The sequence below is a fragment of the Coturnix japonica genome, chromosome 2 (assembly GCF_054131305.1).
Source record: "Coturnix japonica strain WE chromosome 2, WE-NBRP24, whole genome shotgun sequence".
Lineage (NCBI taxonomy): Eukaryota > Metazoa > Chordata > Aves > Galliformes > Phasianidae > Coturnix > Coturnix japonica.
Window position 1 is genome coordinate 9,563,677 of NC_140664.1, and position 72,089 is coordinate 9,635,765.

At 42.2% G+C, this 72,089-nt stretch overlaps 1 protein-coding gene and 2 long non-coding RNA genes across 3 annotated transcripts; 1 reads left to right on the top strand and 2 right to left on the bottom strand.

Moving 5' to 3' along the window:
- Nucleotides 1–16,417: 16,417 nt before the first annotated feature.
- Nucleotides 16,418–17,459, bottom strand: LOC146761684 (uncharacterized). Its single transcript, XR_014942437.1, has 2 exons — nt 17,044–17,459; nt 16,418–16,937 (listed from the first exon to the last, which is right to left on the bottom strand). It is a non-coding gene; the product is annotated as an uncharacterized LOC146761684 (long non-coding RNA).
- A 9,276-nt stretch (nt 17,460–26,735) lies between these two features.
- Nucleotides 26,736–44,321, bottom strand: LOC107310541 (uncharacterized). Its single transcript, XR_001553627.2, has 2 exons — nt 44,194–44,321; nt 26,736–27,312 (listed from the first exon to the last, which is right to left on the bottom strand). It is a non-coding gene; the product is annotated as an uncharacterized LOC107310541 (long non-coding RNA).
- LRATD2 (LRAT domain containing 2) lies at nt 44,130–47,850 on the top strand. The gene is made up of 2 exons (XM_015856281.3): nt 44,130–44,435; nt 44,531–47,850. The coding sequence occupies exon 2, from the start codon at nt 44,536–44,538 to the stop codon at nt 45,436–45,438; it is 903 nt and encodes a 300-aa protein (XP_015711767.1). The 5' UTR covers nt 44,130–44,435; nt 44,531–44,535; the 3' UTR covers nt 45,439–47,850.
- The last annotated feature ends 24,239 nt before the right edge of the window (nt 47,851–72,089 follow it).

Genomic DNA, 72,089 nt, shown 5'->3' on the forward strand with positions numbered 1-72,089 from the left:
CAAACTACTTTTCATAAAATAACATGGACTTCCTGTACACAAAATGCTTATATCAGCAATATCTACAATAATGTGTGACAAACTGTTAACAAATAAAGAACACGAAGCAGGAAAACTCAACCCTAGAAAAACTGCAAAGAATTAAACCTAATCTGCAGTAAATGTCTATGTTTAAAAGGTCTCTGTACTGCATATTTTTCTATCTAGCATTAAGTAAGTGCAAATATATGCTGGTAAAAGACACTGGATTTTCATTTCAGAATGACTAGAGTTTATGCATATTTATACACACGTGGAAATACAGACATTAATAAATTACCTCCTTAGGCCAGAAGGGTTGTGATAGCTAAGGTTCCCATTAGAGGGCACAGCTATGAATAGTTTGAGGTTTGGTCTAACAGGGTTGGCTTGCAGTATGCCCTAGGTAATACAATTAGTCACAAGCAGAGGAAGTCTTCCTTACTCTGTCACCATGTGGGCCAGTTTTCCCCATGTGAGACATAGCTGCCAAAAAAACCAGATCTCCAAGACTCTTTGGCGAAACTATAATTCATTCTATCTAGAAAAAAAAAAAAAAAAAAAAAAAAAAAAGGTGCTACAGGAGCAATGATGGCAAATTGACAAACACCACAGGGAGCTTTAGGTCCAAATAAGGGAGGAAAAGCCTGCCAGGTTTTCCTCTTGCTCTCTGTGCATCTGCTCTGAGCTGCTGTCACACACAGGCATGTGGGCTTTGTGCACAGGGGCTGACCTGCTCTGCTGGTCCTTATGTTCCTGTGACTCCTTACAGACAACTACTGCAGAAATTGTGTGGCATTGTTTCAGAAACAATTTATCTGGAAAGCTAGGTCTCAATTACATATCGTTTCTCTGGATTTACTACTGAATTATCAGGGCTTGGCATCTTAACTAAGTCTAAGGATACCCAGGACCTTCCTCCTCCTGGCTTCCCTAAAACACCATTCATGAATTCAGCAGGACCTTAGTGCCAGTGAGAGCGGAGAAAGGTGCTGAACATTTGCCTGAATGCTCTCTTTGTCCTCCTAGTCAGTCTGTGTCACACCAGCAGATGCTGAGAGCAAAAGGCCAGGCCCCAGGTGGTCTGAGCTGCAGCAGTTCCATGGCAGTAAGCAGAATGATGCCAGGTTAAATCACTCCACAGATTGTATCATGACCGAGAGGATTATTATATGTGTAGTTTCCTCCTGCTGGCCAGAAAAGCTCTCTGTTCTTTCTTTTTTTTTTTTCATACTACCTTCCTCTTTCATTTTACTCTTCCAAGGTCATCTTTTGATAGGAAACAAGTGGCCAGATAACAATATGATACGTCTGGCAGAAGGCAAAATCAGATATGCTGCAAAATGGCTATATGGCAGAATACTATTTTCCAAGGAAATCTGTGTTTGTTATTTAACCCCCCTCCTCCACTCTGCCCACTCACAACAAACACTGCTTCCTATTTATAGAGAGTCTCTTCTAGCAGTCTTTTCATGTCTCACTGTCTTATTTCTACTGGGTCTTGTAACAGCTCTGTGAAATATGTTATCACTCCCTTTAGTCCACTGAGAAGCAAACAGAGATCCAGAGTCTGAGAGATACACAAGCACCTACCTCCACCTTTGAAGAACCTTTGAAAAGCCAACCAATTGACAAGAAGAGTTTGGGACAGGTCTGGGAACTAATGCCAAATCTTCTTCAGTTTTGGGCCCCTCAATACAAGAAAGACTTTGAGGCTCTGGAGTGTGTCCAGAAAAGGACAGCAAAGCTGTGGAGGGTCTGAAGCACAATATGGAAAGTGGCTGAGGGAACTGGGATTGTTCAGTCATAGAAGAGGAGACTCAGGGATACCTTATTACTATCTACAGCAATCTCAAAAGAGGTTGTGATGAGGTAGGAGTAGCCTCTTCTCTCAGGTAGCAGCAATAGCATGAGAGGTAATGGCTTTAAGATGTGCCAGGGGAAGTTCAAGTTGGATATATGGAAAAATTTATTCTCAGAAAGAGTGGTGAAGCACTGGGACAGGTTGCCCAGGGAGGTAGTGGAGTCACCATCCCTGGAGGTGCTCAATATTTAAATCAATATAGATTGATATATTTAAAATATTTAAAACAATGTTTAGATGAGGCGCTTAGGAGCGTGGTTTAGTGGGCATGGTGAGGATGGGTTGATGGTTTGACTAGATGATCATAGTGGTCTTTTCCAACCTTAATGACGATGTGATTCTATGGTTCTATAAGTACATGATTTGTTCTACCTGTCAACTTTTCAGAGGTGACACCTTTCTTTTCTGGGACTACCAATGGGTTAGTCCCACAGTTTGTAAGTGCAGCAGGACTAGTTAAACTCCAACATAGTTTCAGTGCAGGCAAGTTTCAGTAACTATTATTATGATAAAGGTGTGGGAGTGTGTGTTGCAGTGCGCAGGTGAACAGGAATATAATGAGGAAAACCTGACTAGGGCAAAATAGAGTTGGACTGGGGGTGCTAGGCTAGAATTGGGAACTGCTTCTGATTGCTCCTTTGCCCAGAGAAAACAGGCTCAGTACACTCCTGTAAATACACAAAAATATATTCAGTGTTCCCACCCCCAATATATCTTCCTAATTACAAATATCTATAATGATTCAGACTTCGTCAGTTTATTCAGATCAGAATAGATAAAAATATCCTCCATAGTTCTCTTTCCAAATTAATATACCTAAACATTTCACAACCAGCCAAGTTGTGGTTTACTACTTTTTTCTCCTGCTTTATATCCAGATATTAATTTCTACTCTTCAATTATTCCATTCAGTAAGAACACAGATAAGATTTTCAAAGACATCATCTTGGGAGAGCTTTGCATTAGAACATCAGTATCTCATCCCCTGCAAGAACGGTACTCAGAAGAAAATACAGGAAGTATAGTCTCTTCTCCTTCATACTTCTGTATCTTAGGGAATCAAGCAGGGCCGTGCCAGGCCCTTTCCTGGAAAGCATCTCTAGATTTATCAAACTTGAGTGTTTTTCTAGTGTCTTTGACAGTTACTGCAACTTCTTTACATTCCTAAGGATCTCCACAACAATCCCTGATGCAGGCATGCATCAACACACTCAAAAGTGTATATTCTCCTATCACTTGGTGCATAAGGATCATCAGACAAGCAAGGGCAGAATGTTAAGCAATTATGCTTAACAGTGGTGACAGAGGAATGGATATGCTGGTGATGGGGAACAATACTGGCACAATTGAGTATAACTCATATATCCTTCTGCATTGCACCAGAGACATAGTAAAGAAGCATATATATGAAATAAAGTCATGTTACGTGTAAAGGTATCTTATCCATTTGCAGTGTAGCAAAACCTGTGAAGTAGGCAACTCATAGACTGCTTTGTTGATAAAGAAAATGGAATGGAAGGGCCTTGTAAATTATTGATATCACATATTGCATGTGAACTTTTGACATGACTGTCTCCCTGCTGTTGTTCACTGCATGCCATAATCCTTTCCTTTCCTGCCAGATTTCAATTTGTTCATGTAACCCTTGCAATTCCTCCAGCAACGGAATTCAGCATCAGCATAGATTCTCTACAAGAATTGTATTTTCTAAGTCATTCCTGCATTTAGCCTTCTGGAAGGCAATCACTTAACATGTTTTAGCCTCTTTCACATCGATTCTTAGGAGTTTAGAGGTCTAAGCTTCAGTAACAGGATCCTGACTTTGGAAAGAATAAGAAGCTCCTAAGAAGTGGAGAAGCCAGACCTCCAAGAGTCCTCAGGTGTGAACAATTTTTTCAGAAGAGCTCAACTGCCTTTAAGCCCCTGTATAGGGGTTAGGTGTTCAAATGTACCCAATACCTTAATAGCTCCCACTGTAATCCTTTTCACTAGATTTTAAAAGCCCATGTATTGATTTATTTGAAGCCTCTGGACTCAATAGTGAGAGTAGAGCTCAAAAAAATTCAGCAGTATTTTATCAACAAAGTCTACTAAAGAATAAATGTTCCAGTCTGAAAGTAAAGAAAGAAAGAAATGCCTAACAGAAAATTCTCCCATTACTTTTTCTGTTTACTGGGAGCTACTCCAAATTGGTACCACTAAGAAAAAGCACTGACTGGATTTTTTTTTTTTTTTTCTGTTAATTTCTGAATAAATGCAACAATATTTGGATAGTTTCCAGGTTAGAGATTATCAGGAGCCATGTTTATTTCAAAATTTCATCTCAGTCAAAACATAAGTACTGTTTTAGTTTGAAACAAGAATCTTAAAGGCCACCATTGCCTGTTGTAGCTATTGTTATGTTACAAGTTTGCTGTCCTTTATTTGCTTCCTTAGATGAATATCTGGCTGCAGGCTATTCTTAATCGTTTGATAAATGCCCTAGTGCTACTTATTATCTTTTTGTTGCTCAATATCATACAGTGAACTGACTGAAAGATAAGAGTGGCACAGGCTAAAGATCAAAGCCCAAAGAACTGCTAACCATTTAGTGTAAGTTTGATAATCAAAATCTTATATGGCATGAATTCAATAACCAGGTTACCGCTTTCCCTCTTGTCCAGGATATTATGTCCCAGAAGTAAAAATCTTCATGGATTTGTATATAAGGTAATACCTAGATTTATAGAAATTCATTTGGTACAAAAATTTAATAATATATCTTATATGTACCAGTGTTTCATATCTACACATTTTATAACCATCAGATGACCTTGAAATTGAGTAGAAAGAAAACAACCTAATATTATACTTCCTCACATCAAAGACACGCTGACTGAGTAATGCTTTGGACATGAGTTGCAGAGCATCACCAAGGACCCTTACAAAACAATAAAACTGTCTAAGTAAAAAATAAAATTGCAGAAATCCTGGGAAGAAATGAGATGGTTGGAATTCCCTAAGAATACAATAAAAAAAATAAAATAAAAATGGCTGAGGCAAAAAAAAACTGTGCGCTGAGAGTAGCTAAACAGCTCAATTCAGTTTTAAGTATTTTTGTGAGCAACGTATCAGATAAATAACTGCGTAACAGTGCCAAGGTTAATGAAACCCATCATGGTCTGTTGGCTACCATCTAGCTGTATAATCGAAGATGACTTGGGTGACCTACTCAAATAAGCACATTTTTTTCCTGAAATTTAAGCGACAGGAGAGATTGTAGTAGATGAGAGGTTATATCAGGAGAGATAGTGAAGTATTAGTGCGGGGCTCTGCTGAAATTTGTGTGTGATGTAGAGTATAAGCCTAGCTAGCCATATTCAGGAGTGCTGAATTCAAACTGGAATGGACATAGACAAAGGCTCTTTACATTGCCAAGGCAACCTGACTTACTAGAGGAGAAGGTATCACAAAGACTATCACTCTCTCTGCTAAGTCTGCCAGACAGAGAACACCACTGAGGAGTAAAACAGACTAAAGAGACAGTCTGAGGCCTACATTATGGCTGAGCACTAGGAGTGCCAAAGGCCTCTGTCACTTAGTAATTGGTTTGCCACTTCATTTTGGAGAACTAAGTCGCTCAGCTGCAATTCAGAGGTGGACAGAGAGCCATCAAAACCCTCTGAAAGACTAATGCACCACCTGGACGGCTGAAGTCATGCTGAGCAAAGCTGAGAGCACAGGAGGGAGCATGCATATCCCACAGTAGCGTCTGGCCTCACACAATGGACTGACAAGGTGGTAGTGCAAATCCTACACAGTTTTCCACCAAAGATGGTGTAAATGGTGCTCTCATGTCTTTCAGAAATGAGGAAACCACTCTGTGATAGAGCTGCAAATGAGGAACATTCCTGACTTCTTTCTCTGGAGAGCAACTGCCATACAACAAACAGCAGAGTCTAAAAATGGTGTGTTTTTCACCCTAAGAGCTATTATACGAAATACACAAACTAGCATTGGAAATAGACCCTAGATCCCGGCACTGCCCGTGGTACAGCACTATATAACGATTTCTCAACAAGACATTCCTGAAGTATTATGGGAAAAAAGAAAAGAAAAAAAAAGACAAAGAATGGGAACTCTGACTGTAATAACAGGGATATTAGACACACTGGCCAGAGAGGTTCCTTGTTCCTTACTGGGGTCTGCTTTTCCTGTTGCTCTGTCCTTTTTATTCTTTCTTCTGTACTGGTGAGAGCATTCCCCACCTCTGCATACATCTGCCTTTCCATTCTACTCTATTTTCTCTAGACGAACACAGTCTGTTGAAAGAGGCATATTTTTGTGCTAGTCACTTCTTTATTCAAATTAACTTAAAGCTTATTGAGAGCTGGGGTCTGAGTAAAAGTGGAATGCAACCTGAAGAATCATAATAAAAATGCCTAATGGCTTCATATAAGACCACTTTCAAGAAAGAAAGATGATTTATAACTCAGTGAATATTCAAACAGGCATACATTTTGTCCCTGCAAGAACTTAGCCTTTTTACATGCCATACTCTCTAGAAACCCCACAGGATTTCATCCTCTGATGTTTAAACAGAAGGCAATACATATTCTTAGCACATAAGCAATAAATAGGAAACATTCAAAAATATCAGTTCTTATGGGATACCCATTAGTTCCTACAATAAAAGAACACAAATCAAATCCAGCAGCTGAACAGCAGATGAGTGAATGATTATTCTGAGCCTCTAATGAAATGATACTTTGAAAGGCATTAGACAGATTGATTAGAGCTCAGCTGACCAACAAAACTGCCCATTCTGTCCGCTGTTATAATGAATCTGCCTAAAACTCTTTTCTTCTAAGTGTGCACTGGTGTGAACATTCATGCTCATGTGTGTGTGTGTTTGTGTGCTTTGTAAATTACTCACTGCTGTTTCTACATAGTATAAAAACAGTCTAAATTTCAGAGATTCATGCTTTAGACTTCTCTGTGAACACACTTTCAAGGTAGGACTCCTGGAATGATTCATTTTCAGTACATCTGACAGTCATTTCAATTAACTCATTTATCAGTGTATTTACAACATGCAGAGAGAAATAAAGATCCTGCAAAAGAATGAAGATGAATCAAGCCTCTCACCTAGATTAAAAAAGAAGCAGAACTTAATCATTACTACAAGTTAATACTGAAGCTAAAAGCATAGTAAGAATACAAATGAAGATTGGATTCTGACAGCATTAAGGAGGATACTTAGAGAAACAATTGTTGGGATTAAAAAGAAAGCAAGATCAAGATCTTCTGCTGTATAAATGTTGTCGGTTCCATTAACTCCAGAAGAACCATGCCAACAGCCATTAGTGATGGATCTGACCCGCAGTCTCAGAATCTGAACATTTTAGGTATGCAATCTAAAGTTGAAACAAAGTTTTACAAATTGTTCCTGGAAAAAAAAGGCAAATGCGGTCTTGCACATGGGCTGGAAGAAATTCAGCAGTAGAGGCTGGGAGCTGGCTACAACACACCCCTGCTGGGAATGATCTGGACAATAAGCGGAATGTGAATCTGCAACACAGCCATACATTGAAAAATGCCAATTGCATTAGCAAGAACACAGCTGGCAGTTTGAGGGAATTTCCCCTCCATTTTGCTCTTATGAGGAGTACATATCTGGAATACTGTGTTCAGCTTTGGGTTGCCCAGTACAAGAATAATACCAATACACTACAGTCCATCAGAGACTGTTATATTTGAGAGGCTCAAGAGGCTGAGTTTATTTAGCTGTAAGAAAGGAAGTCTAAGGGAAACAATATTTTAACCAGATACACAAAGCTTAAGGAAGAGATGAAATCAGACTAAGAGGTGACAGACACAGTTTACAGCAAATGAAAATTATAATAATCAGTTAGCTATGAGGGAAAAATTCTTCACTGTGAAGGTGATCATTCATTACAAAAGAGTCTCGGAGAGGCTGTGCAGTCTTGGCCCTTAGAGATATTCAAAACCAGATAGAAAAAGGCCCTCTGAGATCTCATTTGACATTGAGTTCACCCTGCTTTGGCCTCAGGAGGTTTCTTTGAACTGTATCATTGTATGATTCGACAAACAAATAGGAAGAGGGTATAGGCAGAAAATCAGAGTTGTCAAGAACAAAATGTGATTAACGAATCAAGAAACATATAAAGCAGTCAGAAAAGAAGTGTCTAAGTTGGATATTGACCTAGACCTAAAGAATCATCATTTGGTGATTCATAGGCCAAACAAAGACAAACTTCATCTCCCTTTGGTAATTTAATCTCTGCAGGTTCCTTGTAGTGAGGTAAATGAAGAACAGAATAACCTTGAGCTCCAGTCACACCATTTATTCATTGCTTATTTAAGGCACAGCAACCTATTGTATATGGCTGCAATTTGTATAGCTAATTATATAGAGTTACAGTTACACATTGTGGTTAATTGCCGGAATATACATCCTCTGAAGCCATTAGGAGTGTTACCACTGATTCATTTGAGGTGTCTAATTTAGACATCCGAATTATCTGACTCATCTCAGCAGGCTCTTCTAATGTTGCTCTTCGGAGAGGCTTTTCTCTAGCACTTACTACACAGAGGTCTTGGGGAGACTGACCTAAGGGAGATACCCAGTGCCAGGTTCCATAAATACCATCCTTTCTTTCCTCCACGATGAAATGAGGATGGTAATAAGTGCCTACTCTCATATTCTGTGTGTGAGTCAGTTGGTGTAAGAGCAATTTAACAGCAGGAATACTAACATATCTATGCCATTTGCCAAGGTATTGACAGATTAGAAGAATAAATTGGAGGAAGGACTGCCGACCATTAAAATGCCAACTTTTCAGCCACATCAGTTAATATGGTGGTTTTACGGCTGTGTGAATGTCTCGTTAAAGAAAGTTGAAAGGATGATCAGTGAAACTGGAGTTTGCAGAAAACTATATGAAGGTGTGAAAAACTAAAAAATAAAAAATTGAACAAAGTGAGATAACTTGTACTGAGAAGGCTTCAATGAATATAGGAGCATGCAGAGTTCTTCTATCTTTGATTTATGGTTGCTGAATGGTGGTTACACAGGGGTTTATGAAGCATCAAAAATATCCCAAGAATCACATAAAAGAAGACAAAAATTTTAGGGTATATTCAAGACACAACATGTGGTCAGATACAGCAGCTACAGCATATATACATTCATATATATTCTACATCTTCTGTTCTACTGAAATAGATTTGCTGCTGCTACTTCATAATAAATGAGTATAGCTGGAGGAGGGATACAAATATTTCTTTTCTAGAATGGAACTTTCAGTCTGGGGAAGAGTGAGAAATACAGAGAAGAAAGAGTTACGGATGGGGAGATCTAGCCGGGAAAAGATTAATGATCACTTTGGTTAGGTCAGTGCCAGTGAAGACAAAAGATGGGATTAAAAAGGACTGGGGATGGGTAACAGGAAAGGACCTCTAAATATTGATTGTAAATACATCTAACATTTGTAAGACTGAAAGCAAGGGGTTTCTGACAAATGCAAACTACAGCAAGACTATATTTTATGAAAATACGCCATTGAGAGAGGTAGGAATATGAAGGAAGGAACGAAGAACAGGAGAGAAATACAGGCAATATGTTGGAGTGGTGACAGCAAACAGTAGGAAGATAGACAAGAATTACAGAAGTGACTGCTGGATATATTTGACAGAATCATAGATTCATGGAATGGTTTGGGTTGAAGGAGGCACTAAAAGTCTTTAAGTTCCAAACCCTCTGCATGGGCAGGAACACCTTCCCATAGATCAAGTCGCACAAAGTTCCATCCAACCTGGCCTTGAAGGCCTTTTATCTGATGAGTGATATCTGATATCATCAAGAATCTGTGAAGTTTTGTCATAAGAAATGACCCGCCCCCAGGAACATGCATTATGATTCACGTGAACAAATCTCTACAAGCTTCACCAGAGAGGTAAAAAGAGGATAACTAAGAGAAGCATTAAATCCAGAGCAGAAGAAAACATCTGTGGGGGCCTATGTAGATTGCTTTTGAGACAGCTGTTGCTGAAGCTGCATTGCTGGCTGAGAGCTCCATGAATGGCTCTTCCCAGTCCAGTGCTCTAGCCAATGCAAAGACCAGATCCAGCTCTCGTGGTTTCATCCATTGGCCTGCTTCTCATCATCTAAGATGAACTGTTTATTGATTATGGAGCTGCAGGAGTCATTGCATGAGTTCTTGTCAGGCTTTCAAAACACTGGTTTCATATGGACAGCCAGCAGAGATGCACCCTTTTTTCCCTAAAGCTGGACAGGTTTGGTATGGACAGGCCAGGTGATCAAAATGATGAATATCCTCCATTTGCCATCCATCTTCCAACAGTGTTGAGTTCCTTCTTGTTGTCTGCAGAGCCTGCTTCACTGAGGCATGCTCAGAGACAGCTGAGCCCATTTTCAGGTGCAGACAATAAAAAATACAACGTGATAAAAAGTACTACACAGAAGGAAGACTTCTGTGACTCAGACTGCAGTGGTCTAAAGGATAGCTTCTCAGTTTACCCACTAGTGTGTTGGATATGGCAAAATGTGAGTTTCATCCATCAACTAACATCATTACAGCCCATTCAGATCTCTGTAACTGCTTAGGATCACAGCACTACAGTTGCTCAGCATCCTTAATTTTACCAGGCGTACACACCAGAGTGAGACAGCAGAAGGGCAGTTTTTGCACAGACGTGAATGGGATCTGATCCATCTCCATAATTAGGTTGTCTCTGCTGGCGGGGTTCCTGCTACAGTCACTGGGGATTTGGTCAATAGAGCCGTAAGGCAGTTTATTCTAAAGCAGACAACAACATTTAGGTCAGATGAGTCATGCCCAAGGTATTATGGACTGTATTGACTAGTTATCCACGAAACAGAGTTGGAGCTCAGATATCTGCCTCACAAAGATGAAAACTTATATTTTAGATATCTGGAACTGTTTCCTACTCATGAGTCCTTGCCATGTGCCTCCATAATGCCATGTAGAGGTAAAATAAGAAGAGTAAGTTGACATGAAGTGATTGGAATGATAATCTCGCTTTTGGGAGGTTCACATAAGCTTCTAGGAGCAAGGATGAATTTGCAGCCACAGAAATGGTCTGAAACCTCTGTTTCAGTCCTGACCTTGCCATAGGCCACAATATCTGTTACCCAGTCACTCTGGTTCTCTGCACCCTTGCATCTCATATGAACAGGATGATATCCTGCTTGTAGGATGGCTCTGCTACCAATTTAGAGCATGAGCATATACGGGTCTTATAGGATTCAAAACATGCAGTCCTTTGTTTTATTTCAAACCTTTACTTGCTACTGTGATATGAGTAAATAATGAAGAAGCCACAGCAGCTAGTCAGGAGAGCCTTCAGTCTCAAGAGTGATTGCCCTTTTAACTAAGAATAGTTTGTTTTCATATTGGATTTCTTTGTGTGTGTGTGTGTGTTATTGTTGGTGCTGTTGAAAAATGTGATTTATTTCAACACATTTTCTCTTGTTTAAAAAACAGAAGCTTAACCCTTGCTCCATCTAGAGTAGAAGTAACCCTACAGGGTATATAATAAATATTTAAAATGTGTAATTGAAGGGGGAAGGAAAAAATCATGTCACTGAGGAATAGCAGGAATTTTATTTCACTGTAGTGACAGCTTCTGTTGTCTCTGCCATCAAATAACTCTGAAGTCAGGATAACTGCTGCATGCAAATGAAGACAAACTACATATAGGTGTCCAGATCAGGCACATCATCTTCATCAGAGTGGCCTACTAAGCGCTGGATGCTGAGAACTGCCCCGTTAGGGATGATCCCTTGAGGAACAGGTTACAGTAGCTTAATGGCATGAACCCTGCTTTCTGCCTTCCCTCACTGTCTCCATCTTGGAGCAGATTTCCTCCCTTGGCACAGTCAGGCCAGTCTCCATTTTATCAGTGTTTTAAATTACAAGAGGGAAGAATTGTATGCTGATGAGCTGAGTAAGCTGTTATAATCCTACCAGCCAGGTCCTCTACAGCTGTCTTGAAATCCAGTGTTGGGATTGCACAGTTTGCAGCACAGCAGTATGATGCAATCCTGGTGGGACATGGAGAACATCCTTTACAGTCACTTTTTTTTCATCCTTTTCTCTGTCTCTCTGTCGCTTTTCATGTCTCTGTCAGGTACATTTTCTGGGGATATTGTGGAGGAAATTGGTCCTGGCTGTCCAAAGCCACGCCAGCACTACTGTAATGATGGACTACACCCATTTACCACAAGGATTCAGGCAGACTCATGTTTGTGCTCTAAGTACTGTACCAATACATACCCTGCTACAAAATTTCTCCCCAGCTTCTTCATGTTCTGAACTGCAGCTCTGTCAGAGATTCCATTGACATTCCCCCTATTATGGTGCATGATTTCCCCTCATTGCCTAAAGCTCAGTGAGACTATAAATAAAAAAGCACTTCAAGCAACAAAAGGCAATTGCAACCTGGAATTGATTCTTTCCAATGCCAATGAGCACAAAGCATGTGTCTGAATTACTTTTCTGATCTGAATAGTGTAAATCACTGACAGGCTATAAGGTGATTGTATCCTAAAGGATTGATTAATTAAAAAACTGAAACATACCCCTGAAGAGGATCTTCTCAAATATTACTAATTCAAACATAGAATCATAGAATGACTCCGGTTGGAAGGTACATAAAAGAGCCTTGAGCTCCAACCCCCATCTCCAGTCCTCCAATTGTATTGGAAAACCTATCTAAATGTAAAATTACTTCTGATCCATATGAATGGCTAAAATAAAAATGACTTTTACTAACAAGTGATTATGTCATATTACAATGTTGTTATCACATTTATCTGTTTACCAGCTGGAGTTCTAATTGAAATTTGTTCAGAACTCATAGTAGCATTAGGTCATGTTATGCTTGCAGCATTAAGCAATGATTACATCTGTGGCTTTTGTTTTTAATTAGCTTTTTCAGTTATCTGGGAGAGATAGAACCTTTCAAGATTGTAATTCACTTCTGAATACAATGGAAAGAGAACAAATCGAGTCATCGTACAGAAAAGTGTGTGCCTGTATAATTTACATCCCTGATTCTAGAACTGCTAGATCTGACTGTATTTTGATTTCCTGCCACTCATCAGTTATGTTAATTGCTTTTTGATGGCAATGAGGTGCTGGCGTTTGCACATTCAGGCATCTAAAATGTCTTTTTACAAAAAAGAGATGAGAGTGCATTGTGCCTTACTTTTTCAATGGCAGAGTACTAAAAAACAGATATTGTTCCAGCCGTGCAGCTGAGCATAGACAGAGGTGAATTTTAAGGAAGGTCTCAAAGGTACAAAAGCATTTGAACATGTGCCTCCATCATTCTCAGCATACCGACGTGTGATTACTCACCTGTTCTAGGTTAAACATCTTGCTGAGTCTTGTCCTATGGAAAGGGCAAGTCTTTGCCAGCAAGAAGCCTACGGGGGGTACTTTGTGTGCCCTTATCAGTGGGTAAGTGGCACTAACTGCTTGTAAGTAATGAACTGACTCCAGCAGCTCCCCAGACTAGCAAAAGTGCCCCTGCTGCCCTCTTTATTCAAGCCTTTCCTTTGCTTGTTGTAAATACCCATGCTTGGGAGAATGGATGAGTAAGTCTATGAGCCAAGACAGGGAATCATCAGCCTTAATTTGCTGGAACAAGCAACTGCAGAGAGCCAGAAAGCAGCCAGTCTCACCCTTCTGCTGCCACTGCAATCCTAGGAACATCACCAAGCAAAAGTGCCATCTCATCACACCGTGCTGCACTGCTGCTCTCCAACAGCACCCAGGGACTAACAATAACCATAGCACAGCCAGCCAGGGGAATGCTGTGGCATCATTAATTGGCTTGTTTCTTATGAAGATAAATTAGATGGGGGTAAAAGGCTGCAGCTGTACAAAAAGAGTAAGGTCACTTGTTTCTAATACACCTATGGAAGTGTGAAGCACATGATATAGTAAGGTGCCATGTCTGATGTGCTTATGTGATAGTATTTGGTATCCTTAGAGGAGCAGGGGAAATTGTAGAAATTGTAGAAAATATGTTCAAGAAGGGAACTTGAGATGTAATGTAATCCACCCCCCAGCTGAGACAAGTCGAGAAAAGAATTGCCCACACGACACATTACCTGTAATTCTCTTGCCAGAGGAATTCAACTATTTTCCAATGTCCAGTTGAAAAAACAGCTTTCTAAGAGGAACTATAGAAAATTTGAAGGGAGTTATTAGAATGAAAGAAGGTCTAAAATACTTCTATCATCACTGAAAATGAAGATAAACAGTTAATACCACTTATAGGTGAAAATATGTAAGCTTGTGTTCAAAGTACCTGACACGATTTCCAGGCCCTATGCATTATCCTCCACCTAACTATGTTTCCTTTTGTCTAAATAGCTCCTTCTGCATTGACAGAAGTCACTGAATCAAAGAATCGTAGAGTTGTTTGTGTTGGAAGGGATCTCAAGGTCATCTAGAATGATGATGATGGCTGGGATGACCCAACCCTCTGCCATATGGGAAAGGTTTCCAACCACCAGATCAGACACAGTATTCCAGATGGGGTCTCGCAAGAGTAGAGTAGAGGGAGACAGTCATCTCCCTTTCCCTGCTGGTCACCACACTCTTGATTCAGCCCAGAATACCATTGGCCTTCTGGGCTGTAAGCAGACATTGCTGGCTCATGTCCAGCTTTTTGTCCATCAGGACTCCAAAGGCATTCTCAGTAGTGCTGTGCTCTAGGTCATCTCCCAGTCTGTACTCATATCTGGGATTGTGCCCATCCAAGTACAACACCTTGCACTTGGCCTTATTGAACCTCATTAGGATCTCGTGGGCCCATTTTTCAAGCCTGTCCAGGTCCCTCTGGTGGGATGGTGTCCCTTCCCTTCTGTTGTATTGACTGCATCACACAACTTAGTATTATCAGCAAACTTGCTGAGGTTACACTCAATCCCACTGTCTATGTCTTTGAGAAAGATGTTGAAGAGCACCAATTTCAAGACAGACTCCTGGAGGACACTGCTCATGGTCAGCTGCCACCTGGACATGGAGCAATTGATCACAACCCTCTGTCTATGGCCACCCAGCCAATTCTTTATTCACTGAACAGTCCACTCTTCAAATCCCCATCTCTCCAATTTAGATATAAGAATATGATGCAGGACTACAACAAAGGCCTTGCGCAAGGCCTGGTAAGCAACCTCACTTGCCCTTCTTTAGTCTACCAGTGCCTTCACCTCATCATAGAAGGCCACCAGATTGGTGCCAGAGTCACTGCTTCCCACAGGGAGTGTTTAAGTGTGTCCTATCTTTCCCTGGGATAACTGGTCTGTAAGGGCGTTATTCTGGATCTTTTTAATGGGGAAAGTATTGAGAGGTTTTGAGGCATTCTGCTAGTTTCTGCAGGATATGATGCTCTTCCCCACTTGCCATGGAGCAAGAGGCATTCCCATGGAAATTCACCACACAGGCTTCTCTGGTGCTTTGCTTCTTTTTGGGACAGTTCATAGACCGGGGACACTGGTTGGAGGTTCTTCCTTGCCTTTGACAACAGCACTTCGTGCCTCTGCTTATAGGGACTGGGAGAGGTCTAACACAGAAGGATAGGTACATTACTTTCTTTTCTGTTTATATTGACTGCCCTGCAGAATCTGTGGTGAGATTCAGGCATTTCCTCTTGAGGCCACCTTGTGCTTTTGGGAGGCCACATGAGGATGCAGATATGGGCTAAGTCTTTTAACACGACCGAAGAGACAAAGACTTGATCATAGACTTGGAAATCTTTCCTGCTCTTTCTCTGCATTTTGCTCCTATTTTTAACCACTGAAAATCTTTTTTTTTTTCTTTTTTTTTTTTCTTTTTCCTCCTGTGAAAACATGAGAGACAGTAAGACTCTACAGTCATTATGCATCAAACAACCAGTTTAACTAAAGTGCAGCAGTCACTCTATTTCCAGCCCAGCTGTGAGCCATTGAGCACTAGAACTTGATCCTGCCTTTTACAATTTATAGAGCCCCAGGGAGACCAGACTGAGGCATTCAAATAGATAGAGGGGCCTATAAAAAAGTTAGGAATAGGGCAAGAGTTTTAGGACAATTTTAAACAAAAACAGTAGATTTAGACTAGATATAAAGAGGAAGTTCTTTACTCAGATGATGGTAAGGCACTGACACAGGTTTCCTGGGGGAGCTGTGGATGTCCCATCCTGAAGGTAAGCAAGACCAAGTTGTCTGGCGCCTTGAGCAGCCTGATCCAGTGGAGTTGGATGGCCTTTAAGGGTCCCTTCCAACCCAACCCATTCTATATTTCCATGTTGCTAAGTCAGCTGCCCAAATGTTGGCATTTAGCAAAGTTCCTCCTGAGATTTGAACAACCTTTTGCAAACAGAATTTCAGCAAAGCAAGTGCATCACCACAGAAACTGCTGGCTCATTTTTGAAGTTCAGGTAAAAAAAAAAAAAAAGAAAAGAAATCCAACTCAGTTTAAACATGAGTGCAATGCCATTAAATCAACATAACAAAAATGACTCTAGCCTGGAGACTCAGAAATGTAAGTGAGACTGGAACACGCCTTTAATTACTTCCATTTTTTGTTCCTCAGTAGCTCCAGCAGGACTAAAATAGTTCATCTCTGCTCTTCCCAGTGTGTCAGTAGGACAGAGAAGTGGGACTGGTGTGTGTGGCTCCTCAGACACAACAGTACCTCCGTTGGCTTCCTCTCCCCTCACACAGCAGGCATTCTGTGCTGATTCGTCCTACTGCAGCCAAAACAAGAGGCACAACAGGTGGATTTCTTTTTTTGTCTCTGCTCTGTTCCTTTTTTTTCCTCTTTTTTTTTTTTTTTTTTTTTTTTAAAGAGGAGATGCAGATGGCAGAGTCACTCTCCCTTTGAGATGCACAAACGTCTCGATGGAAAAACTCCCCACAGCTTGTACAATTTTCTGAGCTGCCTTCTGCTCACCTCCACCTCCTCATTTCCCTCTTTATCTGCTTTCTGCATTCTCCGTGCTGCTATCGGTCCTGTGGAAATGAAAACATCAAAGCCATGAGCAGTCATTTTTTTCTACTGCTCCCGTGTCCTCTCTCTCTGCTCTTCCTTAAGCATTAATATTAATAGCCACTGTACCTTTCTTCGCTGTTGCTTTCTTCTTGATCCTCCAGGGAGTAAGCCTTTTCTTGGACTTTGTGCTACACCGAGTGCTTGTTTGAAGGAAGGCTGGGGCATGCTGGGAAGCACAACGTCAGTGATGCCTGTGATACAATATTGGGCCAAGCAGCAAAGATATTAAACCCTATTGTACTCATTGGAGGAGTCAAGCACACTTTCATCCTTGCAACATAGAGCTGGATTTTTTTCTTCTTGTTGTTTTCCCAACAAAAAAAGCTTTTTAATCAGTCCAGAATCTCCAAGGAAAGGGGAAAACAACAAACAAACAAAAAAACAGCACACAAAGCTCTTTCCCATTCTATCCTTGATGTTTTTCCACAGGGCGGCTACCTGAGGACCAAAGGAGCAGGTGCTCTTTCACTCTTATTGTCTGAACCAAACGTGCACACATAAATACGCGCTACAGGGACACACAGCACCTGCTCCCCCCCGGCTTTGCTGTTATTTAAATCGTGGTGTTAACGAGCTCTAAGCCCTTCAAGGTTGCAGCCCGCAATCGGTCCCTGGGGCAGCAAGCTGAACACTGAGCGCGTGCGTCAGCCCTGCTCTCCATTTGTATTCTGCAGTGCGGGTGCTTGTCTGGAGCGTGAGGAAGAAATCCCCCAGGTTTGATTTCACTCACAGACATATAATGGAAATACAGCAGTGTGCCGAGTGTGATGCTTCTGCTCTGTGGGGGCCTGCTGCAAGCCGCAGCCAAGGCTGTACTTTGGGTTGTGGTGGTGTCCAAAAGGCAGAAGGTGAATTTCTCAGTGTTGTCACAAGGAATGAGGACTCTGGTAATACTGGAATTCACTGTAACCCTTGCAGTGAGTTATTCCAAGGATGCTTTGTGCCTGCACACTGTATGGATTATGATGTGCTGTCTTGTCACTCAGAGCTGATCCTCCTGCATGAAGGATTCCCCCAGTGTGCACAGCACAGCACTCAGGTGAGAATCCCTCACCCTTCTTTGACAGCATGTGCTGCAGCTGGGCACATCAGCAAGGAGATGCAGATTGCACAGGGACACAGGTCAAGCTCATCTTATGGCTCCTCTCTGGAGATATTCAAGATCCATCTGGGCATCTACTGGTGCAACCTACTATAGGGAACCTGTTTTAACATACAGTTGGACTCAGTGATTTCTTTTAACCCCTGCAATCCTATGATTCTGTGATAACCTTTTCAGAGACTAGAAAGCCTCAGACAGGAAGAACCCCATGTCCAGCAGTGCCATTCTCCACCTCTTCAGGTCCAACCAGCAGCACTGAAAGCTGCTAATGGAAAAATAGAAGATTGCTGCAAAACACTGGATGCGAGTCTCACTATATTTGTACTGTTTATTGTTAGTGCTAACAAACAAAAGGAGGTGGGAGGATCTATTTGTTTGCCATAAATAATCACCAGCTGGATGATTTAAAGCATATACAGCAGCTGTGCAATCTATAATAGAGCCTCCTCATGTTTGCACACATGCAACCTAAACAAAGTTTCAGGCAGTGATGATGGGATGCTTTTGAGATCTCTGCAGGATGCCTAATAAGAAAATTCAAATGAGGTCACATGCTTTAATGCTTGTCTACAAGATTCTCCCAAAGGTCTCCCTCCTACCCTGGCTTATGAGCCTAATTAACCCTCAAAACCTCATTGCCAAGAATGGAATTTTAAGTAATTATTGGGATGTGTGGCTTACTTACCAGCATGTCAAACTCTTTAAATCACACTCTGAGCACTGGTATTTGCCTTGCACTTTATTCAGCATTGCAGGAGGTGGTCAGATACCCACACATGCAAAAACTCAACCCAGAGGCATCAATTTGCAGACAGTATTTGGACCAAGGGGGATCAGAATTCCCCTGGAGAGTCTTGCAGGTTTTTGCAGCACCGCAGAGCAGGAAGATTCAAGTCTGTGTTGTCATTAGATGTTTTAAACTACTTCACAGGCATTAACTATGCCCATTTCATTCACGCAATCCTACCTTAACCAGATCCCCTGAGCCAAGAGGATGGTGTGCGAGCTTTTCTGCATATTCAGCTGGAAAGGGACAACCTGAGGAAGCTGCACTGCTCCCACAACTCTTTATACATTCCTCACTAGTTAGCTTGAATTGAAAGAAAAATACATATAACCTCGAAAAAAATCCAGAAGCAGAAACTGTGCTAGGAATGTTGCCCTTCGCGCTTGTATTTGCAATGCACACTCAATTCCTTGCTGCTCTGAAAACTGGTGATGAGGACATCTTCTCATGCCCCACTGCTGTCAGACAGATAGATCACACTCTGGATTTTTCATAGCATGCAAAAGCCATGGGATTGGGTAGGGTAGGACCCAAACCTTTAGATCCTGAGTGGGTGCCAAAGCAACTAGGTCCGCAGGCAAAGACAAGGAGTTACAAGAGTCTCCCAGATACATGACCTTAGCTTAAGACAGTTCCAGGCTCTCCATCGCAGGGCAGACAAGCCCAGATGACAGTTTCACAGACTCCTTTCATGGTTTGGTTCTTAGCTGGCTTGGAGGACCCAGTATCCAGCACACTCGGTATTGTAGATCCTGTGGCTAAACGTCCATTTCCTCTACCATTTATTACACAGCAAATTTAGGAGTTATTCAGTAATGTACTGAATTTGCACTAATTTTACTGTGCATATTTTGCAATACCATTGTGTAGAGGAAGTGGACCAAGGGGTATTGATTGATGCTCTGCTGAACGTGAGCCGACAGTGTGCCCAGGTGGCCAAGAAGGCCAAAGGCATCCTGGCTTGCCAGCAGGAACAGGGAAGTGATTGTCCCCCTGTACTCAGCTCTGGTGGGGCCACACCTCTAGTTCTATGTCCAGTTTTGGGCCCCTTGCTGCAGGGAAGACACTGGAGCTTTGGAGCATGTTCAAAGAAGGGCAACAAAGCTGGTAACAGGTCTGGAGCACAGGCCTTATGAGGAGTGGCTGAAGGAGCTGGGATTGTTCAGTTTGGAGAAGAGAAGGCTCATTGCTCTCTATAACTACCTGAAAGGAGGTTGTTGTGAGCTGGGGGTCGGCCTCTTCTCTCATGCAACTGGTGACAGGACCAGAGGGAATGGCTTCAAGATGCATCAGGGCAGATTTAGGCTGGACGTTAGGAAATACTACTTCTCTGAATGAGTGGTCAGGCTGCTCAGGGAGGTGGTGGAGACACCAACCCTGGAGGTGTTCAAGGAACATTTGGACGTTGTGTTGAGGGATATGGTTTAGTGAGAACTATTGGTAATGGGTGGATGTTTGGACTGGATGATCTTGTAGGTCTTTTCCAAACTTGGTGACTCTATGATTCTGGGACTCTGCAATTCCCAGAGCTGTGAGACAGTGTGGAGGAGCTGCAGCCTCAGCATCGGCATACTACACTGATATAATGCACTGTCTGTCAGAACTTTTCTCTTCTGTTAGAGAACTGTTTAGATCCTTCATACATAGCTGGACATGGAATCTTTGTTCATTTGATTGGGAATCCCTCAGTACTAGAAATTCACCCCAACTGTTGCCCAATTGCAGGCCAGCAGTGGACTGTTAAAGAAAATAATCAAGTTCACTAGCACAGTTTTCAAAATGATCTGGAAAAAGCTGAATAAAAAGGATATCATGTAGTGAAAAAATTAGCAAATGGCATGTCAGTTTCTTTTTAACAATTTCAGAGACCATGGCACAAATTTTGCATGTACACAAACTCTGAAGTTTCCTCAAAATGAACACTGCCACAATTTGAGTATATTACAATAGTCTCTATGAACACTTGGTTCTAATTAAACATTGACATCCAAAAACAGTAACAATTTGTTGTATTCTAAGGAAATATCATTGTACATTCTGCTTACACCAGTTGATCAACCATTTATTTCATTCGTCCCATGTGTGCTCTACTAAATAAAGCATTTGCCTTAACTCGAGGGCTTGCATCCACAAATCTTACCAGGTGGGTGACTTTCCCTTTCTCAGATTCAGTTCCTGCAGATATAAAACAGGGATAATGATAATGACCTCCTTAGTAATGCCACCGGGGATTTACTAATAAGCTAATTATTATTAGGAAATAAAACTTTATGTGAGGAACCATTTATTAAAGCCTTCCCATGGCTTATTTGCACTCCAAAAGCGATTTATGAATGGAGCCTGAGAGGGAAGGTCAATGAAAAGTGCTGCAGTGCCAAAACATGAAATATCCAAAGCTCTTGGTCATATCTCCAGCATACATATGTGTATCAAGAAATAGACACTCAGTAGTTCTTTACCTTCCTGTCCCTCACAGCCTTCCTCAGCAAGAAGGAGCTGGGTAGTAATTCTTTAGCTGTTTTTATGCAAAATTACAGGATTCTTTGTTTAACAAACACCAAATGGGTGTGAAACGTTATTCCTGCAACTGTTTCTGCAGTGTTAAACCCACAGGAAACAAGAGAAAAGGAGGAACTGTGCTTAGAGCATAAGGATATTGGATACAGACAAAGAGAGCTTCCTCATGGTGCCTGGAGCACATTTGTATGAGTTTGAAGAAACTGGATCATAGGTTTCATCTATCTCTGTCATTCTGCCAAAGGTTAGGTTTAAGCTTTATGATGGAATTTATTCTTTGGAATGAGTGCAACAGGAGGTAGAGATCAAATCACTAAAAGTGATTCAACTGGTGTGAAATGGAGGGAAGAAACCTTTAGTCTATGATAGCAATAAACAGTATATAAAACTTCATCTCTTTTTCCACCTTACTGAGCTTCTGCATGGACAATCTGAAACGTCACTAATGTATTTCTTCTTATTTTCCCCTCTGTCTAGTAACCTCTATTTATCGGCTCTCCTATGCATTCCATTTAAACCTCTGCAGGGTTCTTGGCTTGCCCAGATGCAAAATTTGCTCGGATTGCAAAACTTTGAGATCTGACTGAGTGCCAAATGCGGCTCTTTGTCTCCTACCTTACTCTCAAATGAGGATTTTAGCCATTTTCACTCTTAAAAATAGGTATTCATCACTTCAAATCACAGCAAGGTTACAGAGTGGAAAACATTGGAAGCTGTTTTCTTCCATAGTTCAACTGTTTGAACTGTCCAGAAAGGACTCTAAAGAGTGTTTTGTCATTGGTTGTGATGACCAATGATATATGGATATGGAAAATGGACAAGTAGAAATAGAATCATTATGTGCCAGGAATAACAATGATAGTAAATTGAATATTTAGTCACATGGCTAGACAAGATAACCAGGGTACTCTAGACCTATTCTCAACCAAATCTCTCCTTAATTATAGGCTACCATTGGCTATTTCATACCCCACATGACACCATTGGGAGCTTATTTCATATGCACATGCATGGCAGGTCTCTGTGGCATATTTTCAGGGACTTTCCCAAATGTTAAGTGCAGAACATGTAAGGAAGGGAGTTGCTGAGAAAAAAAAAAACAAAAACAAACCAAAACCCTACTGAATTCTCATTTACTGTGGAAATAAATCCACGCTCTTCAAGTCCTTAAAGCTCTCTTCCCATGCACATGGTAATCTGCTCCTGTTAATTTAATGGCAACCATGGTCAGGGGTACCAGCTGACAGAAAATTACATAGTTGCAACAATGAATAAAATGGTACCGGTGCCAATCAGTACAGGATATAGCCTCAAGTCGTACAGGCTAAAGATGCGTGAGTTCTTGAAGTCAGATGGCTGATACACAAACATAGGAAAGATGCTAGATCATAGGTTTCATCCATCTCTGTCTTAAAGCTGAAGGTCAGGATCAAACTTCTTGTTTCTCTTGTGGGACCAGAGGCAGAAATCAAATCAAGATTCTTGTGTACTAAATCAAGAACAGCACATTCTTAGTGGGTGTGAGATGAAAGTATGTCAAGGGAAGAAGAAATCTGTGCCACGTAAGCATCAGTCTGCTCTTGGGGTGATATATTCCAGCAGAGGGCCACAAAAATGATTAAGGGCCTGGAGCATCTCCTGTATGAGGAAAGGCTGAGTAACCTGGATTATGTTCAGCCTGGGAAAAGGAAGACTGAGAGGATCTGATAAATATGTATAAATATCTAATGGAAGGTGGGAGGCAAATGGATGAGGCCAGACAGTTCTTGGTGGTGTGTAGCAATAAGACAAGGAGTAAGGGCATAAAACTTCAACAAAGAAGGTTCCATACAAGCATGCAGAAGAAATTCTTTATGGTAAGGATGACAGAGCACTGAAACAGGTTGCTCAGAGTGGTTATGGAGTCTCCTTCTATGGAGATATTCAAGACTCAAATGGACACCTATCTGCGAGACCTACTGTAGGGTACCCGCTTTGGCAGGAGAGTTGGACTTGATGAGGTTCCTTCTAATCCCTGCAATTCTTCAATTCTGTGATTTCTCCACATAGTCTTGATCTTGGTCTTCCTCATAATAGCCAAAATCACATCTTATTATCTGTGCACTGAATATTCCCATGCTGAAATCCATATTGATGGCTTGCAGTAATGATGGAGGTGTAGCATCAGTGTAAAGTGGATCCAGTGAAACCATGATTAATTTCAGTGTTCACACATACTGAATAGAAAACGGCACTCAACTTTGCTGTAAAACATGAGGCTTTCAAAGCACAGTGCTATGACAAGTGGAAAAGTGGTCTGGCTCTTCACAGAGATGTTATGCTTCAATTTGTTCAGAGTCAAGCAGATTGCTTAGTGGTGACAGAACTTTGAAGACGAGGTGGCTGGACAGCGTGCAGTCAGGTTAGCTTTGCAGGCAGCTACCTCTCTTTATAAAAAGCTCTGATTCTCCTTTCATTTACACCAGCATAAATAACATGAACTCTGCAAGTCAGTGAAGAGTATCCAGTTTAGATGAGGGAAAGAGCTAGTCCAGAGAGAGTGAGAGAGAGAAAATTTGTCATCTTGAAACAGTGCTCTGCAGGTGTTTCTGCTATTACAGACGCCTTGTACAAAGCCCCTCGTGGCATGTAATTTAAATCCAGTTGGGCCTAAGTAAGACACACAAATGCCTTCTTCCTCAGCTCACTGAAGTCGTGAGCTCTCGTTGCGTTCTGTCAGGAGTCCCCACAGCACTCATGGTAAATGACTGGGGATGGATGCCTCATGCAAAGTCGAAAGACAAATTATATTAAAAAGTAAAAGTGAAAAAGCAAACAACTCAATGGGGACTTGAAAAAGAATAGCTGAAGCATGTACTTTTCATTGACAGCTTAAGTTTTTATGGCTGAATGACTGTTGGAAATGCTAAGGGTTTGATCTGGCAAATCTGTCTCATGCAGCATTCCAGGGACTTAGGACCACTTTCTTCCCCAGACATCCTAACCATGCTGTACTCACTTCTGCTTCATTCTAACTATCCCAGAACTACAGAAATATCAACAATATATAAGCAAAGCCCAGATGCCATTTTCTCCCAAAGGTATGTGCTTACATGACACAAAAGCCTGAATCAAAGTGCAAACATTACAGAGGTAATCTTAATCAGAATCTCATCCAAGGCTTATTTCTCTTGGACAAGTGCGTTTCTGTGCTCTGTAGTCTGGAAGCAGTTACACAATGGTTTCTCCTTGAAGGTTTCTTCTCCTGGTGAACAGCAGTTCTCTGTTTAGACAGCCATAGCCTCAGTCATTCCTTTGATGATTAGTTTTCTCATGTTGTATTATATTGTGCTAACCATGGTAAAGCTGGGGACTCTGAACTCTGCTGCAATACAGATCGTTAATAATACTCAACTCTCAAATGAGGTGCAAGGGCAGCTGCATCATCTATGGCACAACAATGGGTGATTATGTTAGTGAACTTTCATGAACCGGCTCCACCTCTTGGGTGGAAGGGGCCAGCCCCAGGGGATACAAAGCTTAACTCATTTGGTAAGGCAATATCAGGATATATGCTGGATCCAAACCTTCCTCAGCCTGTCATGTGGAGAAAACAGTACCAACAATGCAATCAAGCACTGATCAAGTGTTATCACCAGCCTTCAAGAAGTGAACCCAAAACCATTAACAAAGTCTCCATGCCATTTCATTCCTCCCACTTACTTTCTGCCTTCCACTGAGATGTTCAGCTATGGTGATGAGGGAGGGAGAAATCTAAATGCATTGAAAGCTCTTTTCTGTGCAGATAGGCAGGGCTGGCAGTTGTGTATCACACATACGTGGTTTAGGTTGTAAGGGACCTTAAAAATCATCTAGTTCTTACCATTCTGCCATTGGTAGGGACACCTTCCACAAGATCAGGCTGCTCAGGTTCCTTCCAACTTGTTCTTGAACCCCTCCAGGGATGGGGAAGGGTTTCTCTGGGTAGCCTGTTCTAGTGCCTCATCACCCTCTGAGTAAAATAAGTAAATTAAATCCTTTAGTTTAAAAGATAGTTTTAGTTTAAAATTGTTGCTGCTTGTCTTGTCACTACACCTCCTGACAAAGAGTCTCTCCTCATCTTTCCAGAGACTATTCCAGACCCACAACTGTCCTTATTTGCCCTAGCTCCAGCCTTTTGGGTGGTGGTCCTGCTTGCACTCATCTCACTGCGAGAATTAACACTGCTGTTAGCAAACAATGCAACGGAGAGATGCTATGCACTTACACGTTCATCTCTGTGTGCATAAAACTAGTTTTCCCTAGCACTTCTTTTATTTAAAGATCAAGTATCAAGACTTATCTGTGATAGTTACAGAACTACAGAAACTGTGCTGGTTTCAGGGGGACTCCTGTGTGATAATGAATGTAGCAGTATCTAGCTGATTTTAGTCTTCACAAACTATCTACAGCAAGGTCCCTAGTCCCTGTCCTTCCCATTGGCTCCTCTCTCTGAAGGAGAGAAGCTGGCCTCTCCACATGGGATCTTGCTGCAGCTCCTCCAGCCAATACTTCTGCAAGAGAAGATGGTAATGAAAGTCAGCTTGCATATCCTCTTTGCCACTTCCCTGAGGCTGAGAATCTTGCCTTTTACAAAACCCTAATGCAACTTCAGGTTTAAGCCATAATGACTTTTTCAAGCTGGTGACTAAGCATTCATCAGAAAATGAAATGATGCTGGGAGAAAGCGAGTGTAGGAACTACCCTTATTTTAAAATTCAATTAGCAGTACATCCGTGATGAACAGCCCTGTGGTTATGTAGATTTAGTAAAGTTATTAAGATCTCAGATTACATGTGGTGCTTTTTCCCCTTATTCTCCCTTTTGCTGCCCCCAGCAATACTGCCTTTTTTCAGCCTGTCAAATACAAACTGAAACAAAATCACCAGGGGTTAAACAGCCCAAATTGGATTACAGTCACACTGTTCAGAAAATAGAATATTGCTCATAATTGTATTCCATTGAATAAATAACTCAACATTAATTTATATCACATTAATATTCTGACAATGGTTATTCTCATTGTAATTTGCCTGTCCAAGAATAAGTGTTATAAGTGTTATACAGAGCTTGGGATCCAAATAATTGATGGTTTCTGGTTTTTTGTTTGTTTGTTTGTTTGTTGTTGTTTCTTTGTTCTTCAAGTGTTGTTTCCTATTTTTTGTTGATTATTTTTATTTTCATTTTTTAAGACTGAACTGCATCTTGGTTGGGTCTCCATAAAATCTTAGATAAAAAAGTTTCCCAGAGCTTCTTCTTTCAATATCACTGAAAAGTTATGAGCCGAGTAATTTAAGACCTAAGCCTTTTCCTGTTAAGTCTGTAGTTCTGACATTTTTTTATTGCTTCAGGATTTTCAGATTTTATTTTATTTATATCACAGTGGCCCTCTGAAGTTTCTAGTTCCAAAATATCTACAGACAGTCTGCAATACCTCTTTTGACATCAAAGATCTTGTGACAGAAATGGGACTGGATAACTTCACATGAACTTTATTACAGCTTCTTAATGTCAGCTTGTCTTAGTTCAAATTGTCCATACCTCCTCACTGCTCAGCTTGACTATGACCAATTACTGGAGTCTCCAGAAAGTTAACTGATATTATCAATCATCAACCACTTTGATTTTGTTCAATGCCTGTTGTTCTTCACTTTATCAGGGAAAAATACAATGTCTTGACAAGCAGATAAAGAAGTATATAAAGCAATAAAGATAAAGAGCAATTTAGCCAGGGACTTCTGTATGCTTCACGGCATCACTGCAGACACATCTGAGGTATGTTCCTCCAGCTTTATCTGTGGCATCTCTGATATTGCCAGAGAGAGTTAATGGACCTCCAACTCAGTGAGGCAACTATTTAGTAACCAAGAGCATCATCGGTGTTCACAAACCAGCAAGTAGTGATGAGGACCTGAGAAGATAAGAGAGAAAAACACTGGCAATTAGATAGAAGTACAATTTCATTCCTTGCTGTCAGAATCATAGAATCCCAAAATAGCTGAGATTGGAAGGACCTTTAGGACCATCTGCTCAAACAGGGCCATCTAGGGCAGATAGTGCCCAAGAACATATCCATCCACACTCATGAACAACCACACTACTGCATATCCAAAGAAGGGTAACAAGGCTTATGAAAGGCTTGGAGAATATGCCCTATGGGGAGAGACTGAAGGAAATCATAGTCCACCATAGTCTGGGGAAAGGGAGGCTGTGGGGTGACCTTATTGCTCCCTTCCAATATCTGAAAGGCGTTTACAGCGAGAGTGGGGCTGGTCTCTTCTCACTGGTGACAGGTGAGAGAATGAGGGGAAATGGCCTCAAGTTGTGCAGATGACACAAAAATGGGAGGTGGTGTTGATTTGCCTGAGGGTACGGAGGTCCTTCAGAGGGATCTGGATAAGCTGGATTGCTGGGCTGAGGTGAATGGGATGAGGTTCAACAAGGCCAAGTGCCGGGTCCTGCACTTTGGCCAAAATATCCCCATGCAGTGCTATAGGCTTGGGGTTGAGTGGCTGGATAACAGTGAAGAGGAAGGGGACCTGGGGGTGCTGCTTGATGCTCAGATGAACATGAGCCGACAGTGTGCCCAGGTGGCCAAGTGGGCCAATGCCATCTTGGCCTGTATAAGAAATAACGTGGCCAGCAGGAGCAGAGAGGTGATCATCCCCCTGTACTCAGCTCTGGTGAGGCCGCTTCTCATGTACTGTGTTCAGTTTTGGGCTCCTCACTACAAGAAAGACACCGAGGCCCTGGAACGTGTCCAGAGAAGGGCAATGAAACTGGTGAGGGGTCTGGAGCACAAGTCTTATGAGGAGCGGTTGAGGGAGCTGGGATTGTTTAGCCTGGAGAAGATGAGGCTCAGGGGGGACCTCATTGCACTCTACAACTTCCTGAATGGAGGTTGTGATGAGGAGGGGTTTGGCCTCTTCTCCCAGGCAGCAAACAAGACCCAAGGAAATGGCCACAAGTTGTACCAGAGGAGGTTTAGATTAGACATAAGGAAAAACTTTTTCTCCTAGAGAGCGGTCAGGCACTGGGATGGCTGCCCAGGGAGGTGGTGGATTTGCTGTCCCTGGCAGTGTTCAAGAGGTGTCTGGATGAGGAGCTATGAGATATGGTTTAGTGGTTTGCTGTAGCTACAGTAATGGAAGGACGGTTGGACTAGATGATCTTGTATGTCCTTTCCAACCTTGTGTGATTGTGTGATTCTATTATACTCCCAAGGAAAATGTTTTACAATGCTGCCCATAGTACTTCCTCAAAAGAAACACCCAGTGGCTGGATATCTCAATCTGGGCATTTCTATGTAGTAATTACTCCTTTTCCTTGCCACAGGTCCTGTAATCAGAAATTCCCCAAGACAACTGCACTGTTTTGTTTTCAAGCACATGCAAAGAAGAACAACAAAGCTGGCAACAGGACCAGAAAAGATGTATGGGGACTAGCTGAGGGAATTGGAGTTGTTTAGTCTGGAGAAAAAAATGCTGAGAGGGGAGCTCATTGCTCTCTACAATGCCCAAACAGTCTCCAGGCAGTGGCAGCTCCTCCTCAGCCACAGAAACATTGAATCATAGAATCCTCAGAATTCAAAGGGACCTTTAAAGGCCATCTCATCCAACTCGCCTGCAATGAACGGAGAAATGCACAGCTAGATCCAGTTGCCCAGAGCCTTATCCAGCCCAACCTTGAAAGTCTCTATGGCTGGGGCATCAACCACAATGCTAGATAACCTGTTCCAGTGCCTCACCCCTCACTGTAAAATATTTTTTCCTTATATCAAACCTAAATCTTTGTGCTTGAAGTTATTTCCCCTTGTTCTACCACTACAGATCCTGCTAAAGAGTCTGTCCCTTTCTTTCCTGTAGCTCCCCTTTAGATACTGAAAGGCCATCTATCAGGTCACCTCAGAACCTTCTCCAGGCTGAACAGCTTCAGTTCTCACAACCTGTCCTTGCACAAGAGGTGTTCCATCCCCTGGATCATTTCTGTGGCCCTCTTCTGGTCATGCTCCAACAGGTCCATGTCTTTCCTGTACTGAGGACTCCACATCTGGATGCAGTTCTGCAGGTGAAGCCTCACCAGTGCAGAGTAGAGGGGCAGGATCACCTCCCACTACCTGCTGGCCACCTTCTCCAGTTTAATATTTCTGTGTGATGTCACCGAGTATGAAATCCCCCTTTGGCCAGTTTAAATAATCTGTCCCGGTTCTGTTTCCACCCAGTTCCTTGTACCCCCCAGTTCCTTCACTGGCAGGACAGTACCAGAATCTAAAACTTCTTTGGCTTTGGGCAGCACTTGCTCAGCAGCAACTAAAACATCAGTGTGTCAAGCCCCTAAAGCTGGAACACAGCATCAGACCAGACGCTGTCATGAACATAAACTTTGCTCCAGCTGAAACCAGGACACAAGACATGAGGAAACAGTATCAAGTTGTGCCAGAGGAGGTTTTGATTGGATATCAGAAAGAATTTCTTCACAGAGAGGCTACCCAGGGAGATGGTGGAGTCCCCATCCTTGTAGTTATTTAAGCGGTGTGTGGAGATGGCACTGTGGGACATGGTTTATTGATAGAGCTCATAGGTTAGGTCAGTGGTTGGACTTTATGATCTTGAATGTCTTTTCCAACCTAGCTGATTCTATTACTCCATGATTTCCACATCTGCAGGAGAATATCTTAGTTCTTATGGTAGTGCTTTGCATAGATTCAGTTTTTGGGAAGAGATATCACTTTTCATGCATAAGAAAGAACTGACACGGAAAGACCTTCACTTCTCCCATTGCTTCAGATGCATGCATGCTGTCATTTATTAGACAATTCCAAAAGTATTCTGGGCTTTCTGCCAATCAGCAACACAAGGAGTTCAGTCTGAAAGGCAGTTTTAGAGAGATGTGACCATTTCTGCAATGGTGTTGAAATACCAAATGCCAGAATTATCTGTATAGACAAATTCAGATTACAAATGTTAAAGCCTTAAACAGGGTTATACTTCAGGAAATATACTCACTTTTCCAACTAGTCTTTGTAATTTCCTATAGTCAAGGATTACTCAAGTGCGTCATAAAGGAAACCTTCCACTTGCAGACCATTAATTGAGGAACACTGAAGTGTTAATTTTGCATAATTTTACTGGAGATAACTTCATCTAAATCTTGCATTTTCTTCTCTTTGATATCAAAAATAATCAAATAAGATGATTAGTTAAATGAAACTTTTGCAACTTGACTGAATTGAAGGATAATTTACTGCAGTTCACCTAGAAGCAGTAGTTTAAAAAAATTCTTAAAATCTCTCCCTGGTACTTCTGAGTCCTACAAATATACTCATGTAAGATTTTTTTCCCCCTGCATTTTGTAATCTGTAGGTCTCTGCTTTACAAATTCTCTGTCAAGATATATATTTTTTACAACCTGAACATAATATTTGAATAAGGCTATCAACAGTGGACAGATCCTGGAAGGCAAAACCTACCACGGCTGGCATTTTCCAAAGAATGATGGGACCTTGGAGTCCAATTTCCACAGGCCTCCAGCCTATTATCTTGCTGATCAATCACTTCCATATGTAGCACTTGATGCTAAACACTGAAAACAATCCACATTTTACTGCCAGCACCAAGTGCTTGAGAGAGAAACAAAACACACTGAAAAAACTATTATGCAACTGGAATCAGGAAGCATAAGACTGCATGACAATGAAAAACAGCAAGAAGCCCAGCACTTTAGCTCTTTTCCTGGTACCTAGCACCACCAAAGACTGTGACTGTAGGCAGTGGTGACAGCAAAATAGTGACAGAACAACACACAGTCACTCTTAGAAGCTTCTTCACTTGGTGTCACTGGTGGAAAGACCTTGCATAAATATTGCCAACTAATTCCATCAGGCTTGATATAAGAACATCAGAGGGTAGGGGTATGGAAAGAGGCTATTACTGTAGGCTCCCTCCAGGCAAGGGCACCATGAAAGCCCTTTTGTATTACAGCAAAAGATCACAAAATTTGGAGTCTGGCAGGGACAGAGAGGATCAGTCTTCCTTATCAGAGAGGAATAAGGCTGGTAAACTATTGGGAATGCTGCCTGAGGTAACACTGATCCACCCTTGAGCTCTTTAGAATACAGATATCCATTATTTATTGCATCTTTTGTTTGTAAGAATATCTCAGACCCAAGCTAGTATTTGAGGCTGGGGGAAATGAGGGTGGATCCATTCTCCATAGCCATGGTTCCACCTTCCATTAGATCTCCAAAGAGATAAAGCAATCCCACAACAATTCTACTGGTGAACACTAGTAGAAGATTTCTCCTTCATTTAAACAAAAGACTGAATACCTCCTATGCATAATTCCACCAGTCTTCTCCCAGGCAACAAACAGGACTTGAGGAAATGGCTGCAAGTTGTACCAGAGGAGGTTTAGATCAGACATAAGGAAAAACTTTTTCTCTCAGAGAGTGGTCAGGCACTGGAATGGATGCCCAGGGAGGTAGTGGCAGTGTTCAAGAGGCATCTGGATGAGGAGCTATAAGATATGGTTTAGTGGCTTGTGGTAGCAATGGTAATGGGAGGATGGTTGGACTAGATGATCTTGTAGGTCCTTTCCAATCTTATGATTGTATGATTCTATGCGGCAGTGCTTCCCAGAATGGAGGGCAATACAACATGCTGTTTCTTAATGGGAAGAGTTAAGAACTTTTGTCAGGAATTTATAAAAATGAACGTAGGTCCAGGGAAATTTGATCTAGTACTTGATCTAGCAGCTGGCAACCCTGCCTGTACAGGGGGATGATCTCTGAGGTGCCGTCCAACCCAAGTCATTCTGATTCTATGACAGAAGATATAGCAATTTGGAAGCTGAAGGAGAGAAACAGACTCTATTACATGGCAGCAGCATTTAACTATCGGAGAATGCTGATATCAAAGATCAGTCTTGGCTCAGTTTCTACAGATATCATAAAATCCCCATGTGCAATTAGACACAATCTGTGACGTGTATTTCATAATAAAACCTGAACTACCACACCACAGTTACTGACTTCATTCACAAACTATAAGCATTATTTTCCCAGGTCAAAATTAAGCTCATTGTCTAGCAACAGCAAAAAATATTCAGTTCTCCTGATAGATGTTTACAATCTTTTCAAGGCTGATTTAATTAGTCAGATTTTATTTTGCTGATGACATTAACCTTGGCAGGAGTTAAAAAACAACAACCCAGAAACAAAGAGAGAAAAAATGCTGTTCCAGAAAAGCAAAATCCACAAATCTGACCATAGTGGGTTTTTTTGTTTTGTTTTGTTTTAATTAGTATTCTAAATAAATTACATAGTAAATTTCTACTGAAACACAGTGTTTTTATTTTATGCATTTAAAACAGCCTAAGAAACAACATGGAAGTGATAAGCATTGATTTTCCTCTTTTGCATAAGAATTACAAATATAAAAATTTATATCTGACCCTTACATTCCTAAAGCCTTTATTAAAATCACATGCAAAACCTGATCCAACTGGAAGCACAATCTACACAAAGCACCTTCACTCTACTTGGCTAAAGAAGGAGTAATAATCCATGTGCTGGTCTCTATTTGCAAGCCATTTCTAAGAAACAAATATCTTAATCTTAGCAACAACACGTCTTGGTATTTCCAACCAGGAGTTTTTAACAGAGAAAGCTTTTTGGAAAAGTTAAAACCTCAGCAATCAACTTTTCAAAGGCTCTTTTGTGTATTGAATAAGGGTTCTGCTTCAAGAAAGCTAGAAGAGCCCAGATATGCATGGCACTCATTGACTTCAATCCAGTGTGGAAAAAATCACCCAGTTGCCTTTCCTCACTGACACTGAACACAACGCTACCAAAGATGCTGTATTCCTTGAGGACCAAGATCTCACAGCCTCACTTGCAAGGGTAGCACCTTCTCACAATTCTGTTTAGAGTACAGAATGGAGTCAACCTCTGGCCTTAAAGAATTATGCATTTATTCGTGATTTATAACGTTTGTTCTTTATAAGACCTGACACAGCAGTCATATTAATACTGTATGTTGGCTTGGATTTCAGATATTGCCACATCAGTACTAATACATTTGACCTTCAAATGGGAAGAAGATTCCTCTTGAGAATTCATGAAACACTTTGCCAGAGGAAGTGCATCACTGCTCAGATCTGTCACTTCTGTTGTGGGCCAGGGACAAAGTCTCCTACATCCACTACGAAGTAAATAAGAGAGTGGTATTAACCATGGACAGCACATGGAATTCAACTAAGACATCAGCTCCAAACGTAATGCTTCCTGTTTTAATATGTTGGCACACATCAGAGGCAAATGGTGGTATTGCCATAGAAGCTGAGAGAGGTTCAGCCTTCTCACCAATATTCCAGTACATTTTGTTGCTGTGCAACAGATGGCAGCAGAGGGGCAGACTGTCAAACGGTCATTTGATGTGGAAGTGCATATGAAACAGAAGTGTGTCATTGAATTCCTTCATGTGGAAAAAATGGCACCCATTGACATTCGTTGGCATTTGCTGAATGTTTATGGAGACCAAACAGTGGACACAAGCACAGTAAGATGGTGCACAGTGCATTTTTGCAGAGGCAACAGCAATGCGAGAGACAAGCCATGTTCCAGACGGCCATGCAGATTTTAACCAGCACAGCATTCAGTCTCTTGTTCTTTGCTGGTGAAAATGCATAGCTAATGGTGATGATCATGTTGAAAAATGCTGTTCTTTAGCTGAGAACTGCTCTATCAAATAGAGCTACTGCACTCTTTGTATCTGTTCAGTTTCCATAGAAATAAATAAAAGGCATTGCTTTTGGAGCAACCTACATACATAATATCTGAGGGGGATAAGGGGAAGTAATTTTTTGATATGTTACCTCTTCACATGAACCATCAGCAGAGATAAGAATACTTATTTTCCCAGGCATCCTCCCAGATGGAAACATTTACCAGCCAAAAAGAATTTCTCCCTTTGAAGTCCAGGAAAATCAGAAGTATTTAGGCAAGGACAGCCTCAAGGGTTTTTACCTCTTCATGGAGTTTCAAACTGAACAGTAGATTTTATCTAGTTCTCACTGAATGAGACTCCAGGATGGAGAAAAAGGAAGCTGTAAATTGGATTGGCTAGTAGGCATTATTAACAGGCAGATCTCTTGTGTCCTGTGAGAATAACAGAACCATAATATGGACTGAAAAGGACCTTCAAAGTTCATCTAGCTCAACCTCTTGCTCAAGGCAGATCTACTTAGGTCAGACTGATAACACAGGCATCCAGCCCAGACATTAACCCTTCCAAAGGTGGAGATTACACAGCTTCTCTTGGCAAGCTATTCCAGCATTTGCCCACTCTCTTTCTCAAATAAATAAATAAATAAATAATACTAAATCAGATTTTTTCAGCTCTTCACTGGTGCGTTTGTCATCATTCTTGTACTGGCGAGTCTGTATCTGAAGCGGCATTTCAGCTGCAATCTCACAAATGCTGAAAAGAGGGAGAGGATCACTGCCCTGGACCAGAAGACTACACTTTTATTATTACAACCCAGGGTGCCATGATGATTGGCTAGACATGAATCCTGTTGAATTTAATTAATAAAAAACTGCTATGTGCAATGCATTCTTTGAGTCACTTCTTTTCTCAGACTTTTTCTCAGTCTTTCTTCAGACTCACTTCTCATTTTTTTCCTGTTGTTACAAGGCCAGTATTAATGACATCTTATCTTGAAGACATTACCTTCACCCAGATTTTATTGTTAGACCTTTGATCAAAGGAAAGATATAGACAGCAGAAAGTCTTTTCCCTCTATTCTACTCCACACCAACAAAATAGCACTGTTTAGATACTCTTAGAGTATAGATTGCAGATGTTGGAATGGGATATCTAGTAGTATTAGACAGTTGAATCAGTGCATCCCCAAAAGAGCAAGGTACACACAGTTTTGGTTCTTTGCTCTTAATGAAGTCTTTCCCTTAACTTAACCAGAAATTGGATTTAGCTCATAACATCAACTGAAGGGCATTTCAGGTGAAAACAAGAATCTGCAGTTTCCTTGGAGGAGTGTCTTTACTCTGCTTGTTCTAATACAAACACCGCACTGCAAAATGGCTTTGTGTTGAAACCACTTTACATTTGATGCAGTGGAGATTAAAGCTGATTGTTGCAGTGACTTACTACAGTAAGTGTTTTGGTCCCTTGGCATGGTGGCCTTGCTGCTTTCCAAAAATAGTGTTTGCATTTTCCCCTACAGATGATTTATCTTCACCCACAGCTTTGCTCATGCTGTTATCTCCTTCATGTGGAACCATAAAACACTTAAATCAGAGCAAGAGAACACTACAGAAAGAGCCAAGAAATAGGATTTGGTGAGGAGTCGACAACTTTAGCATATACAGGGACTGTTTGAAATTAAGCACTGCCTGTAGGCATGAGTGTCAGACCTGGTCTGCAGCTGGTGTGAAGAGGAAAATCATCACTGAACTGCTGAGCTGAGCCAAGTTCAGAGCTCTGCCTGCCCCGAGCCTTCCTTCCAGCTCTGTCAGCCTGCAGAGGACGAATTGGAATGGCCAAGGGGCTTCCCTGCAGCAGCTGCCGTGATCGTGTCACATTCCTGCCTAGCAGACAGCCCAAGGAAGGAAAGAAAGAAGAGAAAAAGGAAAATAAAAGGGAATGCAGTAGCACTGAGCAGCACATCGCTCACTGTCCTCTTCCCCAGCTGGAATTGACTCACGTAGCCAGGCAGGAGAACATCTGTCTCCAGAAAGGCAAACACATACAGCTGTCAGTTCTAACAGGTATTAGAGACATTATTATGAGCACACACATCATTATCCAGACAGCACTTTATAAATCCAAACCAGCAGAGCCATCCAGCAGGCCAGAGGCTTCCTTAACAGCAGATTCTACCAGGAATATGATTTTTATCTAACTAGCTCATGGGATTGAAGGAATGAATATGCATCTGCTCCTTGCTCTCCTCCCACAAGCACAAACAGAAAGGGCTTAGTGGAAGTCAAGGTTAATATCAGTGCTTCCTTAAAACAGAAACATAGTGGTATTTCCTCATGCTCAAATGCCTTTTGCAAAGGGGCAGCAGAAACAAAAGCCTCAGTGCTTGCTCTCTGCTTACAAAGCTACACTGGCTGACTCCACACTTGCAATTGACCAAGGCATAAAATGGTTCTTCATTGTGGGCAGCAGTGAATGAGTCCACAGGAATGACCTTTAAAGGTCCCTTCCAACTAAAATGATTCTATGATTCTGTGATTTCAGCCTGCCTGGGCTTACTGGTCCCCTGCAGCCTCCACCATCTCAGAAGCAGCATTACTTAAGGCCAAAGGATGCTTGCAGCCATCAGAAATCTGCAATGACAAAAGGCGCTTGCCATGCATGCTGCAGGAGTTTGATGCACATCAGAGGTGCTACGTCTTGGATCTGCCTGAGTATGGTGGGTATCAGCAGTCTGGCTCAAGCTGTGATGCTCCTACTGCCTGGAGCTCCTACTGCCATAGCGCCTACCTACTGATTTCCTGCTGTCCCTGTGGACCTTGTTAGCAGGGAATAGGAGTGCTTTAATGCTTATTCATCCTTGCAGCCTTTCGTGCAAAAGGTAGGCGTGTTACGAATGGCAAACAAAGGCTTGAAAACATAGATCCTCCCACTTAATTTCTTTAGAAGCCTGAATCCATTGCTACAGCACTCTCATGGTATCACTCTGCTGTCACTCTTCTCTGGTGCCTCAGAGTCTGGAGTGAGGCATTGGCAAAGCTATCTCTGATGCAGCCTCCAGTCCATGAACTCCTCCAAACCCTCAAGGCCAAAGCTTCATGTGGCTGTGCACAGCCTCAGTCATTGCCCAGGAGACTTGCTAGGAGTTGAATACTGCTCTGTTGGATTTGGAGCAAATCTTGAGGAAAACCCTAAACATCATCTTCACAGCTGTTTTGAGGCCTTACATCTCTCTTTCTTTTTGTTGGCTGGGGAAGAATAGTTGTAACCAGTTTTCCAGTCTAATGGGTGAATGAAAGGAAGAATTGCTCTGCTCACTTCCCTTCTGCCCTTCCACAGGCCTGCAGAAAGTTTGCAATGAGCAGCAAGCATTCAAACATAGGATAAAGACAGGAGGCCCCACAGATACCCTGTAACCTCTGTGTAGATGGGCATGTACTATGACATGATCAGCCTCACATTTTGGTACCAACATTATCAAAGTCACAGAAGGGGACCCTGCCTACTGGTTCCTCTGCTCCTGCACATTTAAAATGGAGACACTAACATACATAGATGTCCTAGTGTTGCTTTAAGAACTGCTGTGTTCACTACAGTGGCTTCTGTGTAGGTACTCCACACTGGGAGCAACCAGGAGAGCTTCTCCACCAAAGTGGCAGTTTTATGCTCTCTTGACTGCACAGGACAGATTGCCACCAAGGCAGCCAGCAATCCTGTGATGTATCAAAAGATATGGATAGAATGGCTATTGGGGAAAAGCTTGAATGAAAGGAAGACCAGAGATGCAAGAGACAAGCATTTGTCACACTGGGTAATCACAGAATCATAGAACCATCTGAGTTGGAAAGGACTTTCAAGGCTAACTAGTCCAACTCTAGGACATCCTTACTGTAAATAAATTACATAAATCTATATATATGCATGTATACTTATGCATTATTATATACTTATACAGTTTAAGATGCATGTGGTTTACCTCTTTCCTTGTAAGCTTATGTTTGAAATACAGTTGTTATTTTCTGGACGAAAATGGACTGCATTTTAATTAAGCTATGCCTGCTGCTCAAGTCAGTTTGATAGCAATTCCTAAAACTCCAGACCTCCACTGACACATGCATTACTTCATTTTCATTTGCTGGAATTCACCAATTAAAATCTCACCGTGGTAAAACTTCTTTCGGGATAAAACCTGGGTGCCTCAATCAGAAACTCTGTGGCTTTGGCAATGTCAGCAATTCATTTTGTTTTGGATCACATTTAGTAAAAAAATTACAGTGCTGAAAGTACTTAACAGAAGCATAAGCTTCCACTGAGAGCTTTAGAAAAATAGAACAGTTTGCTGATGTGATAAACATGGCAATCACCGTTTCTACTCTCTGCTCTCAAAATGCAGATTTCTTTCTGATAACTTTCAGGTCTTGAATACATTGTGGCCCATGCTAAGTACCAAAGATCATATGTTTGGAAGCACTTCTTGTTAACGTCATCAAAGGCTTTTAGGCTAAATGGAGAAACAAACACTAAGATCTCAGTTCAGGTAGTCACCTTCCTGACACTAGACACTCATTATATGTTTTATGTTATATCAAATAACATGAATCAGAAATGTTAAAATACTAATGTTCTCTTGATATTTGACATTTTTGGGTACATAAACTCTATGGTTGTCTAAATTCCAAACATTTCTCCTGGCACAAACGCAGAGTTACTGAGTAGTGACAACAGGCACAGATCAATGCTTGTTTCACACATAAGCTTAAAAACAGATCACAAACTAGTTGTAGTCTGATCCAATGGATGTGTCAGAATGGCTCTAACACAACAGAACAATGATGAGCTGATTTACAAAACCTGGGTTACAGCAGTCATGCAGGATACATGAGACCCAGAGACTCAAGCCCTACTCTGAGAAGACGTGAACAAAACTCACCCACTAGCATGCCCTAAAACCAAAACTTTCAGATCTTTCTGGTGGGCCTGCCTGAAATGACTCTTGATGAAGATATTCCATGGTCACGAGACATGAATATTTATTACAGAGGACCTCAAAGCAATCTCATTCCCTTCCTGCACCTGATCTCAGAGTCACTGTCATTCTTTTTTTTTTCTTTCTTTCTTTCTTTCTTTCTTTTTTTTTTTTTTTTTTCCATCTGACAGAATGGATATTTAATGAACTGCTTCAGTGGGACAGGCAGAATACAACTAGCTCAAAAAATAGCAAATAGTCTGGTGGCTTCCAGCACTCTCCTGGGAGATATTGGTTCAAGTTCCTTCAGCGAGATGAGAGGCTTCAACCTTGGTCTTTCATACCCTAAGGAAGCAATATGAAATATTAATGCATTTTATTAACTGACATGGCATCATTGTGAGAAACAGCCAACCTCATTAAAGCACTTAACCTTGAATGAGTATTAGGCTGTGTAACAGGAGTGAAAGGAAGCCGTGCTTTCCAGCAGCTGTCAGGACACTAGCTCTCTTCTGTTCCATGACACCTTGCTCTGGCATGCTGGCTTTGATGAATCTCATTCTAAGTGGCATTCACAGCTTTACAAGAACTTGGTGCCTTATTCAGGGATGAGACTTCCACTGGAAGGCAAAAAGGTGATGAAGTAAATATTACAACTCAGCATCTAAACTTCTTTGGTGAGCTGAGCTGAGGAGCGCTCAGGTCCCACACCTCCCTCAATTAAGGTATGATTGACTTCTACAGAACTCACTGGAAGAACTCCCATGGACTTCAGTAGGATGTGCTTCATAACTTCAGTGCCCCTAATTACACCATAGCAATTAAGCACTCTAGTTTGCAAGGTCTGTGATGCAGTAGAGTGTTTACATGCCAAATGGAGCAGATTTTATCGTAGTTCTCATAAAACTCCACTGGAAATAACAAAAAAAAACACAAAAAAAAACCACAAAAAAAACCACAAAACCTGAAACAATTAAATAATTCAAGTGTGTCATAGCCATCAGCTGGGTGAATACCTGTAAACACAGCTTGCTTACAGACTGTGACACTGAGCCTTGTCGTGCACAGAATGACTGGTCACTAAGAAGAAAACATAAATATATACAAGAAGAATATCTTCTCATAGTGGATATTTTTTAATGACAATGACAATGCAACACAGCATTTCACATCCAAGTAAGGATGAAGTATGATTTCAAATTAACATCACCTTTCTAAGTCCTCAATGTAGGATGCACGTAAGATTAAATATAATGGAGCAACAAAACAAATCAGATGCCTCGTTATCAAAACTATAGGCCTGATCTGAAAGCAGTCACTAGAGAGGTCCCTAGATCAGAAAGAGTGGTGAAGCATTGGCACAGGCTGCCCATGGAGGTGGTGGAGTCACTGTCCTTGGATGTGTTCAAGTAAGAGTAGATGCAGGACTGAGGGACATGGTTTAGTGGGCATGGTGGTGATGGGTTGATGGTTAGACTAGATGATCTTAGTGGCTTTTTTCAATCTTAATGATTCTAATGATTCCATACCAGCTACATAGCCATAGGGATTAGTACAAATGTACCTGCTCCTTCTATGACCCACAGTTGCTAAGCCAAGTGGTAGTCGTCTCAGTCCATCATTGGACTATATAGCGGTGCAGCTTTGAGTTTCCAAAGAGCCTGGCATCATGGCAGTTTTTTTAGCCCCAGACAGAAAAATTATATTTAGAGTGCATGTTATGGGCAATCAAAATTTCAGGCATTTAAAATATCCTATAATCCATGTTGCAACCCACTAAGATGGTATTTTTACAACATGAAGCCAAAGGTGTGTGTTGCTGCACTCAGCAATAGCTTAAAAACATATGGATGTGCACATTCAGATGGGAAAATGTTGGAGAGCTGTGCAGAGCAGAGAAAGACAGACCTCATGCAGGTTCACTCATTTCATTGCAGTCTTTGCAGGGATTCAGATGATATGGCTGCCTGGAGTGATCCAGCCCTAAAACCACACCTGGGTTTTGTCTGAGAGGGGATTGATTCATTTCTAAAAGAGAATGTATAAATACTTATGCAGTCTGGATTAGCAACTGACCAGGCAGTGACCCCAGTGAGTTACCTTATTTCAGTCAGAGAATAATAGAATGACTTGTGTTGAAAGGGACCTCAAAGTTCACTCTGTTACAACTCCCTGCCATGGTGTGGCTGCCCCCCACCAAGCTGCCCAGTGCTCCATCTAACCTGGCCTTGAATGCCTCTAGGGATGGGACATCCACAGCTTTTCTGGGCAGCCTGTGCCAGTGCCTCACCATCCTCTGAGTCAAGAACTGCTTCCTAACATGTAACCTGAATCTTCCCTCCTTTAGTTTAAATCCATTCCCCCTTGTCCTATTACCGTCAGGCCACATAAAAAGTAATTCTCCATCTTTTTATAAGCTCTAATAAGTACTGAAAGCATGGACATTCCTGTTGACTTTTGCAGATACACATCACAGCTGTACGTGGTTCACAGCACTCGGTTCCCTCTGTGATATGTGCCCAGAGCCGAATACCTCACAACTGGTTTACAAATAGCAGCTCGCTGAACAAGCACTCTTGTAATTGAAGAACATCCAAAGCAAGGTAAGAGGTGTGTCTTCAACTCTGCTCTGCTGCAGCTTGGGCTTCCAGCTCAGTGCTGCGCAGTACATCCTCCCTTCACTCAAGATCCACAGACTGGATTATCCTTAGCAGATAAGCACCAAAGACCTTTTTGCAAAAGCTATGCAAGAGGTCAGCACTCTCTTTAAAAGCACATTCACCAAGAAAGCACGTCACTGCCACCACCCCCAGCCCTGGTCAGGCCCATGTAGGTTGGCTGCTTCAAGGCTGCTTAGAAGTTAAGCACTCAACAGTTTTAGGCATCGTAATTTTAGGCACCAGCCCTGGTGACATATAGGCACTAAAAGTCCTTTGTGGATTTTCCATCCAGTGCCTTATCTGCAGGCACAGTACACAATTACATATGGGTTCTGTGACACAGAAACACTCGCCTAAGGTTTCTGATCATGGAAAGCAGATTGATCAGAGGATGTGGATTCTGAGGAACAGCCATTGAAAGGAAAAGAGATCAAAGCAGCCGACAAGGTGCAGAAAATTAAGCACTGGGGTGAGTTGAAGCAGATGGGAAGAAAAAGAGCAGCAAATACATGTGGATGTGCAGGCACGTGCAAGTGCTCCTCTGGGCAATGCTGAACCCCTGCATGGACACAGCTCTCTTCACACTGCAGCAGATGGAAAAGGTAACCTGGCCTTCAGACAAAGGCTGCTCAACTGTTGTAGTCACAACATAAAACTGCTCCAAAGAGGGTAAGGTAGGATGCTGAGACACAGCTTCCAGCACAAATGCAAGAAAATGAAGAAGACACTTCTATGTTCAGCCCAGCTCCTCCTTCCAGCAGAACCTCACCTTTACACGTGCCCATCCTTCCGGATTGAAGCAATTTTACAAAGCCATATGGAGCAGGGCCCCCTTTTGTCCAGCAACATCTGTATCTACACCAGCAAGCAGCACAACACAGGGAGGGAGGAACTAATACTGAAAAATGACATCGGCATTCAATACACTGTAAAGGTTTCCTCAGCTAGTCCTGGGGCTGGAGCACATCTGCTATAGCTGAGGTTGTCTGAAACCTCTTTGTGATGAAAAATGAATCAAGCCACCAGGGGACCCGAAACACAAGGTCCCCATTCAGCTGCCCATCACTCACTGCAGTGCTGGGGCTGTCCCGGGGAGCACCACACACATCTCCCCCTCCCCATCTCCTCTCCCCACACCTAAACACGTGGCTGTATCTGAAGCCACAGCAGCACATCACCAGATGGAAATGGCATTCTCTGAGCCTACAGGCAGCACCCAGCACCCCATAAAACTATGCGTGTTCCTGCACTCACTGCTGTTCAGCAAACCCTCCAAGCAGCGGTGTGCAGTTGGGTTTATAAATTACAAGGCAACAGACAATGAGACAAAATTAAAGACATTACTCCTGGCTCCCATAAATTATCTCTGTAGTCTATTTGAACAGCATGGATTTACCAGCACATGTGGAAATAGGAAGAATACCCACCTAGCAGACTAACTGGGTATTAATGAAAAAGGAGAATAGTGTGTTGTGTTCTCTGAAATGCAAAAAGAGAAATACTCCCACCGGTCCCGATAATGCCGTTCCAGAGGGAACGAATCATCATCTTCTATATTGAAAAAGAGTGCGATCTCGTGGAGTCAAAAAGAAAAGAGATTTATTAATAAAACTAATTACACGCTTCGCTCATGGAAGAATGCAAGGCACCGAGTAGCCCAGGAGAGCCGGGCTCTGTGATTTCGCCGCGTTACAAATTCCCCGCTATTGCCGGCAGCTCCCGGCGGGGCTTAGGACGGGGATCCTCAGAGGGGTGCAGCGGGATCACCCCACGGCCCCGCACGGGACTTCTCATCGCCTCTCGGCGCCGTCCCGAGCAAACTCCGGCTCCCGGTTATCCCAACCCCTCTCCGAACCGGCGGGCTGGGCTGCTTCATGGCAGCGCTCCCTTAAAGGGGCCGCGTACGAGCACGCGTGTGAGTTGGTGCGTGAGCGCGTTGCACACGCAGCCGTAAGCGCAAAGAGCCCGTCCGACCTCCGCCCGCGGATCTGCCGCGGCGGGGAGCAGAGCGCTTGGCATGTAGAGCGAGGAGAGAGAGAAAGGTGGGGAGAGGAGGAAAAAGGGAAGGAGGGGGGAAAGACGGAAGGAAGGGAGGGAAAAAAAAGAGAGAGGAAGGAAAAAAAAAAAAAAAGAGCTGCCTCTTTAAATGCTGGGGGCTGAGCGCTCGCCGGGGCGTCCGCAGCCGGATCCAGCGTCCCTCCTCTCGGCCGTGTCTCCCCGGCGCCTCCTGCACAGCCCCGAGTGCCGGCAGCGCGGCTGCGGGCGCTACTGCTGCGGGGAGCGCGGAGCGGGGCCGGGGGGGCCATGATCGCACCCGCCCCCAGGAGCCGCGCCGCCTCCGCCCGGGAGCCCTAAAGCCGCTCGGCGCCGCGCTGCCGTTCTCCGCGGTAAGTTTGCGGCCACACGGTGCCAGCGCGGGGGCGAGTTGAACCGGGATGGCTCACCTCCGCCAGGAGTGGAACTCCGCCGTCTCCAGCTCGGACCTCCGGACCCCCCTTTTAGCCGCGCCCTCGGTCCCTAACAGGTGGCTCGGTGCTCCTTCGGCGCCTTGCTCCTCCTTGCTGCCGGCTAACAGGTGGCCGTGCTGCCTCACCTGCCCCTCGGCTCTGGCAGTGGTCCGCGGCTGTCACCTTTATTCCCCCTCGGCTACTCGCAGGGCTGTGTTGCAGCATAAAATGTGGTTAAGGTGGGGAAGGGGAGGGGGGGTGGACCGTGCTCTGAATCCCTGCTCTACTGTCTCTCTGGCCCCTTGATAGCCACGCTGTGTGTGTGTCGTTACAGCGGGCATGGGGAACCAGGTGGAGAAGCTGACCCATCTGAACTACAAGGAAGTTCCCACGGCTGACCCGACTGGCATGGACAGAGATGAAGGGCCCAGGATCGGGGTCTCCTACATTTTTTCCAATGACGACGATGAGCTGGAGCAGCAGCAGGACTCGGGACATGACCTCGGGGGTGAGCACCCTGCCCTGCAGCCCTACGATCCCCAGCTGCATGAGGTGGAGTGCTCTGTTTATTACCGGGATGAATGCATCTACCAGAAGAGCTTTTCTGAGGAGGATGTGCTGCCGGAGGAGGGTGAGGAAGGAGGCAGGGGACACCTGAGCACCTACACCCCAGAGAACCTGCTGAACCGCTGCAAACCGGGTGACCTGGTGGAGTTTGTGTGCCAGGCCCAGTACCCACATTGGGTTGTCTACGTGGGGGATTTTCAGGTTGTGCACCTGCACAGGCTGGAGGTGGTGAACAGCTTCCTCACCGATGCCAGCCAGGGCAGGCGGGGCCGTATTGCCAACCAGCTGTACCGCTACAAACCCCTCAGCCCTGCCACGGTGGTACGTAACGCCCTGGAGCAGGTGGGCTGTAAGGACCGGGACCTGAGCTGGAGAAACTCAGAGTGTTTTGCTGCCTGGTGCCGCTACGGCAAGAGGGAGTTTAAAATCGGCGGGGAGCTGCGCATCGGCAAGCAGCCCTACCGCCTGCAGATCCGGCTGGGCGACAAGCGCAGCCACACGCTGGAGTTTCAGAGCCTGGAGGATCTGATCATGGAGAAGAGGAGAAATGACCAGATCGGTAGGGCTGCCGTCATCCAGGAGCTCTCCAGCCACCTGCAGGCTGCAGAGGAGGAGGATGACGAGGAGGAGGAAGATCATCCCCACCATCCAGGTGCCCGGACTGCTGTGGAGTAGTGCCTCAGCACCGCCATGCTACTCGGGCTGGGTGATGGGGATTAAAACGGAAGGCTGCGAAATTGAGCTGTTATAAACCCTTTGGGCCGCTTCAGTGCAGCTTCATTCTGATCACATGTGAAAGGAAGGGGGAAAGCTGATTAAGTGTCTGTGCTTTAGTGCTTAACTCCTTCAGTGCTCGATGATAAAAAAAAAACAAACACTGACTTATTGTAGAGGATAAAACTCAGGGCAACTCTACCCTTCTCTGCTCCCACCTCTTTCCCTTCCTCTGTGCCAGCCCTTCCCTCCACCATCTGCCAGTAGGCCTGACCCTATGGGATGCTAAATGCCTTTGACATCTACTTATCGGCAGAAGTTAGGAGTACTTAATACTATTAAGGAGCCAACAGCTTCAGGACATGGCCATGTTTATTTGAGTGTATGATCAGTCGGTAGCCAGGAAGTGTGATATGTTGCTGTCATTTCTCTGCCTGTTTCTCTTCAGTTGTGGCTCAGTTGGTCTTGCAACAGGCTGCTTGCTTGCTTGTGTGGTGCTAGGCTTTATGGACGGGCGGCCAGCTCCCCAAGAGGTGCAAGGGAGAAATCAGTGCTGACTTCAGTGAGATGTTTTTGATGTGTTTGGTGCTTTCTTAATTAATAGAAATGTGCAGGTAAGCTGGGGGAGCTCTGCCTCTGCTGGTAGCACGTGGTTTGATTGGGGAGAGAGGAGCTGTTATTGCTGACTGGTCCCAGTGAGGAGGAAGCTTGCAACCCTGATTGCAGAGTCTGCGCATTGGTGCGTGCTTGGGCTCTTATAGGCAGATACTGAGCTGTGCTGGAGCTTGTTACAGGCTTCCCCTAAAGCAGACAGCAGAGATCCCGATGACATCTGTGGAGAGCATAGAGGCCATAGAAGTAGGTTGTTTGTGTGTACCAGCACATCTTCACTAAGCTACACCTCAAGAAGGGTGGTCTCATGATTGGGAGTGTGGCACAGGTCCTGCACAGCAGCACTCCCTCCCTGCGATGGGAAGGAGTGCAGGATGGAAGGCAGGGGCGTTAGTTCTATTCCCCCTCCTTTATCACAAAGCAATTTCTTCTTTAGAGGCTTCGTGTTTCCTTATTTTCTACTAATTTTTCTGATGTGCAGCTGAAATGTAACATCGGAAAAGAGGATTTGAATCGGGAGTTATGTAGCTCCCCTATTAAGTGGGTTGGGGGGTGCAGCGCTGCCTTCCTTGAATGTTCCCTGAATTCTGCTTTTAGCTGTTGAACTGTTCTCCCACGTGGGCGCCATCAGATCATTGTCCTGAGATCTTAAGTGTGCGAGCAAACAGATTTGGACGCCTGCTTATAATACAAAATTCCTTCCCTTTAAAAGCACAATAGTGAAGAGGTGAACTTGAAGATAAGCTTGAGCTCATTTAAATAACAGCAGTTCACGTTGTGCTGTAAACTTGGAAGCATTGTTACTGCTGTCTTCCCTGCGGTTGTTTATGGTTATACCACAAATAGAAAAGTACTCCATGTCCTTTATGCCCCTTGGGAGCAAAGACTGTCGATTAGGAAGTTGATAGCAATTTTTGATTAGTTAGAACTACATAAAGCAACTTTGACAGTATGGTTTAAACAAGTCTGAGTTGCTTTCTTCCTAAGATACACAACCTGGAGGGGAACAAAGCAGTGATAAACTCTTTCAGCCTTGCTTCCAGAGGAAATGTGGCTTTAAGGTTATGCAAATACACCATACAGTGTTTTCTTAATGACTCTGTGTTCTCATTTTGGGCTGCAAAATGCTCAAATCCAAAAGAGAATTTAACACCCGGCTCTGTTAGAACGCTGTAGCTCAGGTGACTGCACTGATGGCTTTCTTCAATATGCAGTTGAGTCATACTCATGTTGGTGTGGCTGTTAAGCAAACGTGCAACCTTGCTTTAAAAGTATGGCAACAACCCATATCTGACTGCAGTAGGGTTTGTGTGTGGAGGGCTGCACGCAGCTTCCATGTGATGAAATGCTGAAAGCTAAAATGATGATGAAAAAAGTCCAAAAGAGAACAGAGAGTCTGTGCTGTACCGACTGGTATGAGACAGCTGAGGTTATCTAGACCACAAGTAAATGTCTGCCTCCTGTTGTTTCTTTCATACTGACCCTTGTACATAACAAAGTTTATTTCTCTGTGTAATATATGTATGTAAAATAATATTTTCTTACAGATATTTTTTGAAAGTTAAAAGAAAGAAAAAATATCCATCAAAACCTTGCATTTGAAAGTAAGTTGTTATGCACATTATTTTCCAGTCCTCTGAATGGGTTTATTTTTCATTAATGATCTAAAGTATATTCTAGGTCATAAAGTATAGAAACTGCTATAAATGTCAGATATTATGTATCTACAGGGTACTAAACAGTAAACTAGTTGTGAAAATATTTTTCCCTTGTGTCTGAAACATCAGAACTCTGACACACAGCCATTTCTCTCCTTCTGAGATAACCCTGCGTGGTCTGGCTTTGTTTTCTGTGTTGTTTTTTTTTTCTTTTCCATTTTTTCCCCCCTTTGTTTAATTAGAATAAAATGGACCAAATCTGTTTGAGAAAAAAGAGCAAAGCTTCTTTGACCAAAATCATGTCTTGTGCTGATCTTGGTGCTTCCCTGTACCGGTCATGCCTCTTGGGATCAATTCCTGTGCAGGCATAAGGGCCTTAACAAAGAATCCCAGAGCCTGCACAGCCCTCTATAATGGAGAGCTGAGCAGAGGGCTTTGCTTACAGCAAAGCAGCCTGGCATGCAGTCAGCTGTGTTACAAAACCTGTCTGCCCCTCTGGCACCTGCAGTTCAGGTGTTCAGTGCTTAAAATAGTGTGAAAATGGGTTTTCATTGTTCCTTTTGTTTTTTAAGGGTGTTTTTGTTGTTTTTCTTTTCCTATGTCCTCATAGGGATTTCTTACCCCAACAGCTAATGACTGTTGAATCTTTAACAGGTGGGTCTTTTTTTTCCCCCCTACCTGTTGATTAGGCAGTGTTATTCAATAGGTGCTATGAACACCACTACAAACATTTCTAAGTAGGCTGGTTTTTTAAAGCCATGGCTCATAATGTGCAGACTAGAATTGCTGTAAGAGCACATCACAGCTGCTTAGCTTCTTGTTTTTGTTTTACTGTAATTGTTTACTTTCTGCAGACTACACTGGGATTTCTACAGTTCGGTTGGGTTTTTTTGATGTTGTTGTTTTAATCAAAGAATCTCTTGGGGAAAACAGTCATCTTTTTGTGTGTTGTGTGTAGTTCAAGACTTCTCTGTTGCTCAAAAAAAAAAGAGAAGGGGAGAGAATAGATGGAAGTGCTGTTCTCTGAGCTCATTCTTTAAGGTAGAGAAGTGAAGGTGCGATCCTTCTGCAGAGCTTCTGGTTCAGCCCAAGGCCTGTGCTGAAGTTTGAAGTTGAGCCACTTGGAAAAAATCCTCAAAATTCATGTGTTTGAAGTTAAGTGTCTGTTAGCGTTTCTGTCTGAATAAGGCTGGAATCTTGATATGAGATCTCTGGTGGGAGCGTGGAGGATCTGATATTGCCTGTTCATGGGGAGGGCACAAGAAGCACTGTGGAAGCTCTTGTCTCAAAGTGCCCTTGTCCAAACAAAGCAGATGGAATCCAACCCAAAGTTTGGCCTCAGTTTTCATGCTGAAAATCCATGACTGACTCAGCAAGTGGTGAGGCAGACACATTACACAGCAGTTACATGCTAAGCTGACAGTCATACTGCAGACTGCTTCCTGGTGTCTTTGTCTTGTCGTGCTTGAACTTCCCCTTGAGTTTTTAATATTATTGGCTTTAAAAACCCTTTGGCTGTACAAACACTCATGCATCTGTATGAATTTACTCATTTGGATGTATGCACTGTTACTGATGGGAAGACAACTGTGGATGTCATTCTGCATGTGGTAAGGCTGGCAAGACAAAGCCTCAGATGTGCAAAAGTAGTTCCAGATAAGAAATGGAGATGAGCAGTCTTACTTCCCCAGAGTATTGGTAAGTTTGATGCAAATGATACCACAGAAGCGGCTTTATAATGAAGCCTACAATTATTCCTTGACTGAGTAGTTTTAAAAACACAGTTCAGATGCTTACCTTCCATGATAGTCTTGCTTATATCTTTGTTCACTATTTCAAGTTTCCATGATTGTGTGAGTATGAAGTATTGATTACAGCTCTCTGTAGCTCAGCTGGACAACACAGTAGACAGTTGTAGGGTAGATGGGAAGGGGAAGAAAAAACAACACCACAAAACCAGTAGCTACTTCAAAAACTAGTTTTTGCTCAGAAAAGTATGTCCTTCAGACCGAAGGACTCTGGAAGTAAATGTTAATTGTTTTGTATAAATGCAGCTGTAGGCACACTTCTACCATTTTGTTCTTTTAAATTCAATATTTCACTCCAAGTACCAAAAAGGTGTTCTGTGTGGAATATATTTCAGATTTTGACTGTAACAGCAGATTTCTTTTTCTTTCTTTTTCCCTTTGGGTCTCACCAAAGGGTGTGTGAGGCCTGTTGAGTCGGTTGCCACCTGTGCTTTCCTGACAATTAACCACATCAACTGCAATTCCAACAGCCATTTAGGAACAAAAACTTTTTTTTGAAAGTGAACCTTATACAACTGGTCAGAGATGAGTAACTAAAAGTAGGAAATGCGTTGTTTCCAGCAGCAGTTTCTCTTTGTGAGAAAGATACTGTTATTTATGTGTTGACTTGGCTACTCTATAAAGTAACTTGTGGTGATGAGGCAAGGTTTATTGTATCATGGACTTAGATTCTGCAGATCAGACTCTTATTTTTAACTGTGGATAAGAAGAAATCAGAGTAGCTTCTTCAAACATCAGTGGTTTATGTGGTTCTTTTGCATTACTGTTGAATTAGAAGCTTTCTTTCAATGCACACCTGAAATTCCTGATATTGTAATACTTCATGGAATCATCTACAATAGCCAGTGTAATCATAAAATATGATTTTTTTTTTTTTAACTCCAAGAGCATTTTCTGTAAGCTGTCTTTTGTCGATGAATGTTAATTGTTAGTGCTAATATCTCTTCTTTTCCTGAGAAAGAAGTACAGATCATTGATTGTACCGTTTCCTTCAAAATGAAGGGCATTGCATAGTAACTAAAAAGAAATAAAAGATTTATAGTATCTTTTATAATCTTTCTTTCCTTTCTTTTGTTATTTTTTTATGAATGGAATGTTTTTCCCTCGCTTGTTTGGGAAACTGTAGTGATTTCCTACATGACGGATGCATCAGGCACAAAACAATCAATGTTTTCGCTGGCTTCACATGTCAGATCAAAATGTAGCTCTTCAGTTGTGTTCATGCTCAAAGACAAAACAAAAAACCTCTATACAATGCCAGGCAGTCAACTGATTAATAGGCAATAGCTGTATTAAATCTGAGGATCTGGCAGATAATTTAATCTTAAAAGTGGAAAATGAATTCAGAAAAAGATCATATAGTATTAGTTGGCACCCAGGCCTGTCTTGTGTGCCAGCAACTGCTAAAGGAACAGATGTAGTGTTTGTGAGAAGGAGAAAGGAGAGAACATCAGAACTTATAGGGAATTTGGAGAAGATCTCTACAACTGTTTGGTTCATGTGAAGTCTTGTCTCATGGAAATTCCAGGAATGGGATGGGAATGATGTGCTGTCTGCTAGTGAGTAGTCACACCATGTATGATATAAGTTGTCGAAGCTATCCACTGTGTGTGCATCCATGACTACAAAAACAGTGATACAGTGACTGAACCTTACTTCCCTGAGGTTCTGACTAGAAGTTGTTAGAAACTCATGCAAAAGCATCAAGTCAGCTCAAGCAAGAATACTTTGAGTGAAACCTTCCTGAGGAAATTCAGCTGTAACAATATGGTCGTTGGCTGAGAGTATTAGTGGAGAGTTAAGTCTTCTGGAGGCTGCAGCTGTACTCGATGGCCTTCTCACAGGTGTGACAGACTGAGACAAATCCCTGTAACAAAGAGAGCAGCTTCTAAGGCTCAGGGCCACAGGTGGGATTTCACCATAACATTTAATTTCTAGCTCTAGCTTAGACTTGGTGGTTTTGAACAAGATGTGTGAGGCACCCAGCTATGCTCTATGTGACTGCAAATGCCTGAATTTTCAGGTGTCTGATATTAGATCTGAAAAATAACATGAAGAACCAAAAATGTCAGTCAGGTGTCTGAATCAATATCCTGAAATCCCTGCTCAGCTGCCACCTAGAATTGGAGACCTCCAAATCTGAAGCTTGATTTATTAATTTCTACCTTGTTTGCAGAATCTTGAAGTTTTGGACCTTTTTCTCACCTAGAAGGTTCTCCAATTATATGAAACAACACAGCTGATGTCTTCTTTCACAGCCTGTGCCCAGGAATGGAGGGATACAGTATGGGGGAACCTCACACCACAGTGGCTGCTCCCAGAATGTACATAACCTCAGATGCTGAACAGGGACATCTTAAAAATGTAATTTGCACTGTCCTTTTATTTCAGAACTTCACACCTGAGCCAAAAATAGGCTGATGTAAAATGCATTTAGGTGGACATGGAGTGTGATGATTTTTTTACTCTCAGAGCTGGCTGCTCTGAGCCGTGGGATTTCTCTACTGAGGTTCCCTCATTAGTTATGTCTTTACTGTACTCCAGATTACTTCTAGCAACAGCACTCATGGAAGTCCTCACCTCACAAAAATATGGAAGTGATGGATAGGAATTTAAATCCTACTCTATCCCCAGGCATAAGAGGAAATGAAATTGCAGTCTTTCTCCATCCTGAAACTATGCTCACACCTCTATGATACTGTATAAAGGAGGACCACCCACCACTACCACCTCATCAGATTTTCATTATGCAGGAAGGTGGTCTCATTTTACTTTACAAGAGTGGCTACCATGTACTTTCTTCCCCAGAATTTGACGCTGTGGCAAGAGGCAGATTCTGTTAGCTGAGATCAAGGTGTTTAAGCACTAGAAGGGAATGTAGAGGGGGAACTACAGGTTTGTAGAAAAAGAAATATCTGAAATAGTGTGAGTGGACCTCTGGAAATTGTCCTTCTCTAAGCATGAGCAGATAGATAGAACAGGTTGTTGACATCCAGTCAGATTCCATGGCTGGAAACCTATGATCTCTGTAGGCAATTTTCTGCCTCTTATAGACTTCTTTTTATATGTTTTATTTCTGTCAAGAACTGCTTGATCATCCGTGCAAGCCTCCTGGCACTTGTGCTTCTTGCATGCAGGAATGTACCGTTATGGAGCCAATGGTATTCTGGGGGGCATTACAAAGACTGTGGCTGGCAAGTTAAGGGAGGTTCTTCTCTCCCTCTACTTTGCCCTGGTAAGAACACATCTGGAATATTATGTTCATTTCTGGGCTCCTTATTTCAAGAAAAACAGGCAACATCTGGAGTCCAGTGGGTGGTCACAAAGATGGTCAGGGGCCTGGAGCATCTCCTGTATGAGGAAAACTGACTAACCTGGGGGCTGTTCAGCCTTGAGAAGACTGAGAGGGGATCTTATCAATGCTTGTAAATATCTAATGGTTGGGAGTCAAATGAGTAGGAGCAGGCTCTTTTTAGTGTCTGGCAACAGAACAAGGGGCTGTGGGCACAAACTGGAACACAGTAAGTTCCATAAAAGAGAAACTTCTTTTCTATGAGGGTCACAGAGCGCTGGAACAGGCTGCCCAGAACAGTAGAATCCCTTTCTCTGGAGGCATTTGAAACCTGCCTGGATCCTTCCCTGTGTAACCTACTGTAGGGAACCTTCTTGCCATTGCTGAAATCTGCTTTCCCCAGAGAAGTACCAGCTTGGTACTGGGCTCAGCTATGCACTGTGGTTGGGCCGTTGAAGCCAACTGGAACTGACTGTGTCTGGTATAGGGCAGCCCATGGAAGCCCTGCTGCCCCCCGGCCAACACTGGTCCAGCAGGCACCCCATATGCTCCCTCAGCTTGTGCTGCATGTGAGGATTGTGCTGTGCTGTGACACATTCCACAGACAGCTGCTCCAGTAGTACAGGTGACCATGCTCTGTAGCACACCTCCACCATTGCTAAGCATCTGTATGCTGTTCCCTCACCTCTTCTGTGCACACTATTGCATTTGTTGGCCACACATTGCCAGCTACGTGCTAGATCTAACAGTTGTATGGACCTCTCCCCAGTACTAGCTCAAAAGGGTGCTTGACTGCCCTGATCAGGAAGCCAGATGTAAACAGATTACTCAAAGCACCCTTTGAACATGTAATGCCAGCAGAGCTCATTAGAACCATATGGAGCTTGCTAGAAATCCATGTCAAACCCTCAATAAGAGTCATTTGCCTCACTGAGTCATTATGTTACCAAGGACTGTACTCAGTCCCCATGTTGGAACTTGAAATGTTGCTTGTGTAAAGATTATCAGTGGAAATTAACTGGGTCTGTTAAAAAACAAGTTCTTAGAACCATACAATTGTTTGAGTTGGAAGGAACAATTAAATTTCATCTAGTCCAACTCCTCTGCAATGAACAGGGACACCTACATCTCACCAGGTTGCTCAAAGTCCCATCCAGCCCAACCTTGAATGTCTCCAAGGATGGGCATCCTCCAAGTTAGCTCAGGATAATATAAAAGTCTGGAATCTAGTTTTTCATTGCTCCTGGGCTTCTTCCATCTTGTCCTATTCAGAACAAGCAGTCTGGGGCAAACTCCAGTCTTTCTGTATAGTAGGTCTGAAAGTGGTTACATAGTATTAATCAGTTCAGTCACCAGAGGACAGAGGAAATGATGATATTCTGGACCATGAAATAGATAAATCACATCTCTAGATAAATCACAAGTGTACCTGGCTTACCACAGATACTGAACAGAGGAAGGTCAGACTCCAGAAGTAAAGATCAAGACAGAAAAGTATGTTCTGTGCTATTGTAAATAATATCTGTGGAGAATAGTCCTTCATGTGCAACTCACACAGAAGGCTCACGTAGAAGCCAGCTGGCACCACTATCCTTTGTAATGCTTCCTACACTCAGGACTGGGTACACAGTGGGGAGCATATCCATGCAACCCAAAGGTGTTCCTGTGTATCTATAGTATCTGCCTGAGTTAATTTTTCGGGAGGTGAAAGTGCACACATGCCTTTATGAGACTGTTTGAAGGTGTTGGACCAGATCTTCCATGCTCTGGAAGCTTAGGATTCAGCCGCTTTAAACATCAGAGAACCAACTTTGTTGATATTATCAAAATTATTACAAACTACAGATATAATTAAAAGAATAAAGCCAACTATTAGAAAAGCAGTTTCTGTTCATTTCTAAAAATAAACAGTCTGTTCTTTGAATAGTTCTGCATCCACTCTCCTCTAATAGGTCCTAACATAGGTTTACATTTTCATAGCCCCTTAATGCCCAGATGCATCTCAGATCCGCAAGTCTAATGAGTTCCCATCACATGATTAATTATACTATGGAGCACAGAAAAGAAAGCCATTAAATCTTAGATTAAGTTATTAAATTAAAATATTACCACAGAAATCCAATAGCAGCTTGCACCCTGTGGGAAGTCACTCTGCAGGGAAAAATATCATTTGCAGGTGAGGTGGCACTCAGAGCACCTTACCATATTCACTGGGAGGAGGTGCTGACCCCTGCAGAGAAGTTGCAGTTATAATGAGCCTCTTATCCAGGAAAAAAAGCTGTTATCCCAATGCATTTGTGAAGGAAGCTGAGGTACTGAATGAAATGCTAGCAGGATATAAATAATGAGGTGTTACATGGCTGCGCATTGGAACTAAGCCACTAGAGCATGATAATGGCAAAGACTCAAGCCTAACTGATGTTGTGCAGTTCCTCTGGGAAAGGAGGTGGGAGGATGATGCCACAGGGAAAGCTGATTCCTCAACTTGTAGTGAGTAACATAACTCTGTAACCCTGCTTGTCTTTGTTCAGAGCCAGAACAAGTGGAGTTGAATTACTGCAGAGGTCTAACCTTAGGTGCAAGGCTAGATTCCAGCTGAATGTGCTCCTAAAGTCTAAACATACAAAGGGCATTTCTGGCTTCACATAACTAAACCCATGCTGAGAAAGGGAAGAAGCTGCTGAATGCATGGGCCTGGATCATCAAAGAGTTTAAGCATTGTCCTGCTGAAAAGGGATTTGAACTTACGCATGACTGCCCTGGTAGCCTGTCAGAGTATAAGTTACTTGACTTTTTACTATGGTCTTCTGTCACAATGCAAGGCATAGCTTACCTCTGTAATTAAACATTTTAATATAACACAGATCATAAGAGACTCATGGCACTGCTTAGTAAACACACACGATGGAGTTTTAAAGGGAGCAACATGATTTTGTAACCACCGAAGCCAATGATTTTCTGTGGGATTCTGCTCTGCCCTCTCTGCCACAAAACTTACAGCAAGAATTCCTAACAGGAACATCAGTCAGTGTATTTACCATTGTACAGCAGTGTGTTTTGTTCCAAGTTTGCCTAAATATCATTTGCTGAGCTAAAGGAGTTGCAAAGAAAAAGGGCACAATTTGGAATTTCCTGCTTTTGTATCTCTGTACGGCCTGACTTAGAGATGCTGAGGTGCCCTGTTGCTGAGAAAAAGAATAAAGACAACTTGTTAACAGAGGAAAATATTCACTAATATACACATTTTACATTATTCTATTACCTCACCTGGCCCTTCATGAGCTAAATCTAAAGCCCAGTGAAATTAAAAGACTTTGCACTGTCAGATGATGGGGGATGTATTGTGTGTAGTTTATTGTTGGTGAACTACAGCAGAGAAATCAGGTGGCTTGTTTGAAGTCCAGTGGCAGTGAATGACTCATAACCACTCCTGGCTGAGTGACATAACATTTCTGCTGAACAGACTGGGTTTGTGAGAACCATGAGCTTCTTGCTAAGTTCCTTTGACTTTCTTTGAAGTCTCTGATGAGGCTGTCAGCTCCACCCTGACCACAACAAAATGGAACAGTCCTTCCTGACCTGCGTGAAAGAACAAATATCCCTTGTAGTCATATTTATACACTGTAGCTCTCCATAATGAGCATAATGTTCCAGCTGTCCCATAATGTGCCATAATGAGAAATCACAGAATCACAGAATGGCCTGGGTTGAAAAGGACCATCGTGATCATCTAGTTTCAATCCCTCTGCTGTGTGCAGGGTCACCAACCACCAGATCAGGCTGCCCAGAGCCACATCCAGCCTGGAATGAAGAACTGGGGCTGGGGGAAGCTCTGGCCATCAGTGGCCCCAGCATGCTGACTTGAATCTTTCTAGTAATCTACTTAGAATGCAAAAGTATTGCTTTACTTCCCATCCAAAGGGCTCCTAGGCACTGAGGAATTAAAATATACCCTCTGTTCTCCTTTCTGTTTTGGCTTTTTCTAGATTCAGAGCTAATTGCTCTGACCAGCAGTTCCCCTCAGGGAGTCATTATTAGGTCCCCTGCAGCCTTCTTTTTCAGTCCTCTCATCTCCCCTGAGCTCATGGTTTCTGCAGTGCAGAGCTCTGCAGGCTTTCCTGTTACCTCAGCTGGTCCCACCCGCTCTCAGGGTTAAGCTGCAGCTCAGTAGCTGTGACGGAGCTATTGGAACAATAGCATTATTACTTGAATAAAAGCATAATGAAAAATGGCCCTTCAAAGATCAAATAAATGGTCAGAATGCCTTACTTTATGCACTTCTACCAGGTTTACAAGGAAGCTATGAATACTCCTCCACTGTTTTCCAGGGCTCCTTCCTTCATCCATATGGGACTTGAATAGTCAGTGCACGATCTCTCCTGAGTTAAGCTGGTGTTGCTGTAATGCTTCTAGTCTTTTCCCTACCACCTTCTTGAAACACATGAGATCAAGACAGGTTATTTTCTCAACAACAGAAATTTCTGAAGTCCAGGAAACTACAGTTTCTTCAGTGAATGTAGTCCCTACAAGTTCTTGTCTGACTCATTTAGCCAGGTATACAATTGTTAACAAAACCCACAGGAGATCCATAAATCCATAACATTGATGAACAGCCTGTGTAATCTCCAGATGCCCACAGCATCTGTCCCATTGCCAACTGAATGACCTTGAATAATCCATGACACTGCAACTGTCACAGGTGCCCTCCCATGATGACTATTTTTAGCTGACTTTTTAAAGGTATGAAACTCAGCATCTCTGTTGAAATAGGTGCTGTTAGGTGTGTGCTCTGCCTGGGATTTCAGCTCTGTTTCTGGGAGACGGCTAGGTGAGGAGTGACCGTGCAGCACAAACACCCTAACTCAGCGCTGAAATGGGCACTGAGCCTCATACTTTTGCAGGTTCCTCAGCACAGTCATCATTCCTTGGGCACTGGGATCAGTGCCAGCATGCTGGTCCTTCACCCCTTCCTACGTGGAATTAGATATGTAAGAGATACTCCTTCATACTCCCAGAATTTATCATAGTTGATGTGACTATGGGGAAAAAATTGAGATTCTTTTCTCACAAGAAATTGTCGTTTAGATTATAAAAAGCTCTTGATGATAGTTGCAGAAATGTGTCAAGGGGAAAAAAAACAGATGATAGCATTGCAAAGCAGCTTTGTCTCCTGCATTAGGAGCTTCAAAGCACACGATGTTCTGCTTTCTTGGCCTTTTAGACTGCTTTGTTCCAAAGATGGTAATCAGTTGGAAGTTTTCTGCAAGCTTTTGATGGCCTATTAAATAATGTTGTTCTTGTCTTTCAACAGTTGACATCTCAGTGTATTAAACTTGTAAACACTTTTGGCCTAGTAACATACAAGCTTACATCACACAGAAAGTTTTTCACTTTCTAATGCTAATGAAGCCAACTGAATTTAGTAGTTTTGGTTTCAAGAGAGTAATTTGTAAGCCTAGTGCTAAGCAAGCAAATGATACACCTTGTCTGATAATATTTACAATTAATATCAAGGAAAAAGTGCAGCCTTCTGTCAGAATTAATCCAAAAACCCAAATCTCTGTAGACTTCAACCAAAAATGCCTAGTTTTCTAGACCTCAGCTTCCTACACAAATAAAATTCACTGCTCAGAAATGATGACTCTTTACTCAGGCACTGCTTCTAAAAAGGTGATGTTTAGGATCACACCTATTCTTAAAACCTTAAACAAATGGTAAAAAGCAAAGGCAATGGCAGGGGAAACTAGAGTTTGACAAGATTCACAAATGAAGTTTGCCAAGGCTGGGTTTTTCTTTCCCCCAGAATAATAAGATCAGAGACCTTCAGATTCTCTTTTGATTCTGGGATTTATGCATACAAATAGCCTTTGTGTCTTCTAGGTGATTTCTGTTTTCTATTACAGCACTCTGCTTCCCCCAGAACAATATGAAACAATTCTAGTTTGTCTGCTAATTATGTGTAAAGTTGTCTGAATTTCTTCATTAATACAGATTTTATTGCACTCATTGAATGGAATATATCATGTTTCCACTTGCTTCTGAGTGTACTAGGAAGATTTTGCTATATTTGTACCGTAATCTCTTCTGCTCCTCTACAGACGAGAAGGAAAGACCCAGCCTATTGCTGATACAGAGCATCAGTTTGTCAAGCATTTTGTGCATCCCTCGGGATTAGAGGAGCTATGAAATTGTATCATTATCGTTGCTTCCTGCAGTACTGAACCACAAGGCAGGGCCTGAGAGAATATGCATGCATGTTTGTGCAATGACATTTTTAAGTCATGGTTCGCCTTTTCATTTCTTTATATCCTGCATAATAATCCAGCCCCAAAGTATTCCAGGCTGGTGCCCAGAACCGGAATTTCCTTCTGTTTTAAACAAGCTGTTTAAGCTATTTCACCACAGCTCATTATTTACAGATAGGTGAACTGTTGTTTTTTTGCTTAGACACATTTACAACTTCTGAAGGGAGAGACAGACTTGCAGACTGCCGTGATGAGATTTGGATTTCAACCTTTGTCTCCATGGCATGCCTTTGAAAAACAGAGCTATTGCAGACACAGGATTTGGCTCTGCAAGCACTAAAATGCACACATAAAGTGCAATAGCAGCATCAAAGTCACGGTTTCGCAATATCTGGGCCTTATTTAGGAATGTGAGCCAGCCTGGAAGCCTTTTATTTTAGGCAGATTTGTTTTCCACTTTGTTACAGAAAAGCAAACTTCAGAGCTCAATAAGCACCAACCTCACGGGAAAGTCATACACCCATCAGAGAAAGAAGTGGGCTTGAAAGAGCCTCCCTTGACATGCTGCAGAAGTTACTATTTCCTTGGAAGACTATGTTTAAAAAATAAAAAAAGAAAAAGAAAAAGCTTGTAAACTAAAGGCCTATAAACGAACAAATACATGATAAGAACTGTTCTCAGCATTTCCTGTTGTTCCAGCTCCACCCCGCTGGGCCATTGTGCTCCCGTTGGTCCCTAAGGGCTGTGCCGGTGCCAACACTGCCAACACTTGCAGCTCCCTGACAGGGTGCGACCATGCTTTTGGACACGGCCCTAAGCAAACAACAGTGGTGAACTTTTCCAGCCAGCAAGGGAAGTCACTGTGACGCAGCGAGCCATGCTTCCAGCAAAGCCTTGCCAGGAGGGATTAACTCTTCCCAAGGCAAAGGATTCTCTTCTCTGCTGCCCAGATCTGAGCAGGGGGCTCATTCACTCACTCATCATACAATCCTTCCTCTTCCATTTGCTTGGTAACCAGAAAAGCCAGGAGTTCAATACGCTGACATCATGTGGTTGTGGAGGGTGTGGGAGGTTCCAAGCCCTTGTGTACTTTTCCAGAAGCATGAAGGTTAAAGCAAGGTTAACATTTAAATTATACGGAAGCAGAGTGAGGAAGCATCGTCCCAGCAGCCTGGCAGCTCTGTGCATGTCCTGTAAACTACTTACGAGCTGAAGCTGTGGCAGCTCAGAGTGTTATTTTTAAATCTGAAAATGGGGTGCTGTTTACACTGTATTATAAGATGTCATTTTACAGAGAATTTCTCAAATTTATACAAAACTTGTTGTTGGGCACTGGCACAGGCTGCCCAGGAAGGTGGTGGGGTCACTGTTCCTGGAGGTGTTCAGGAGATGTGGCACTGAGGGACATGGCTCAGTGGGCATGGTGGGATGGGCTGAGACGGTCTGTTCCAGCCTTGACGATTCTATGATTCTGGGATTAAACTATAATCTGAAAAACAAGAACTCTGATGACAAAATGTGGTGTGCAATGCTAGGACTGGAAATAGAGCTCTTGAGTGATAAAAAGAGGTATTGATATTAAAATAATAATTTAAAAAAAAAAAAAAAGTGTTTTGTATTTGTGAATGGTTTTGTCCATATTTTTCAAGGAGAGAAGTTACAGTCTTTCCCCTGCCATGCTTAGGAACTCTATTATGGGATTTTGCAGTTAGTTTTCTGTTCTTTAAATAAAAGAGCCCACCTACAAATGGACTGAAATATATATTATAGACTTTCAAGTGTTGTGTTAACAAAAATGTTTTTCAAATACCAGGAAAGCATGATGAAACTCAATTGCAAGAATTTAAATTGCATTCCTTGGTCTTTATTCTTTTTTTTTTTTGCAAACAATACATCCCACTGAGATGCACACGAAGAAACTAAGAGAGGATCAGCCACTTTCCCTGGTATCTAAAAGCAAAATGAATGAAGTTTGCAATGTGGACATTGACCTCAAGCAGCTGGTTTTGCATTAGGCAAATTTTCAGAAGTCTGATATCCTTTTAGACTCTGTGATAACCAGCACAAACTGTTAGATAGCAAACACAGCATTTCTCAAATACTGCTGAGTGGGATTTCCACTCAAGCTCTAAAGTATACCCCAACATCTCTGATGGAAAACAAATATACAGCTAGGCACACGTGTGGCACATTCTAGTTAAGGCCAAATGGAAGGTACCTCTAAAAGGAAAGGATGCTTGGAAGACGCAATTATTTTTTGATAGCAGCACTCGCTATTTCATCTCCACGTGTCAAGGGTTCTGCAGTGACATAACTAACTCCAGAGCAATCGTGAAGTTGAGATTTTCTTCCTTTCAGTTTCAGATAGAGAAGGAGTATCTGCAAATTGGAAAGCAGAATTTGGAGCAAATAAGTGGCAGCTCTGTACACAGAAATGAAGTTTTGGTTTGGGGAAATGTCATGCTTGTTCTCCACAGCAGGAAAGTGGATGCATGGAAGCATCACCGCAGATAATGTGAGAAGCATTTTGTCATTTACACATAAAAAATCACTTATGTGTTGAGATTAAAAAGCTATTCCAACATCCAGATTTGGGAGAAATTGGCTGTCTCACTTGAGCATTAACAGTTACAAAATTCGACATGATTTATCTGGCTAAAACTCAACAGAATTGAAACGCTCATCAATATAAACTTTCAGAAACATACCAGCTTCTGAACAAGCTGAGTGCTATGAAAAAAGAGCAGACAGGGAAGCACTCCCTTCAGTCTCATGCAATGGACTCCTGTGGTCGTGGAGAGCCCTGAAATATTCTACCCACCTCCCAGTACCAGGCCAGGAGGGCAACTAAAATCCCTTGTTTTCATGTCAGTCACTAAGTGCGCTTAGGCTTTTACTATTCTTTTAAGGATCATTACTACTGCAATAGGTTTATCAACAGGTTTACTGCTATTGGTTTAGGCAATGTTTTATAATTGCAGTCTGCCTATATTAAATAATAACATCTGTTGACAGAACTGGGAAAAGGTTCTTCCTTGTTGAAAAAGGAAAATATGCTAGTATCAGACACAGGCTTTATGTTAAGAGAAGACAATGTTAACAATAGCTGAAGTAGAAAAGGCACTAACTTAGAAGGCATTACACTGACCTGACTTTACAGGGGTGTACCTGGTGTTTATCAAAGTGCACAAAAAAGCAGCTGGACTGGCTGTAGTTGAAAAGGAAGTTCTGGGTGGTGTGGATTCACTTATTTGACTTGGTTTTGCATTGAGCCACAGCCATGAGAACCATTTTAGTGGAAACATCACAAAGTGCTCTGTGTGGACTTAAACTTTTGTCCCCAAGAAGGCAGGAAATCTTGAATGACAAGGTTTAAACTGAACTAGAATATTTTTTCATTCCCGTCAACAGAAAGGGTATAAAGCATATTGTTTTACACTGCAAAAAGGCTGCCTGTATTTTTATTTATTCATTACTTTCTGCTAACAAAACGGATTGTTGGCTTCCAGAGAAATGGCTGTGCTTGAACACAGGAGCTCTACGTACATGTTAGAAAATGTGAAACTGAAAGTGATTGGACACTGATTGGTAATAAAGGTGAAAGTGCACGGTTCATGTTCATTGCTCACAACAGAACAAAGCAAACAATCAGGATTAAAAGGCAAGTTAATTAAATTCCAAATAACTTTCAGTGTAATAAGTTACAGTGGTATTAGTAGCACAAGCTAGGAAATTTATTACTAAAAATACCATTTTTTTTTTCAGTCTCTTGGTGTCCTCTGTACTTAGTAAAGAGGGGCGAGCACACCCAGAGGGCATTTCAGCTCTAAGGAGAACCAAGTTCTTTTCTTATATGTACTCAGTCTCTTTCTTTCTCTCTGTAAAAAAATGAGTGCATACACACAGAATATGTGTGCAGACACACAGAAATACACACACACATTTGTGCATACACAAATATGCCTCTCTGTGTTCCTAGGACACACACAGGTTCATGTGCTCACGTGAGCATAGTCCCCAGCAAGTTGCATTCTTAAGTCAGACTCTTACCACTTAGGTGCGATAAATGCAGGCGGGGGAGTTTGGCAGAGCTAATTCTAATTCTCGTCTTTCACTGTTTTCACAATCATGTTGGAAAATGGAGTTTCTTCTGACTTACACTGGTTTACATCATCTCAGAGTAATGTTTTGAGAAAAAAAAGCGTGCCAGAAAAAAAATAATAAAATAAAAATTATGTGTCTCTGAATAGAAGCTGGTGTTCAAAGAGCTGATGCGTGTTTTAGCACTCAGAATGTCATACCTGGGAAACAAGCAGTCACATCTTCGGCTCATGTGAATCAAGCACAGTTCCCAAGACCTCAGCCCTCCACAGACTGAGCTTCCCTTGACCAGCATCTGGATCAACCTGCATGTTCCCTTGGGACCACCTTGCATGGAGTTGTCCTCTGCAAAGCCCTTAGAGCAGACAGATCTCTCTCTTGAGTCTGGGCTGTGCCAGGCACATTACTCCTCTCTGTCCCAGAGGCGGTTGGCTGCCTTTCAGCTTTGCTCTGAGCACACTGGGGAGTGAAACTCTACTGTTACCAATGCAAAATGCATGAACTTTGCTGAGATAAGTACCCTCTGCTCAGTGCTCAGGGAAGGAGGCTTGACCTCCCACATGCAGGAGAACAGTATTTTGGCTCTTGTTTGGAGGTCACTGCAGGAATGATTCTGGCATGTAAGTATAAATCTCACTGAATGCTGGTCGCAGACAGGTTTGGGCAGGAGCTACTGCATCTCTCAGCGTGGTAAACACAAAACATTTTAACTTGGAGTTACGTTACAATTATCTTAGTATGACTGTAATCACTGAGTTCCACGGTCTGTGAAGATTACCGAGTATAACTAAACATGTAAACTCTGAGTCTGCAAAAATACTGTACATATCAGCAGTGCGGGGCTTATCTTACTGCCAAAGCTGATTCAGTTACCTAACACAGATCCCAGGTTTTAAGGAAATTCCTAGTGGTGGCTGAGATTCTTAAGTAAAAGCTCTGTAGCTGCACAACATTTTATCTCGGCAACCGTGGTTACTATTACATCAGTGTGATTGCTCTCTTCCCTTCATATTCTAATCATAGATCCAAAGCAGGCTGGCTGAAAGAGAGCACCAAATTTTAGGTGACTCACACACTCCTGAAGTGTCAGCTCCACACCTTCAGCATGCTCCCTGGTTACCATGTGGCAGCCAGAGATGCGTGAGCAGCTCTGACTGCATTTGCTGTCACTGAGAGATTGGAACACAGAATGAGAACGCAAGAAAGCCATAGCTGCAGTGGCCAGACAGCACCCTCATCCTTACATACAGCTCTGACTGTTGGGTCTAAGAGTCTGTGTCCACTGAGAGTGTCACCTACAGAACAGTGTGTGAAGATTCCACTATTTCTACCAGTCATAGCTGCAGCACTCCCCATCCTTTTAATGCACTGTCACAGAGGAAGGCAGCTCTAAGTTACTCAATAAGTATATGTTCAGTTTGTTTTACTGCCTGCTATGTAAACCTACAGACACCATGACAACTTACCTCATAATGTCTATGCAGAGATTTACAAACTAGCATATGCTTGAAGAGCCATCACTGCTATTACCACTGAGTGGTGCTGGTTACTTCCAGTGACCATAAACAAATTATGGCTCTGGTCATGGGAAAAAATAGATACTACATATTTTTCCTGCTTGTATGCTGTCCATTATGTTGTTCTCCTCAGTATGAACTTTCAACTCAGGTTGTTTCATCATTGCAAAGCTTTAACATCTGAGGGAAAACAAAAGAATATTTAGCTAGATAACTATGCATTGCAGGTATAGAGATGACCTCCAGCTACAAAACAAACACCCAGGTCACAGACAGAACTGTGTTCTTCTTTGTAACTCCTCTGAAATTAGGGGGAGATGAAAAAAAAATAAAAATTAAAAAAAAAAAAAAAGAAAAAAAAAAAAAAAAGAAAAGAAAAAAAAGCAGCCAAAACAGACTGCATGATAAAACCTTTAAGAAGTAAAGGTTTACTGAGCATATCCAAGCTGAGATGACTTGATGAATACATCATGAGCTGACAGCCTAAATGGCTTATCTCTGTATCACTAGTGAGTTACTTCTCTGTTAACTCCCTCACTCTGTAAAGCTAAGTTTATGCATTTTCTTTTGTCTTTATTACTGTTTTAAACTTATTTCTGGAGTCAGTTTTTCCTGACTTGATGTACTTTCTCTCTGTTGACACTAATTTATTTCAGTAGCCCATTAGCACCTTTGAAATGCTGAAGTTTTTTTCTTCCATCTCGGCTCTGCTAAATAGATCAGTTCCAGGGTAGAAGGTGATGTTTCATGCAGCAGGTAAACACAGCCTCACATCCAGAGGTGCTCAGTGGCTGTAGGAATCAAACCTAGTAGTGGAGATAGACAGCAAACAATAAAGTCAGCAGGGAGTGTGGTCATATCAAACAAAACCAACAAATGCTGGCAAGTGGGAGATACCTTTCTGGTGCTACTTTATTTTTCTTGCCCAGCTGCTCATAACCCACTGTATGAGTTGTTATCAGCCCATCTCAAAGCCTGCCTTTCTTCTTGATTTAGACTTCAGCTCTTGATTTTTTCCACCCACACATGTGTTAATTTGCCTCCCTCATGTTGAACAGAGAGCAGATCAAGGGCTGTCATTCTGCTCAGCTTAATCTCCAAGCACAGAAAGTACAAAAAACCCCACAATTTCAGAAGCTCACTGATTAGTCAGCGGAACCACTGTCTTGGCAACAGCAATGCAGAAAACACCTTTGCAACAGCACCTGCACATGACAAGCAGTGACACAAGCCACAAACAGATCTTGTAGGTCAAGAAGCCTCTTAGTCATGAAAGTAAAGTTTCAGTTCTGTCTCACTCTGGATGGCTATGAAATTTCTCAGCAGCATATTAACCAGCACCATAGAAAAGAGCTGCTAATTTATGGTTGTGCTATAGTAGCTATGGTGAACGTGCTTTGCTGGACTTCTTTACATTCTCTTCCCCAGTCTCTCCTCCTTCATACACAGGGCAGGGGAATACCATGTATATCCTTGTAGATGGCAATTACTAAAGTCCCCGTATGCTTGTATGGAGGACCAGAAGTCTCCTTGTATTTTTTGCATCCTACAATACGATTGATGCCCTCCCATAAATGAGGAGGAGTTTTCAGTGTGCTTGCCAGTGGTTTCAGGAGGAAAGATGAAGTTCTCATTGTATTTAAAATGAGATGTCTTCCAAAAGCCCTAGCAAAGTGATGACTTAAATATTGTATCTTGCCACAGATGTTTTCCAGGATTGGATTGAACTGCTCAGTGCAGGTTTTACTCTATAGGTAAAGTGTGAGATTTCAATACATGCAGTTTTATGATGCATTCAAGCATAGGTATAATCAACATCTCTCTTTAAATAACACATTCATGCTGAATCCTCATGAGAGGCTCATGTTCCTTCCTCTTTAATAATGCACAACCTTGTAGCTTGTGCAGTCTCTAGGAAACATTGGCAACTGGCAGTCAGGAGAAGCAAGGGATTCTTTGGAGAAAGCTGTTTTCACACATTTGAATGCTCCTGTTCATGTCCCCAGTTTTGCTGTTTACTCAGTGTTATACATATATTGCATTGCACACATGTACATGTAGGAACACCTAAATGTATCAAAAAATACACTTGCGTAGAGACATATATATACATATAAAAGCACATGCACATCCTTTCTCAGGATTCAACTTTTTTGTGGAGCGGTCTCAGTTTAAATTAAACTGATCTGTGCTGTCAATTGAACAGAAAATGCTCTGTATTATGCACTGTTATACATAATCACTCATCATACATATCTATCAGTTCTCCTCTTTGAGTGTAAGGAACTTTACAACCCATTCACCACTGATGCATAGCGTATGCTGGGCCATCCATATCTCTTTTGTTTATGAATGTACCTTTACATATAAAACAACAGATCTCTAGTTGATATATTGATTAATGAGCCAGTACTGTTCTGTAGACACCACTGAATCTCTCTTGATTTACTTCTGCAGAGCCTCTCATCTTTGTTATTCTATGATGTACAAAAACCACGAAGACTTAGTGAACTTTAGGTGTAACATAGATACATATAAACAAAGTAGGAAAACAGGTTAGAAAAGCAACAACTGGAGACTGAAAAAGATAAGTCTAACTATAACCTACTCCTAATTTTGCATATCTGCAGCAATACTTCAGTTTTGTGTTTTTCCTGATATTTCCATCAGTGATGCTAATTGATTGACTCACTGCAAGCCCAAGCAGAAACTTCAAGTACAAATAAGTTAACAGATATTTCACGTTCCCCAAACTAGATCTATTGTTTAAAAAGCTCTCATGTTGCATATCCAGCACTCACTGTAACCAGTGATAGATGAATGTGTCTGTTACTAACACAGAGATTAAGTATTATCTGTTTTGCATTCAGTTCCAGTAATGTGGAGAATGAAATTCTGCATGGGAGCAGAAGATAACACTTCAAGAACAGGTCAGTGAGAAGAAAAGAAAGACAGTGAAACACAGTAACTGTCTGAAAACATACAGAAGTTCAGAAGGTTAAAAAGGTTGAGCCACTGTTTTCTCACAAATAAGATTACACATAAAGATAAACAGAAAGCAATTTTCCTCACTATCTGTGGCAGTAAAAGTTAACGCCCTATGAAGTGTCTTGTTGCAATCTAAGAAAGCAGGAACTGTAAGTCTACAAGACCTGTAAAAGATCTCTGCATGCTCCAAACAAGGCAGCAAAGGCAGTAAGCATTTTCAAGTTTCGTAACAGAATAAGGAAATGAAACAGGAGATCAATACTTGGCACAGCTAAAAAGCAAAATGAACATGTATTTAGAAATCTCTTGGAGAACTCGCTTCATTGCAGATGTATAGCATTAGTGATGGATGACTTCAGAATCTTTTCATGAGAGAGAGAAACAGAACTTGACCCAAAGATGCTGGATTAGCAATGACAGAAGGAGTAGTCAGAGTTCAGGGACACATGAAGTGACTCAATAAACAAAGCAAAACATATAGCCAGCTGAGAACACCACAAATCCTTTTGTCTCCAGTATGAGTTCATTCTATATGCACTTGTAAATGTGAATTATCTACACATGTTAGACAGGCCTCCAAGAGCAGAACAATAGCTAGGACAATGATAACTAGCATGTGTCTGAAGGGTGGTCTCTAGCTTGAGAAGACACAGGAAAAGGGAAAAAAAAAAAAAAAAAAAAAAGAATTTGGGGTTGTGAGGAGGAAAGATGGATAAGTTGGTATAGCTTGTGCTGTACACAACAGGAATGAACAAAGCAATGGTGGAATTAAATAGTTCTAATGGAGCTGCAGTTTCTCTCACCATTTACCCTTCATATCAGCAGCACCAAGATGAACCAGGCATCTACGGAAACAAGTTTGCTCCTACCCAGGTGGAAGCAATCCATGAGAATGGGTTAGAGTTCATCCCAACACAACAGGGAAACTAAAATGACACTGCAGTGGTTAATTGTGTCAGGAAATAAAATTTAAGCAGCAGAAAATGAAGAGAGCAATGTACAGACCTGTTACAGGAAGTTCATGAGTACAGCAATTCAAGACCATCTACGTATGTAAAAATGACAGTACAAATCTGAAAACATAGCATGGTTGATGCATTAATTGTGATGAGGGAGACTGTGCAAATAGAGTGCTTACTGCTGGGGTACCATATGAATCCAGAATTTTCAGCTGAAACAGGTAAGATTCATTGCAAATGTTGCTTGGGTTGAGATTATTCTGATCATAGACAGATGGGAACCCATGAGCTTCCAGCATGCTTGCTTCTCTACTCTGCTCTCATGAGACTCCATCTGAAGTACTGGATCCAGTTCTGGGACCCCCAGCACAAGAAGGATATGGAGCTGTTTGTGTGGGCCCAGAGGAGGCAACTAAGATGATCAGAGTATTCAAGCACTTCCCTCACAAGGACAGCCTGTGAGAGCTGGAGCTTCTCAGCTTGGAGGGGAGAACGTTCTGCAGGGGACCTTATAGCAGCCTTCCAGTACCTGAAGGGGCCTACAGGAAAGCTGGGGAGGCTCTTTTTAGAAGGGTATGTAGTGCGCTCATATCACAGGGAAATCAGAATGGAGTTTGTTCACAGCATGGTTTGTGAGTCCTCTGTATGATGACCATGGGCCAGGGCCAGGAGAATGGAGAAGGCAGGACACATCTACAGAGAAACATCCTGCAGGTGTGGGGAGCTGATACCTGGCAGTGAGATTGTACCTGGGTCCTACACTGAATCATTGTGGAGCTGTCATCAGAGCTGTCAGGATTAGTCAGCTGTCTGCAGAGCAGAGTCTCGACCCGTGTTATTTCCTGCTTTAAACCAATTTTCACAGAAACTTATGCATATCCACACACACAACCACAACTGGCGGCATGACTGAGTAATTCAGTGTATCCAGGAATGTTGTATTGGAACTCTGATTATTTCAGAAGTTCTTTTGAAGAACTTCCCTGTAACTGTAAGAGTACAAACACCAACATGCAAGCACTAGTCCTGCTAAGACTTAAGTTACACACATTGATCTGGGTGTGTATTTCTACTAATAAAAATGCAGGTTTTTTTCAGCTAAGCAGATGGCCCTAAACTTTATCATAACTATGCACTGTATTTTTGAAAAGCACTGATCATGCCTGGATGGGAAAGGAACTGGTTGGCATGAAGAAGACTTTTTTATGTTATTATTATTATTATTATTATTATTATTATTATTGTTTAATCAGAAGATGGGATGTTGCCCAAATCAAGTATAGTGATGTCTTTGTATGTAGGACTGATTTTTGCTTTGGGCAAAGTTTTGATTTGATTTAAATCCCTGATCTAGAGAATCTGAAATTCTTGCCTCAAAGGGCAGTATCAGTGTTTATTACGCTTCTGCAGCCCCCATTCAGCAGTGCTGGAGAAGGGAGCTGAATCTGTCTGTTCACTGAGAGCATCTATTTCTTCTTTCCAGGCAACCAAAAAAAAATGTTATTTTTGTATGACTGTGACAAAAGGAGGAAAAATGGGTTTCCAATTTAAGTTGATTGTCCGGGAATGCATAGAACAAAAAAAAATGTTACCACAAGCACACAACAGAAAACATAATTTAGGTAAGACAGATGACAGCTTGCACAAAACCAGAAGCCTATTTCCTAAGGTACCATTGGGGCCATTTCATTATTTGCAAATAAAATGGTCCCAGCTGGTTAAGACAGTACCCGATTCGCATGTGCCATTGCTTGCATAACTGTCAGCATATCTGCAAGACAAGGTCACCTGAATACATGGCATTTCATTTCAGGCACCGCTTCTGTCAGGAAACAGACTGTTCCTGAAAATGCAAAGAACTTTGTTTAATGATTAACCACCAAAATGGATTCTCACTTCATAATCGAGGGAAAGGGCAAACCACTGTGACCACTACACTTTCAGAACCGCTCATTTTATGGAAAATAAAATAACACACACACACACACACACATATATATTCACCACAGTCTCTAATAATGCTATAGAAAATGCAGACTGGAATATTTTATAGAAAGCCTCTGGTGTGTTAGAAGTTCTCCTGCCCTCTGTATCTCAGGGTGTATCACTTCCTACAGAACAGCAGTACTTTGCCTCCAGCAACTCCCTCCACAGTTCTTTCAGTACTGGGAAACCTTGCTGGGTGAGATTGGTTTTCTCCCTCCAGGACATTTTGATATAGAAGTGCTGTTTTATGCATCTTTATTTCAATAAATAAAGTTGATTGTTGCTGTGTTTGCTTTTCTGGTTTCACTATTTTTATTGTGTATAACAGATGGATCTGCTAGCAACAAAAACAGATAAAGTTGCTTAACATTTTCTGTGACAAGTCTCTGTTTTCAGATGCTTATATCTCATTTTATCCAGTTGGGCTAAAGAATTTCATGCTTGCTCCTTGCCTCAGATTGATTTTTTCTCTCTTTTTTTTCCCCAGAAAAAATGATTCTTCTACATCTGAGAATCAGAAAATAAATAAATATATTTCCTAGTGTCAATTTTGCTCTTATAAGGCCGTTTGGGATGAGAATGCTGCATTTTGATAGGCAGGTTGCGGTGGAATTAATTCAATTAACAGCTTTACAACTTTTAATCCATGGGCTGATCTTATGAATATTACAGCTACCGTGAGCAAAGCACGTAACTTAAAATCATAGAGCCATGGAATCATTTGAGTTGGAAGAGACCCATAAGGGTCATCTAGTCCGACTCCACTGCACTGAACAAGGACACCAACAGCTAGAGCAGGTTGCTCACAGCATCCTGACCTTCAGTGTCTCCAGGGATGGGAAATTCACCACCATCCTGGGCAACCTGTTCCAGTTCCTCACCACCCTTATTGCAAGAAAATTCTTTCTATTCAATCTATATCTCCCCTCCTTTAATTTGAAACCATTTCCCCTTGTCTTGTCACAATATACTCTACTAAAGAGTTTGTCAGCTTCTTGCATAGTACTGACTTTTGAGCTCTGTGGATGTAGAAAAAAAAATCATTTAAAGGCATAAAATGGAAACACTACTACCACAAAAAACAGCAGAATCCTTAATATTCCACATCTGAAAATTTTAGCAGGTATGTATGCACACACACACATACAAATTACTGTGGAAGATATGTACTGCCTTATGTTAGAGAAATATGACCTAAAGATGGCCTAAAGATTTCAGGTAGAATGCTGGCCCCACCGAAATAGTTGGAATATTTTTCTGTTGACTTCGCTGGAGAAAATATCGTTTCCTTGGTGAAGCTCCCCGCACCCTCACATTTAAAGTAAAGTTATGCAGCTCAGGCTTCTCCTACACAGAAGATACAGCTTTTGCCTTCCCCCCTTCTGCATCCTCCGCACACGTTCCCAGGCAGCTGTGGCTCCTGCTCTTTGCTCAGCTGTTCCCAGG

Excerpts from the sequence above, each read along its gene's own strand:
- LRATD2 (XM_015856281.3), top strand. The coding sequence starts at position 44,536 with ATGGGGAACCAGGTGGAGAAGCTGACCCATCTGAACTACAAGGAAGTT.